At 38.3% G+C, this 72,089-nt stretch overlaps 4 protein-coding genes across 11 annotated transcripts; 1 reads left to right on the forward strand and 3 right to left on the reverse strand.

The window, feature by feature from the left end:
• Positions 1-14,500: 14,500 nt before the first annotated feature.
• On the reverse strand, positions 14,501-17,719 carry LOC138873863 (uncharacterized). Its single transcript, XM_070152347.1, has 2 exons — positions 17,017-17,719; positions 14,501-14,580 (listed from the first exon to the last, which is right to left on the reverse strand). The coding sequence occupies exons 1-2, from the start codon at positions 17,717-17,719 to the stop codon at positions 14,501-14,503; spliced, it is 783 nt and encodes a 260-aa protein (XP_070008448.1).
• A 10,047-nt stretch (positions 17,720-27,766) lies between these two features.
• LOC138874201 (uncharacterized) lies at positions 27,767-32,479 on the reverse strand. The gene is made up of 3 exons (XM_070152750.1): positions 32,272-32,479; positions 32,059-32,184; positions 27,767-28,087 (listed from the first exon to the last, which is right to left on the reverse strand). The coding sequence occupies exons 1-3, from the start codon at positions 32,386-32,388 to the stop codon at positions 28,019-28,021; spliced, it is 312 nt and encodes a 103-aa protein (XP_070008851.1). The 5' UTR covers positions 32,389-32,479; the 3' UTR covers positions 27,767-28,018.
• Positions 32,480-36,708: 4,229 nt separating this feature from the next.
• LOC104240738 (pentatricopeptide repeat-containing protein At3g09060) lies at positions 36,709-41,764 on the reverse strand. 8 transcript variants are annotated; one of them, XM_009795613.2, is made up of 5 exons: positions 39,490-41,764; positions 39,215-39,264; positions 38,820-38,904; positions 37,684-37,802; positions 36,709-37,333 (listed from the first exon to the last, which is right to left on the reverse strand). In XM_009795613.2, the coding sequence occupies exon 1, from the start codon at positions 41,574-41,576 to the stop codon at positions 39,501-39,503; it is 2,076 nt and encodes a 691-aa protein (XP_009793915.1). In that variant the 5' UTR covers positions 41,577-41,764; the 3' UTR covers positions 36,709-37,333; positions 37,684-37,802; positions 38,820-38,904; positions 39,215-39,264; positions 39,490-39,500. The 8 variants fall into 8 exon arrangements, with proteins under 8 accessions (XP_009793915.1, XP_009793919.1, XP_009793914.1 ...); XM_009795617.2 differs by having other exon boundaries at positions 39,196-39,264; XM_009795612.2 differs by having other exon boundaries at positions 39,449-41,764.
• On the forward strand, positions 36,980-38,102 carry LOC104240739 (uncharacterized). Its single transcript, XM_009795620.2, has 2 exons — positions 36,980-37,321; positions 37,429-38,102. Exons 1-2 carry the CDS (start codon positions 36,980-36,982, stop codon positions 37,870-37,872), a joined length of 786 nt encoding a protein of 261 aa, XP_009793922.1. The 3' UTR covers positions 37,873-38,102.
• Positions 41,765-72,089: the final 30,325 nt, after the last annotated feature.

Consider the following 72,089-nt stretch of genomic DNA (forward strand, 5'->3'; position numbering starts at 1 on the left):
TGGCGTACATATCGCAGGCCCTCAGCCTCAAATCATGATCAGTGTTTCCTCACAACATAGGCCCTAGGCCTTACTCAGTCAAAAATCCTCACAAGCCACTCGGCAGTAGTAAAACATGATTCTCAGCCCAATTATCATTTAAAAGATCATTTAAGTGTTAAAACATAGTAAACATGGTTTAGTATGAAAATAGTGGAATATAACATGACTGAGTTCAAATATAAAGTTTAAACAGTAAGGAAATATTAATAAAAATCCCTGAAGGGTTCAAATAGTTGGCACGAGGCCCAAATATGGCGTTCAACCCAAAACATGATGTTCACAAATAAATTTCAATCAAATACGTGGTAAAATAGTCATTCGGGACGGACTAAGTCACAATCCCCAACAACACACGACACCACGCTCGTCATCAAGCGTGTGCGTCACCTCAATATAGCACAACGACATGCAATTTGGGGTTTCATACCCTCAGGACATCATTTACAATCATTACTCACCTTGATCCGGTCCAACTCTAGCCTGCGATGCCTTTTCCCTCATGAATCGACCTCCGGATGCTCCAAATCTAGCCATAATTAGAACATACCATTAAAATATGTTAAAGGAATAAAGCCCACTCGAAAATATCCAATTTACATCAAAAATCCCAAAATTGCTCAAACCCGGCCCTCGGGCCCACGTCTCGAAATCCGATAAAAGTCACATCAATAGAATCTCCATCCTCTCACGAGTTTATACACACCAAGGATATCAAAATCAGACCTCAATTGCCCCTTCAAATTCCCAATTTACACTATCCAAATTCAAGCCCTAATTCCCCAATTTTAGGCTTTAATTTCTACATATTTCATGATTAAACAAGTAAGAATTAACATAGGATCGAGTATTGAGTTCAAAAATCTTACCTCCAGGTGTTTCCCTTCGATTCAATCTTCAATCCTTCTCAAAAGCTCCAAAAATGATGAAAGTTAGCCCCAAAATCGCGAACAATGACTATTTAAACATTCTGCCCAGACATCAAAAACAATCTTCGCGAACGTGGTATAACCATCGCGTTCGCGATGAACAAAAACACCAGCCATCAAAAATGCTCTATGTGTTCGCGGCACCAGCCTCGCTAACGCGATACACACTGGATACAAAGCTATGTGAACGCGTCCCAAGACTCGCGAACGCGATGAAGAAAGGCTCTCCAGCCCAGCTCCTAGCCCGACTCTATGCGAACGCGATATGCCATACGTGAACGCGAAGAAGTCATTACCTAACACTATACGAATGCGGGACAAACTTTGCGATCGCGAAGAGAAATTTGCTGCTGCCATGAGAATACACTACACATTCACGACACGTGCCTCGCAAACGCGATGAAATACTGAGGCACCAGATATCAGCAGAATACAGTAGTGAAACATGAAGGAAAAATAGCCCGGAATCAATCTGAAAACGTGCCCGAGCCCCTCGGGACCACAACCAAACATGCCAACATATCCCATAACCTCATTCGAACTTGTTCCAACCTTCGGAACACTCAAAACAACATCAAAACACAAAAATCGCATCGGATTCGAGCCTAAGAATTCCAAGAACTTCCAAATTCCGCTTTCGATCAAAAAGTCTACCAAACATCGTCCGAATAACCTAAAATTTTGCACACACGTCAAAAATGATACAACGGAGCTACTGAAACTTCCGGAATTCCATTCCGACCCCTATATCAAAATCTCACCTGTCAACCAAAAAATGCCAAAATCTTAATTTCGCCAATTCAAGCCTAAATATTCTACGGACATCCAAAATGCATTTCGATCACGCTCCTAAGTCCCAAATAACCTAACAGAACTAACCAAATCATAAAAACTCCTATCCAAGATCATATTCAAACAAGTCAAATCTCGGTCAAACCTTCCAAATTTCAAGCTTCAAACTGAGAACTGTCCTTCAAAATTCATTCTGATTACCCTGAAAACTAAAACCAACGGTTTACATGAGTGATAATACATCACACGGGACTATCCATGCCCGAGAACAGGCGAGAAAAGTGCAAAAGCTCAAAACGACCGGTCAGATCGTTACAGTGCCACTCCAAACCACCCTAAATTAACACCTCATAATCCTCACCCTCCTCATCTCTAGCCCCTCATCAATTTCCCCAAAAAGCCACTCAAATCTCACAAATTTTTTATCTTAGAATCCCAAAAATCCTAACTGTTTTCTTTTTTTTCTTGTTTATCTTTGATATTTGATTCGATTCGACTCAAACTTACGTGAATCGTTTGCTCATGACGAGAGCAATCGATTTATGTCAGTTTTAGTTCGTTTCGAAGCCGCTGAAGTTCAAGGCAGTAATCGGACGTTTCGTGCTCGGGCCTGTACAGTTTTGGGGAGTTCCTTCTCACTCTTTTCACTTGGAGCCAGTAGGTAGCTCGATCTTCTTTCCTTGTTAGTCACTATTTTATTATTCCATATCTTAGTTTATCATTTTTTTTCTTTTCTTTTTCTTTTTGTTGTATTTAGTAATTTCAAGTTCACATAGTATGGTAATAACTCTTAATTTGTTGTTTCTTATATTGGGAATCAATTTCATGATTAGATTAAGAATTAACTGCATATTTAGATTAGAGATTAATTCAGCCAACTAGCAGATTTGATTGGTGTATTTTATTAAGACGTTGGGCATGCTGTATTCACAGGCAAGCCCATTGGACATGGCTTTTAGCTTGAAGAGTTGGGTCTGCTGGCCAGGCAGCCCAGATGTCTGGGTACTGCCCATAAGAAGGGCAGTACATGTTTGATTAAGATGAGAACAATTTCATCTGTTGAAAGCTTAGAAGAAGCTTCTAGAAAAAGGGCTAAAATGCAATAAGATGAAAGAATTAGGTCATTTTGGGTTAAAAGAGGTGATTTTCAGAAGCTAAAAGGTAGGAAATAAAAAGAATTATCTAGAAACAGGGACAACTGTCAATTTTCAGTTGAAAAAAATACTTTTTTTCCTAAAATTTAGAGACTGACATTCCAGAATTATTCTCTAATTTTTGTGTGCACATAACATATTCTCACACTCTATATAAGAGGGCCATATATTACTCACTCACACACACGAAAACACGCTCTGAAATTCATACTCTTTTCTTCGTTTTTGAGACTAATTTTCGCACTGTCGAGAGAAATTTTAAGAGAATTCACTATCTTCTCCTCATTTTTTTTAATTCAAACAAAAATCTGGATTTCAACCTCTAGTCTTCAGATTTAGAAAAAGTTTAAAACTCCCAAAAAGGCAAGGAAAAAGGTCATAAAAAGGGATGAAGAAGGAAGTCTAGAGTTGATTTTCTGATTTCTATTCAATCACTATATTTTCTGGTTTTCTCTGAGTCGATTGAGCTGTTAGAGGTGTTGAAGTTATTGAATCCACTGTTGCTGGACTTGCTGGATTTCCTATTTCATTTTCAAACCATCCTTTGACCATTCTCTGTTATTCTTTGGTTACTTAGGTATGTTCACATATCTGTTGCCCCTGTTTGAAGTCTATATGAGAAAATTCGATCTATTTGTCATAATTATGGCCAAATGCATAGACTTAGCATGTGAAGTTATTAAGCATTTTATATTATTTCCATGTTAAGATTATGATACTGCTTTCTCTAATTATGTTCAATAGTTTGGATTCAACATGTCTAAAGTCTAAATCTATTTGAAGTTCTTTCCTTCTTTAATCTCTGAAATTACTGGAAAAATCAAGTATTTGGTTAAATCTTTAATGAGAAACAGGTAAAGTCATAGGAAATTTGGATAGCTGAAGGTCATTCGTTGAAGGTCATATGGAACTGAAAGCATGTAAATTTGTTATATGCTCTAGATCTTGGTAATTGTGAATGTAATAATGGATGATACTGTAGTTTGTTAGAAGAAATTACATGTGTGGCTATGTTCTTCTTTGGTTCTGTTTCTTCAATATGTTGAATATGTTGTAGTATAAACATGTGTATTTATTGATTTGTGCCTTTCAAAATCACGTTAAGAAAACTACACATCGATGGACCGTGTATGAAATGAGAGTCAGTTTGGACTCGACAAATGTATGGATTAATGGTTTAAGTCCCCACAAAAGATTTGTTGGCCTACTTAAAGGGCTAGCCATTTTCAAGAGTCACTTTCGGACTCCAGTGAACCCATTTCTATTCTTGTTTGCATGACCTGATTGGAGGTTTAATATGAAGGCCCAGCGTAGTGAGGCTTGCCATAATTTTTCTCGCAATAATCCATGTTTGATATAAGTAATCAAGAAAAGAACACCCACTTAGTTTATTATTAGTGGTTTGCTAATTGAAGGAAGAACAAAAGATATTAATTTGAACTTGTTAAATAATTGAAGTTGTCTAGTTAAGCACTATCATATGCTTTTCCATAAACTTTGGACCTTCATGATCGATCTCAAACTTAGGAATAATAATTATTCATGAACATCGTAGCTTGCTTTAGGCGCGACTAATAAATTATCGTGACTATGGGTACAATTCCCGTAGCATAGTCATGATGCATAATCCCAATTCGAGTGTGTATTTTACGTGACTCAACCATAACTTTAAATAATAATAAATTATAAATCGCGGGTGCGTTTCACGTGACACGATTCGCAATGTGTACAAAAATAAATGAGTGCGCGACATCGCAACTTGTTCAAATAAATTCCATAAATACTCAAAACAGTTAAATAAAAGCGGTTAGAAAGTAAAAAATGCACAATAGGCTCTAAACATGTAATAATTCACTTAATTAGGCCAATTAATACTAGTTGAGAGACCGTGCTAAACTCACGAAACTCGGGAATGCCTCACACCTTCTCCCGGGTTAACAGAATTCCTTACTCGGTCTTTTGTGTTCGCAGACATAAATAAGAGTCAAATTTCCTCGATTTGGGATTTAAAATAAACTGCTATCTTGGGACACCATAAATTATTCCAAGTGGAGACTCTAAATTAAATAAATAATTTCATTTTGAATAATGTCACTTTAATTGGAAAAAACTCCACATTCCCTCGAAAAAAAGAGGTGTGACAGTAGGTAATTATGAAATAACATTTAATATTTTATCCTAATCAATTATGCAAAAATATAATAAAAGTTCTGAAGTTATTATATTATGCATAATCAATTACAATATCAATATCTTTTTCCTTATGATATCCTTAACTTTAAATTTTATTCAACCAAAGATGTTGTGGCAATTTTATTAGAAAAAATACTTAGATCACTTAAACATTAGTCCTTAATATCCTTATGTGATTCAAACATAATAAATAATTTTAATTAATCAAGATTGTTGTGTCTAAATTTTTAGTTAATCACTAGACATTGAATTTAAATCACAAAAGGAATATGTATTCTTACAGTAGACAGAGAAGGAAATTTTTGGCTCACAAGGCTAAAACTTTAGTGCTGCGAAGCAGCATCCTGAAATTTCAGGCCTCTTAGCTAACGTTTGGTCATAGATTCTCAAAATTATTTTGCAAAATCTGATTTGAATGAAGTTTGGTTTGAAGATGAAAATGTGTTTGGACATAAATTTTCAAAACATATTTCACTTTTTTTTTTGTGAAAAAACATGAAACATGACTTATACCCGCAAGTTCTAAAAACTATCATAAATACCCAATGGTGAAAAACTATCATAAATACCCAATGGTGCTTTTATCAATAACATTTATTATATTATCGCAAATCATAGTCCTGAACATAAATAAATTTGGTACAAAATTATCATTTTTATAATGAACTACATAATACACTATCAGATGACCGAGAAGACGAAGTAGCATTGTTATAAAATAATAAAAGATGGACTCTTTTATAAAATACAAAAGTTTGGGGCAATTTTAAAAAATATAATAGTGATATTTTGAGCTGGTTTTGGGATTTAGGTTTTGGGTTTTGGAAATTTGCCAAAATATAGATAAAATCTATGGCCAAACATGTATTTGCCAAAAAAAAAAAAACCAAATATATTTTGGCAAAATCTATGGTAAACGGGTCGTTAATCTTTTTCTATTAAGTGATAAATATAAAAATAATACTATAAATAAATATTAAATTTCAACACTTAAAACTTAAAAGGTCTTTGTAACGAGGCCTTATTATATATACAGATAAGTAAGAAGACTTACTGCAAAGATGTACTGACAAGCAATAACGTGTTTGGCCAATTTTTCTTACGGTTTCTAACATTATTTTGCACGCAGGTCTATGTTCAATAGTAGCCTTAAGAATGACATGTCTAACCTTCAAGGATGAATGTTCCTAATTAAGTGGGAGAAAATATAGATCCCATACTTTTAAACGTCAATTACGATCTAATGACATGATTAAAGTGTCACAAATATGTTAACTGGATCCCATGATGTAGGTGATATGATGGAGGCGTGATAATGGGCGTTTGGTATGATTTGGAAGAGTGTTGGAATGACAAAATAGCAACAAAAACATCACAATTTGAAGTCCGAGCAAAAAAGCTGCCTCCCCACGGTTAGCTCGCATGGCTTGGCAATACCACGGAGCACTACCAGGCTGCCTAGGGAGACAGTACATAGATTAAGGCAAATAGCGAGCTCACCGTGAGGAAGCTCCTTGCCAGAACATTAGAGCGCAATAAATGTTTCACGTGATTAAAAGAAGTGGTTCTTTCTAAATGCATAAATGACTATCTCAAATTATGCATACTATGTTTTCCAACATAAACTTTCATCAAATTCTTTGATACTTAATAACTATGTCTAAGCTCTTATATGCTATGCAAAGTTGCAGACAATGGCAGAGCCACATTCAACAACAACGGAAAATTACATTGTATTGCTAGATAATTTTTTCTATTTTATGTATATTTACTATATGTTGACTCCCCTAAATTTTTTGATATATATATATTTATATTTATATTTATATTAGACACCCCTTGATGTAAATTCTGGCTCCGCCACTTGTTGCAGGGGTAGTTTCCCTGGCTTCTCTTTGCTTCTTACAGTACTCAACGCTTGAAATGATCCATGATAGCCTGGCGACACTCCTCATGCATAGTGAAAGCTATCTTCTTCTGCTTGAGAGACTTCTCTTGCTTCCAATCCCAAGTACTGGAAACATTCTTCAGCTCTAGAAGAAACAGTCTCATAAACACCTCATTTGCTTGTTCTTTATATCTTTGATTCGCTTGTGCAACTTCAGGTTTTTCAGCCTAATGCTTCTTCTGATATTCCCTGGCCATATATGCCATTCTAGTCACCATAAGACCTCCCTGTAGGTAAGATAGAGTTAGTACAAAAGTAAGATGACCAAGACCTGTCAAGAAGGAGGAAATAAGGTAGACAAAGGCAAGCAGATGTGCAAAGAACAGTGGAAGAGAACTTAATAAGAAAGAAACCCAAAGGCCTTATAATTTCATAACCAAATGATACACCATTCATAAGCGGCATGGAGGAATGCAACCTACACTACAAGAATTTGTAGGTCTCTCGAGACAAGTTCCTTTCATGTGATTTTAGGTCTGCCCATCATTTTAATGCCTTCCTTCACCATAGTTTCACACCTATGGATCGGTGCATCAGGACATGAACATGACCATCTCAAGAAAAATGAAATCAACAGAATGCCAATACAACAAGTTGAAGAAGTGAAATCAGTGTTCCTACTTATGAAATACCCAACAGGTAGAGTCTTTGTAGGGAATTAAATGACATCAGCTTTCAACTATCCAGCCACAAGAATGAACTGCTTATGATTGAAGGTGAGGAAAAAAAGATGGAAAAACTTTTTCAGTATGTTACTAAAGGCTGCAGTCTGAAAGCTTCTTCAACAACACTACCTCCTTACCATATTGCCTTAACTTCCCGGTGGTTCAAACTCAAGTCGCTCCACTATCTTGAGTTTGACCGGGCATGTTAGATATGGAGTCCCTCATCTGAACATTGCCCGGTCACTGATCCAGAAAGTCTTTTTCTTCATGCGATCAGACTCCCTCCTTTGACCATTGAATTTCCTGTCATTGTTCCAAGGGAACACAATATCTTCTCGTGAATTCAGGATAGAACAATTATCCCGTTATTTTTCATCATGGTGTGACAGAGTACAAATTACTCTGACTTGACTTTCCAGTGATTTAAAAACCACTTTGAGTTAGTGGGAGCATGTTGTAAGTCAATAATTAATGACATCATTTTTATTATGAGTGTTGAGTCCTAGCCAACTTGCATGGACCTCAACCTAGGTAGCCTACTACAGCCCACAATTGCACAGTGTCACATCTCCTTTTTGCGCACCTACCCTGAATGATAAATGCGTGTGGGAGTTTTTCCATTTTAAGTGATATTATTCGAAAATGGGATTATTTATTTATTTCAGAGTTGCCACTTGGGATAGGTTTGACTTTTGGTGTCCCAAGTCACCGGTTTATCTTGAATCCCAATTCGAGGAAACTATTCGACTTTCCTTTTGAAGTCTGCGAACCAGAAATTCTAAGTAAGGAATTCTGTTGACCTGAGGGAAGGTGTTAGGCACCCCCGAATCCCGTGGTTCTAGCACGGTCGCTTAAATTGTTGTAATGGCTAAATATCTGATTTTAATACATGTTATAACTTATGTGCTTTTACTAACTTTAAACCGCTATTATTATTATTTTTTAGAGAATTGCAACGTCGTGAAAACGTGTCCCGAACCACGTTGCAATCAATGCACCCGTGGTTGTCAACATATTTCGACTTCGTTGAGATTTGAATTTGGGTCACATAAATGCGCACCCTAATTTAGGAAAAAGTAATATTATTAAAACATGCCCAAAGAGACTAACACGTTATTATCTTTGAGGAAGGCTGTGAAATTCGCTAAACGGCTCATCCCGAATTCTAAGTATTTTTAATATATACATTTATGAGGGCCCCGCAGTATGTGCGTTTTATTGGGCGAGGCTCGACTCATTTTATTTTTAAAAGGGCAAGCCTAAAAGCAACTATGATTTTTTTTATTTTTTGTTTTGTCTCTAAAAAAGAAAATATCCTAATTAAAATGTTTCAGGTCTAATACGGGCCAAGCAATAGTTTTAAAATAAACGTGTCATTGGGCTCAAAAGTAAGACCGAAGAATATGAATTGAAACAATGGTCCATTAACGAAGACTGTTCGAGCGCGGGCCTTAAAATTTGCCCAAACGAGAAAGGTATTTAAAAGGCCCACTTCAAGACTTTTAATTAGCTACTGATCCTTGATTCTTACCAAACAGATTTCAAATTTTAAAAAAAAAAAAAGAAATGACGGCATGCTCAGTTATTTCACGCTATTGCTATATGCACTTGATAATTGAACGCATGGAATAATGATGTGTATTTATTTATTCCTACTGGAGATTAATTACTCAGCACAGGCTAACTAGTTTGATACTAGCTCGAACTAAATTTACTAGTCTAATACTTAACTTGGGCTTGACGTATGATAACATAATCAATTACTTCACGCTGTTCTAACTGTCTGCTATTTATTACTAACCATGCAATCGTTTAATGACGAACTACAAAGGAGGATCTAATACTTAACAATCCAATAATTCACATGATCTAGCTAACTCGAAATCCATTTTTTTTAGTCCAAATACAGTCTCATACAGTTCATTCGAATACACCCAGGAGCCTACTAAAATCATGCATTACACTATCAATGTGAACCAAACCAAACTAATTGTTAACTTAACCCAAAATCAATCTAGTAGTTCAATATAGTTCTTGACAACATAAGTAATCTAATTGGAGTATTAAAACTACAACAATTCTCAATAGATTCAGATTAACAAAGTTCCTTGTCATTGACTTTCTGGATCATTTATACACTTGAACCAAGATTCCACATTCAACTGGAGACAAGAGTATACCTGGATTCGAGATTACAATGAAGAAAAAGAGTCAGTCGAGGCAGGGAAGATTAACAGCAGCAATTTGAACTCAACAACCCCAAATTATGTCAAGCTTGAACCCAGAAACACATATAGAAACCAGGAGTGTTTTGAAATCGAACAACACTACTCAAATAAACCCAAACTCAACTGGACATCAACCAATGGACCCCAATTGAAAACAGCAGCAATCTCTCATACACTGACCCCAAAAAAACTGAAAGTGAACTCCTCTTATACGTCTAAGAATAAACCCTTTTGAGTTTGATTCTTGAATTTGATTTCAAAGACCAAACTTCAAACTCAAACTCTCACAGACTGATTAAAAATCACTAATATTCTTTGTGTTTTTGACTCCCGAAAAATTTCTCTCAATCTGAACTTTTTATCCTTTTTCAAATTTCAGTCCTCTTTATTAGTCCCAAATGACCTCTATTTATACCAAAGGCAGTCCCCTTTTTTAGCCCATTTCTTTTACTTTTAACCTATTATTACTAGCCCTTTTATCTCTTTTACTTTCCAGCCAATATATTCTTCTAACTATGTGGGTTATTTACCCTTTTATTATTACTTACTATTGCTAATTTCAAATTAGTGAAAGCTAACTAGGCCCACCCCCTATCAAGTGTCTTGTGTCATTTTTAATTCAAAGTGATGGGTACCTATTTGTTTAATCCATCCCTTTACCTCCCCATTATGTTTGTCCCCCACTATTACTTAAATAATTTATTAGTTTAAAGGTATTTGAGTACTCTAACAGACAGACCACTTAAAATGGCCATTTCAAACCTTTGAACTTAACAAATTACCCCTGAGACCCCACTGTTATTTACCCTAGGGTTCCCTATTGTACATCATCAGCTATAACCAATTCAAAACCTAATAACTAACTAAATTGACTCCTAAATGAAACAAATAAACTGACTTCAAACCAAAATCACATCAACAAACAAAGGAGCTTAACAGAACATTGAAGCTAAAGCTAAAGCTGAATCAAAATTCATTGATACTTAACAGAAGACCCAATAACAGCATTACCATGAATCAGAACACAACCCTATTGAACTATCCAGGTCAAACTTCCAATCACCAGTGACACATTATGGGAATGATTAATTAAATTCATAATTCCAAATTAAGCTAAATAGAGTGAAGGAAATCCTGCGATATACTGAACTTATACGAAAATTGATGAACATCAAAGAACAAAGAGCCACACATCACATATATGGGACAAACCTGAACCAATGCCAGAAAGTCTAACATACATTATTTAAACAAAACAACAAAAAAAACCTACTGAAATGGACTATGAAATCAAGACCAGGATTAAAACTACTATCAGGTTAAACTAACTCACACATAACGAACTAATCAATAAATTGACCAAATTGTTTACAGCATGTAACCAACAATTAGAGAACTTGGACCCAATAAACGGTCTGATGAGAAGGAGAGAAGTACTGAACAAATGACAAGAAATAAATCAAAACAAAGATACAATTTAAAACAGACAAACAAAACTATAGAAGGAAACAAAAGAAATTAAGAACTTACTGTTTTTTCTCAGATTTTACCAGTATGCCCTTTCGAACTTGAGTCCTAGTCAGTATTATACGTCTATTTCGTGAGAAATAGGCCTACAATACTGAATAAAACCCAATCGACCCTGAAGCTTTGACACGTCTTGAACCATTGAACCCTAGATCCGTCATTCGACGGTTTTTACTCATGTTCGAGCCAATTTGTTTAGGGATTAAGGACGAGGAGGTAAAGGGGATTATTAGGTGTTAGTCTGGGGTCAAGGGGACATGCTAGGGCTTGGAGGGGAGATCTTTGATCGAAGATTCGAGAAGATCCAACGAGATTCGAGGGAATCTGTTGATGGTTTAGGGATGAGGGAAGCCTAGTGGTGGTGTGGTGTTAATTAGGGGTGGATTAGGGTGGTTTCAGGGTCAGCTCGAAACTTCGATTGAATATTCGAGAAGATTTGGGGTGATTCGAGGCAAATGGTTCATGGATTCGTGTTGTGGATGGGGAGATGGCTCAGGGGTATCGTTTTGGTGGTCACCGGCGTTGCCGCCGCCAGGTTTCAGGCGAAGGGGAGGGGTGGCGGCTGGCTAGGGTTCTTTGGGTCGTCTGGTTTGTTGAGAGAGACGAAGAGAGGGGGGTAGCTTAGGAGGGTGTGGGGTGTGTTTGAAAATATATATATGTGATGGGTGAGTGAATCCAAGCCGTTAGATTTGATGAGATCAACGGTTTGGATCACTTCACTTATATAAAACAGGGTCGTTTTGGTCTCAGTGGGGGACTGGGTCGATCTAGGGAAAACGGGTCGGGTTATGGGGTGAGGTCTTGGACCGTTGGATGAGGATGGATGAACGGTCGAGATTCGCTGGTCTCGAAACGACGTCGTTTGATGCGTCTTTGAGAGCTGAAGGTTTGGACCGGGTATAGGTCTCGTTTGGGCCTGCTTTTGGCCCAAAATGAAATGGCCCAATCCAAGATTCTTTTCTATTTTTTGTTCCTTTCCTTTTTAATTCCTAGTTTAATTCCGAATTTACCAAAATCCTAAAATAAATTATAAAACAACAATTATATTACACAGACATTAATTGATTCTTAACAATGATTAACACACAATATCAAATATTAATTAAACAAAATCACACCATTAAACAATAAAAATGACAAAATTACCAAAAATAATATTTTTGTGATTTTCATTTTTCTTTTTTAAAAAAAAACAAATATGATTTAATTAATTCCTAATAGCAGAATAAAATCCTAAATTCATGCAACATATTTTTTGTATTTTTAATTAAAAATAAATAATCACAGACAAAACTACAAATAACTATCCGAAATGCCACGCAAATTCTAAAAATTATACACAAAGACAATTTGTTTTATTTTTTGATTTCTTTTGGGGTAATTGTCGTGAGATCAAAAATCACGTGCTCACAACTGCCCCTCTTTGTTCGAAAACACGCAGGATTTTCGTGCAAAGATAAAGTGAGCGAATACAAGCATTTTTTGCATGTTCGAGTACTCCGTGTGAAGCATTTTTTTTTGAAATATTTGACCGAACCTTTGCTTTAAAAATTTCCTACATATCCTAGGCTAAACAGGAATCAGGTCAATGTAGTTCGAGTAGTTTTGGTAGCTGGGACTACCATGGGACTGCAATTTTGCTGTTACTGCTGTTGTATGCTGTTACTACTGCTTTACCGACCTCCTTATTACACCAAAGGAAAATTAAAACTAAGCTAGCTATGCCTATCAACCATGAGGTACAATATCTCTATCCATAATTCTTTCTAAACTTGATCTTGAGTCTTAGATGATCTTGCTTGTAGACTTTGACCTGAATCTTGATGCTCGCAAGTGGTGGGCGCTTGTTAATTTTTGCAAGCATTGAGGGAAACGGGATTGGCGGAGCTCATGACTTCAATCAAATTTCGGGCTATCCGCACCTTTGTTTGCTCTGGTATTGGAGCTCATCTTCTTTTTTGTTCTTTTATTCTTTTCCTTATTCTGGATGGAGGCTCATTCCATCGGTCATCTCGATCCCTGTGCCTCGAGGTAAAACCTGCTCAGACAAAAAACAAACAAACGAACGAAATTTTTCTGCCCCAGTTTCACTAGGAAAATTTCGTGAGTTATTTGCCATAAAAATCTGCGGAATTGATGAGGGGATTGGAAACCCCAAGTCTAAAAGGTGCAACTCATTGATTGGAGCCCTAATGTCGGCCAAGGAAACATTCAACTCAGGGATTGGAGCCCTAATGTCGGCTAAAGAAAAATCGCTCAACTCAGGGATTGGAGCCCTAATGTCGGCTAAAGGAAAATCGCTCAATTCAGGGATTGGAGCCCTAATGTCGGCTAAGGAAACGCTCAACTCAGGGATTGGAGCCCTAATGTTGGCTAAAGGCGACTAGGGGATGGAGGCCCTATGTCTAAAAGGCACAGCTCAGGGATTGGAGCCCTAATATTGGCGAAATGTGACTAGGGAATGGAGGCCCTATGTCTAAAAGGTTCAACTCAGGGATTGGAGCCCTAATGTTGGTAAAAGGCGACTAGGGAATGGAGGCCCTATGTCTAAAATCTCAACTCAGGGATTGGAGCCCTAATGTTGGCAAAGGTGACTAGGGGATGGAGGCCCTATGTCTAAAAAGGTTCAACTCAGGGATTGGAGCCCTAATGTTGGCAAAAGGCGACTAGGGAATGGAGGCTCTATGTCCAAAATCTCAACTCAGGGATTGGAGCCCTAATATTGGCAAAGGTGACTAGGGAATGGAGGTCCTATGTCTAAAATTTCAACTTAGGGATTGGAGCCCTAATATTGGTAAAAGCGACTATGGAATGGAGGCCCTATGTCTAAAACCTCAACTTAGGGATTGGAGCCCTAATGTCGGCAAAAAGGCAAAAGATTGATTTTGGGGCTTCTAAACTACCCTTTTTTTTCTTTTTTTTTTCTTTTTTTTCTTCTTATCTATTTTCTTTTCATTCATTTTTTAGTAAAAAAAATGCAGGAAAGGACTTCGATGAGACTTCCCTTTTGGGTTGATTATTGTTGCTAAGACATTTCTAGTGCTTGCACATTTCTTTTTCCATTTTGGTTACACCTGCTTCTTGCATTGTTGCTTTGGATTGAACCTGTTTCAATTTTCAAACAAAGAACAATTGTTAGTTTGAAACGGTGGCCGGTTTTGTGGCCTTCATTGTTTTTGATCACTTGATCTCGGCCCAACTCTTTTGGCGAGAACCTCTGCCGCTTGCTGGCTTTTCTTAAAGATTGGTTTCTCTCCTAAAACCGAGGAACTCAACTTTTCAAAATTTATCATGACGGCTCAACCGTATAAGGCTTTGACCCTTTCATTTTAATCTGCTTCTAGGGGCTTTTGACTTTGGATTTCTTTTCATTTTCAATAACTCTGATTTCAGAGCATCGGCTATCATGGCCAGTTGGGATCGACTAGATGCACCCACTAAGGCTGGGTACTTTTCTTTGTACTTGGCTTTATTAAACAAAACCCTGTAAAACCAATCTTGCCACCCTTCTTCGTATTAGTTTTGGAATAGAGTTAGACCGAAAGGGATTCAAGGAAAAGTAAAGAAAGGACAAGAAAAAATGAATTTAAGGAGAAGCGTCCCTTTTGGGGGAAAGAAGGACTTATCTGGGGTGCATGCAGACTTCAATAGATATGACATGCTTCTTGGACTAGATACCCGATATGCACAACTATCCAACTCATTGTGAACCATATCTCAAAATCGAGAAACTTGGCCAGGACTCTTTCAGTGGTGGGGGTGTCTTTTTTTCGATCGACGGCGTCCTTTACGGGTTTTCGCCAATCGACCTCTCTCATTTCTCTTCTCACCGTCGCTTGATAGCACTCTTTACGAGTTTTCACTAAACAGGCTCTCTCATTTTCAATTTTTCTGCTCACCGTCGCCTTATGGTGCCCGTGTGGGTTTTCACCAATAAGACTCTCTTATTTTATTTCTCTCATTTTTATTGCATCGGATCCAAGTAGTTGTATCCTCTAATCCTTGAAAATTCTCACTGATTGATCGAAAGGACTTGAAAGGATTTGGGTAAAAATGATTTGGATCGAATTACAACTTTGGAACAATTCAAGCGGGATTATCGCAGGACCATTACAACATCTGCCCTAGTTTCATTGTTGAGGGAATTTGGATTTTTATTTTGGTGGGACTGAACCCCATAGAGAGACTGCCTACGTATCCTTTCGGAATCAAGTCGAACGTAGTTCAGGAAAAACATCTTCTTCTTTTTTTTTCTTTTTTTCAACACTTTCAAATTCCAAAGAGGGCAATCAAAGAAGAGTAACCGGCACAAACGGGTTTGCAAAGGGTATATAGTGTTTGGGTAACGAGAAATAAAGCCTCCGTCCTCCCAATCGAACAATGTTGTTGTTACAGAAAGACTAAACATAGTACCTTTTGATTGCATCCGCATTTACAGCTGCTTCAGGATCATTTCCTTCGATATCGCCCAGATACAATGCTCCCCTCGGCAATATCTTTCTGATGACATATGGGCCCTTCCAATTAGGAGCGAATTTTCCTTTTGCTTCCTGGTGATGGGGAAGAATACGCCTTAAAACGAGTTGCCCCACTTCAAAATTTCTAGGCCGCACTTTCTTATTTTAGGCACAAGCCATTCTTTGTTGGTACAACTGCCCGTGGCAGACCGCAGCCATTCGCTTTTCGTCAATCAAGGTTAATTGTTCCAGATGGGTTTTAACCCACTCACTGTCTTCAATTTCGGCTCCAACAATGATTCGGAGAGAGGGGATTTCAACCTCGGCGGGTATTACGGCTTCCGTGCCATAAACCAAAAGATACGGGGTGGCTCCAATTGATGTGCGCACAGTAGTGCAATATCCCAACAATGCAAACGACAACTTTTCATGCCACTGCCTGGAACTTTGAATCATCTTTCTCAAAATCTTTTTGATGTTTTTGTTTGCTGCTTCAACGGCACCATTGCATTTAGGCCGATAAGGAGTAGAGTTACGGTGCATTATTTTGAATTACTCACATATCTCCCCCATCAAATGACTATTCAAGTTTGCAGCATTGTCTGTGATAATAGTTGCAGGAATGCCAAAATGGCAGATAAGATTGGAGTGCACAAAATCTACCACAGCTTTCTTGGTGATAGACTTGAGAGTGATTGCCTCAACCTATTTTGTAAAGTAGTCAATGGCAACTAGTATGAATCTGTGCCCATTTGAGGCTTTTGGCTCGATTGGCCCAATGACGTCCATGCCCCAGGCAACAAATGGCCAAGGTGCAGACATATGATGCAGTTCTGTGGGAGGTGCATGAATCAAATCACCGTGCACTTCCGAACGAAACTAAAATAGTCCTTTTCCATGGTCATCTAGTAATAACCCGCTCGAAGGATTTTCTTTGCTAAAACGTACCCGTTCATGTGGGGCCCGCATACTCCCGCGTGTACCTCATGCATGATTCTTCCAGCCTCTTCTGCGTCAACACATCTTAACAAATTGAGGTCCGGAGTTCTCTTGTACAAGACATCCCCACTCAAAAAAAAAAAACCATTCGCGCGCCGTCTAATGGTTCTCTTTTGGTCTCCACTGGCTTGCTCGGGGTATTCTTGAGTTTTCAGAAACTTTTTGATGTCATGGTACCATGGTTGGGTATTTGGTGCTTCTTTAATTGTATTACAATAACCATGCCTTTCCCGAATTTGAATTTCCAAGGGATCTATGTGAGCATTGCCTGGATACGGCAGCATTGAGGCCAAAGTAGCAAGTGTGTCGGTTAATTCGTTGTGACAACGGGGAATGTACCTGAACTCTATTGACTTGAATCGCTTGCTGAGGTCTTCCACATGCTTCTTGCAAGGGATAAGCTTAACATCTCGGGTTTCCCATTCTCCTAGGGCTTGCCGGATAATCAGATCTGAGTCTCCCATGATCAACAACTCTTCGACATTTTGGTCGATTGCCATGTTTATACCCATAATGCAAGCTTCATACTCGGCGGTGTTGTTTGTACAGAAGAACTGAAGCTGAGCTGTGTATGGATAGTGCTGACCAGTGGGTGAGATCAAAAATGCCCCAATTCCAACACATTTTGCATTTACCGCCCCATCAAAGAACATTTTCCAAGCATGAGTGTCTTCAGATATTGCCTCAACTGAATTTACTTCTTCATCTAGGAAGTAAGTTATCAAAGGTTGGTACTCATCATCAATCGGGTTCTCAGCCAAATGATCCGCTAATGTCTGGGCTTTCATTGTCGTGCGAATGACATAGACTATGTCAAACTCTGTGAGCAAGATCTGCCACTTTGCTAATCTCCTAGTGGGCATTGGTTTCTGAAATATATACTTTAAAGGATCCAACCTGGTTATGAGGTAGGTGGTGTAAGCTTGTAAATAATGCCTCAGCTTCTGAGCGACCCATGTTAACGCACAGCAAGTTCTTTCCAATAAAGTGTACTTGGCTTCGTAACTAGTAAACTTCTTACTCATATAGTAAATGGCCTGCTCCTTCTTTCCAGTCACGTCATGTTGCCCGAGGACACAGCCAAAAGAATTTTCCAAGACGGTCAGGTACAAGAACAGAGGCCTCTCTGGCTCAGGCGGGACCAAGACTGGCGGATTTGACAGATATTCCTTGATTTTATCAAAAGCTTCTTGACATTCAACTGTCCATTTGATTGCTGCATCTTTCTTTAACAACTTAAATATGGGTTCACACGTGGAGGTCAACTGAGCAATGAAACGACTGATATAATTCAATCTTCCCAAAAAACTCATAACATCTTTCTTGGTTCTTGGAGGAGGCAAATCCCGAATAGACTTTATCTTTGTTTGATCTAACTCGATGCCCCTCCGACTAACTATGAATCCCAAGAGTTTACCGGATGGTACTCCAAATGCACATTTGGCTGGGTTCAGCTTCAAATCATATTTGCGCAGCCGCCCAAAGAATTTTCTCAAGTCCCAAACGTGGTCGTCCTGGGTTTTTGGATTTGATGATTACATCGTCCACATACACCTCTATCTCTTGGTGCATCATATCATGAAAAATAGCAGTCATGGCCCTCATGTAGGTTGCCCCAGCATTTTTCAGACCAAATGGTATGACTCTATAACAGTAAGTGCCCCAAGGCGTGGTAAAAGCTGTCTTTTCTGCATCTTCTTCATCCATTAACACCTAGTGGTATCCTGCGTAACAATCCACAAAAGACTGTATTTCATGTTTGGCGCAGTTATGAACAGGGATGATAGGGGAATAATCGGGGTAGGTTGGCAACTTATGGACCACTAAATCGACACTTAATCCTGGCATGTCATCGTATGACCAAGCAAACACATCTTTGAATTCAAACAAAAGTTGGATCAATGCGTCCCTGGTTCTTTCATCTGTATGAATGCTTATCTTGGTTTCTTTGACTTCTTCAGAGCTACCCAAATTAACTGGCTCGGTTTCATTTAAGTTTGGCTTAGGTTTATTCTCAAATTGTTCCATTCCTCGATTTATTTCCTTAAAAGCCTATTCTTCATCATATTCCAGTTCTTGGTTCATTATTTCGCAGTTAGACAACGTGTTTGGATATGGACATGAAGTCCACAAGCATGTCATGTTATTTAAAGCCGCATTATTAGAACTAAAAGAAGAAATAAGAAAAAGTAACAAAATCAGAAAGAATAAAGAGAGATGAACGATGAAATATTAATTTCATTTCATTGAATTATGAAGATAACAGGGTTCACATTAGTATTTAAAGACAGGAAACTAAAAGAAAAACATCCGAGTTACACCCTGAAATAACTCGTGATGCAGAAAAAGTGGCAGGACAGGTCTACCGGGACTCCCGCCTGATTGGGAATGGCGTAGCCTTCCAATTCTGCAGCTTGGCATTGGGTCCCATATATATCACCTCAGCGGTGCTTGAGCCCTCCCCTGGCTGGACCATGTGGGTTTCAAATAGTATCTTCCTTATTGCCCCACAGGTCTCTTCAATCTCTTCGGCAGTAAAAGCCTCATCTTCTTCTTTCTTCTGGTATTTTGGCTTGACAAATGTTCTGTACAGATGCGGAACTGGCTGAGGCAAGACCCAACCATCATTCTTTCTATCATCTGCCCATCTTATATCAGCTGGAGTGGGTCGGAAGCCTACCCCGAAGAAGTTTTCACTGGTGGGCAGGGTGATAAGTTCAACTATCCCTTGAAATGATTTCCCAAGTCCCTTCCCCAGTTTGAAGCCATGTCGGATCATTTTTTTGGCCACCATGATTGATGCATTAGAAAGGAAGGTTGGAGGCATGGTTTTCCTTCTTTGTACTGGTCTGCAACCATAATTTCAAAAGCCTTATAAACTATGTGCTCACTCCCCTCTCTTGCTTCAAGACATGGGACTGATGGGTCCCGATAAATTGATTGCTCATCTTCTCCGTGGACCACTATCTCTTGATCCTTATGCTCGAACTTCACCATATGATAAAGAGTAGAGGGTACAGCCCCCGCTGTATGAATCCATGGCCTCCCCAAAAGAAAGTTGTAGGATGTGTCCATGTCTAGAACCTGGAAGGTTATTTCAAAGTCTACTGGGCCAATGGTCAGAATTAGATTGATCTCTCCAATTATGTACCTTTTGATGCCATCAAAGGCACGTACACATACATTGTTGGGTCGGATTATTTTGGTCCCAATTTCCATGCGCTGTAGAGTCGAAAGTGGGAAAATGTCTACTCCAGAGCCTCCGTCCAACATCACCCTTTTCACGTAGTGCCCTTTGCATTTGACTGTTAGGTGTAAGGCTTTGTTATGTGCGGCCCCTTCTGAGGGTAAATCATTTTTTCTAAAAGTGATCTGGTTGATTGCGAAAAATCTTTCTGCCATTCTCTCCAACTGCTCTACAGAAATGTCAACAGGCACATATGCTTCGTTAAGGGTCTTGATCAATACCTTCTGATGTTCAGCGGAATTCATCAACAAAGCCAACAAGGAGACTTGTTCGGGAAATTTTCGAAGTTGGTCAATCACCTCATAATCTGTCATTTTCATGTTTTGGAAGAAAACCTCTGCTTCTTCAGCACTCACGGGCTTCTTAAGTGGGAAGCGCTTTCTAGTAGCGTTGTTCACCTCTTCCTAATTGGAATACTTTTCAACAGGGTTATTTTCTTGAACTTCTCCTGGGATTTTTTTGCCTTTATAGGTCACCACCGTTTTGTAGTTCCAGGGCACAGCAGTAGGATCTTTCATGGGCTTCTGTGGCGCGCGTCCAATAACCACGAGCTCATTCAGCCTCGATGGCTTAATTGGCCCCCGCATCACATAAACCCCATTGGGCACATACATCTGGGTTGTTTTATTCAACTCAAATCTCCTGGGAGGACTCAATGTCATCTGCTTTTCTTTACGGCCTTGAGGGATGTGGAGAACAACATCTTTGGGAGGCGTTGCCCCGGTCTCAACTTCAATTTTCTTCTCTGACTTTGGAGGGGTGGTTTCTTTCTTTATCTCCCTTTTATCTTGCTTCGAGGCAGCTTTTGGTTTCTTTTCTTTGTCAGCAATGGCAATGATGGCCTTCAATGCTGGGTCAAATTCCTTATCCTTACAAATCATTCCAATTACCGGCCCGTTGTTGTGGGCTGGCAGTGGGTTGTTGGTCACATTGGGAACATCTTCATCCTTTAGCACTATCTTTCTTTGTCCTATCAAGTTCTCCACGGCTCTCTTTAGAGTCCAGCAATCATCCGTGTCATGCCTTTCTGCCCCTGAGTGATAAGCGCATCGGGTACCGGCTCTGTAAGCGGGTGATGCTGGGTTTTGTCTAGTTTGAGGAACAGGCTGTAGCAGACCCATTTGAACAAGATTTGGTAACAGGATGGAGTAGGTTTCGCCAATTGGTGTGAAATTTGGCCTCTTGGGCGGTTCATGAGGGTGGAAATTATTTTGTGGAGGACGGGGGTTGTAGTGGGTTTGGTAAGGAGGTTGGTTTCTAGGAAATGGAACTTGATTTCTGTTGGCTTGTTGTTGTGGCCGGACATAAGGCTGAGCATTCATGACCGAGTATGGCTGAGGAGTATAGGCCAAATCTTGGTGAGGGTAATAGTGTTGCGGGGTCCTTTCTGAGAAAAGGGATCTGGGAGTACAGTTTCTCCTTGCACCCGACACTGCCATGAATGTTTCTTCCCTTTTCTTTCCCTTTGCTATTCCTCCAGACCCACCCTGAATGGCTTGGGAGGTAGCTCTGATAGCGGATTGGCTTAGAATTCGACCCATTTTTTAACCCATTTTCAACCATTTCGCCAATCTTGATAACTTTAGCGAACGATTTACCCATTGCGGACATCATATTCTGGAAGTAGTCAGCTTCCTGAGCTTGAAGGAAAACTGTGACCATTTCAACCTCATCTATCGGAGGCTTTACCCTGGATGCCTGCTCACACCATTTAACTGCGTACTCTCGGAAGCTTTCTGAGGATTTTTTTTTCAAGTTTGTCAATGAGTTCCTATCTGGAGCAATATCAATGTTGTATTGGAACTGCCTGACGAAATCTCTAGCAAGATCATCCCAGATGTACCAACGGGATATATCCTGGTCCATGTACCACTCAGATGCGATGCCCACCAGACTTTCTCCGAAATAGGCCATGAGTAGTTCTTCCTTTCCACCGGCTCCTCGCAGCTGCTTGCAATATCTCTTGAGATGGGTAATAGGATCACCATGCCCATCGTACTTCTCAAATTTTGGGGTTTTGAATCCCAATGGTAGGTGCACATGAGGGAACATGCATAAGTCGGCATAGGATACACTTTTCTGTCCACTCAAGCCTTGTATGCTTTTGAGACTCTGTTCCATACTCCTCATTTTCCTCACAATCTCTTCTTGCTCAGGAGTTTTGGTGGTCTTCTCTTGCCTCGCGGTGAACTCAATATGGGGTGGTTGCGGGTAAGAATAAGTAGGAAACTGAGGAGGTTCCACTTGGAAAGATGGTGCTTGAAATGTGAAGGAAGATGAATCAAAGTTAAGGCCTGGGTAAAGCAGGTTGTGTCGTAGCTGAACAAGGTGGCGCGGTGAATATGTTTGAAGCCACACTTGAAGCTAACACCTAGGGGCGAGACTCAGAAGGTGTTCCAGCAAAGTGGGCTAAAATGGTAGGATATCCCAGTGGGGTATTTGGATAACTTATGGGGATGTTGGAGGTCCCACTTGCCCTGGGAAAAAGCTCAGGGAATCCAGGGATCACACTTGGCGGTTCTTTTCCATTGGCCCAGGCGTCCCACATTTCCATCATGCGGAGACGCAGAATTCTATTTTCCTCAGTCGTTGCTGACTCAGAAGTCTGGATGGTCGAGATCGGACTATCCTCTAGAATAGGAACTGTTGGCAGAGGAATTTTCGAAGACATTTCAACACTTCCTTTTGACCTTGTGAAGTATGAATGTGAAGCCAGACTACCACAAAACCAACCACCTTACTATAGCAACTCTTGAAAAGTAGACAACAAACCAGTTAGTTTGAAACAAATAACACATAGGAAATCGCACGTTGGGGTGTGATGCACCTATACAGTTAAATGTGTTTCTACATGTTCCGCAACGGCTGCATGTTTCATCCCGGCTCTGCTTATTTTCCCAATTTCTTTTTTTTCCACTTTTTTCATTTTTCTTTTGGTTTTTTCTATGGGCTCTCTTTTTCGCATCCCTCTCTTATTTGAGTTATTTACAAAAAATCGTGACCGGATCCGATGAGGATTGCCTACGTATCACGACGCCGCGTGAATCAGATCATTACGTAGTTCAGGAGAAACAAGTGCGAAAAATAATGAAACAATTTTGGGAATTTTCAAATTTTCATTAATAAAACTCCTAAACTTTCTATTACAAAAGACTTCAAACTACTCATCTTCTTGGAATTTTGAAACTACCAACAGACTAAAAAATAATTTCCAAAATGCAGACTCAATAAGTGAAAAATCATGAATACATCAATGCTTTGACTCCTGGGGCCCGTGGGACATCATTCGGTCTCACGGGCCTATGTGCAAGATCCCCTTGAAGCCGCTTCAAATCACTAATTATCTGGCGGACAAATATCATTACAGCAGCAAAGAAAGTTGTCTGAGTCATATCCTCACATGCGTGGCATTTCATGACGGTGGAGTCGGAAATGACTCTAACCCTCTCTCGGACAATACCCTTTTCCTGAAGTAAACGCATGATTTGCTGATTCCGGGCTTCCAACACTTGAGAGTCATGATGATTTTGATTCCGCAATTGTTGTATATCTTCGTCCATTTGGGCCATCAAAGCATAACAATGTTCCCTATCGGCTTTAAAATTCCTGGCCTGTTTGTCCGCCTCACTTTCAAGGGTGATTAGCTTTCTCTTTAAATTGGCGATTGTCCCCTTATATTTTCTTTTCATTTGTCGCACAAACTCTGCCCGCCCTTCTGCATTCTCTGCCAATTGTGCTCGGACTTTTGCTAGACTAGCCTCAGATTTTTCTAGGTCATCTTGACACTCAAGTACTTTCTTTCTCAGACCGCTTATAAGCCTTTCATCTGCCCGGCTTCTTTCTGGGTTTCTAGCAGTTATTCTCATTTTATGGATTTGAGCTTTGAGAGCTTCGTTTTCCTGAGTTAGCTTTTTCTTTTCCCCTTCATCTGCGGCAGCTTGGATACTGTGGCCAAATTTGAGGTTCCTGATTTGTCCCTCTAATTTACTTATCTTAGCCCTATAGCTTTCTTCCTTTGCCAACCAGCCCCACTGCTCCTGCGAGTCGTTAGTGAATTGTTGGACATGAGCTCTCTTAGCAGGTCTCTCGGGCTCTCAAGGAATTTGAAATCTTTTGCCAAACCAAACCATATAATTGGGGTCCACCTCACCTCTAGCTAGATCCCGCATCATAGTCTTGGGTTCGAGAAATCTGCATTCATTCCAAACTGCGAACTCTTCCTTCTAGAAATACAGCCTTTGGGCCCAATTCGACAACATGTATACTCAAATCTTCGTCATGGGGGATAGTTCGAAATCTTCCTAGTTGGCACAAAACCCTGTGAGGAGCATATGGCTGAATGCTCCGGATGTCCATTAGGAGAAAGTAGCACACTTTAGCTGACATGTATATGACTTCGGTGGCAGGGAGCCATCCAAACGTCCACTTAATTTTATCCGAAGTTAAAGAACTCAAGCGGTCAAACCAAGCTTCGGTACCCTCTGGAAATTCAACCCCCGCCACTCGGCTTTCAAATTCTTCGATGCAATCCAAACCGGTCATGTCGTAGTTCATATACCCGACACAGTGGCAGAGATGTTCCAGTATCCACAGTTGTAGTAGTAAGTTGCAGCCTTGGAAGAATTTTCCCCCTTCTCGACAGATGGTCAAAGCTCGAAAATCTCAGATAAAATCAGGGGAACGCGTAACCCGCAATTTCCTCTAGCGTGGGTGTGAGCTCAAAATCATAAAAGCGAAACACATTGAGAGTAGGATCCCAAAAAGGTATCAGGGCTTCAATCACGTCCAATCTTGGCTTGATGTTAAAAAGTCCGACAAGACCACCCAAAACTTTTATCACAGTTCCTCGGCTACCTTTTCCTAGGTCATTCCACCACACGTGGAGCTGTAAGGGGATCTCTTCAAGAGCTGCGAAGGGTTCGTTTTCAATTGTGCTCATCCTGCACATTTATTAGGGTGATTTAATTTAAAAGGTTATGACTCATTTGGACTCAAGAAAAGGTTATCAAAATTCCATAAAAAATCCGGCTTTGCAAATACGGCCTTTCAGCACTTCGGGGAAGAAGATTTTAAGGTTGTGTTTGCTAAACAGCCAAAACCTAAAAAAAACTACTAAAGGTGGCTGTTCTTGCAAAACGGCCTTCCGGTGTCCTTTTGGGGACATTCAACCATTTTAGACAAGAATGACATCACCTTCTTATTTACAATCAAAACAAAAATTTTGTTCGTTTTTTTTTTTGGGCTACTTTTACAAAAATGAAGTTGGACCCTTCTTATGAAAGAAATGCTTCTAAAAAATGACATATTTTTGAATTTTGAATTTTCTTTCCAATTTTGAAAGAAGAATGAAAATATTTTTGAATTTTGAGAAGAAATTAAAAAAAGTATTTTTGAATTTTTTTTTAAATTGGGGTCTTAAAGAAAGACTTTTCTAAAGAAGGAAGTAAAGGAAAATATTTTTGGATGTTTTTGAAAATGGTGGGCCGGAACCGATGAGGTTTGCCTATGTATCTCACATCCGGTGAGAATCAGACCCGCGTAGTTCGCCCGTTTTGACGGAACAGGGGAAACATGGCAGTTGAAAACTTTGGCTCATTTGGAGATGTAAATAGCTACCTCTCGCTCCTATATTATTATTATTATTTTTTGATTTTTTGATTATTTTTTTTTATTTTCTTCCTCTGTTATAGAAGTCGGTCAACATGCAAGCCGAAATAAATAGATGCGTAAGTAGCACGTAAGATGCATCAGGATGGTCTTTTTTCATTTGGGTACACCTGTCCTAGACAGACCCAACCCCTGTGTTGAGTCTCCAAGGTCAAATGCACATGATGCAAACAAACGTTCCTACTAGGGATCCGGCATGAGGCTTGTTATACTAGGTTTAAAAACCTGGGTTTATTGTTCTAGACCTGGCTTACCCGAGCGGACAGCTCGAGCCGAAGGGATGCAGCGTACCGGGAATACAGAAGCTTCACCGGCTTTGCAACTTGTCCGAACCTCGTTCTAAAATTGGGATAAGACTCTAACAGAAAAGAAGTCACACGAAGTGCACACTTCCCAGATGATTTAGAAGACTCAGAGAGAGGAGGGTTTCGTAGCAATTTATATACAGTCCAAACAATATCAAAGCGGTAAAAGCGGCATTTAGCACATTAGGCTCAACATGTAAAAATCAGATAAAACAAGCCAACTATAACAGTTATCCTAAGCTTGAATTCTTGAACCCTGAACCGAAGTTCTGGGTTTGGGTCCCCAGCAGAGTCGCCAGAGCTGTCACACCTCCTTTTTGCGCACCTACCCCGAAGGATAAATGCGTGAAGGAGTTTTTCCATTTTAAGTGACATTATTCGAAAATGGGATTATTTATTTATTTCAGAGTCGCCACTTGGGATAGGTTTGGCTTTTGGTGTCCCAAGTCACCGGTTTATCTTGAATCCCAATTCGAGGAAAATATTCGACTTTTTTTTTGAAGTCTGCGAACCAGAAATTCTAAGTAAGGAATTTTGTTGATCCGAGGGAAGGTATTAGGCACCCCCGAATCCCGTGGTTCTAGCACGGTCGCTTAAATTGTTGTAATGGCTAAATATCTGATTTTAATACATGTTATAACTTATGTGCTTTTATTAACTTTAAACCGCTATTATTATTATTTTTTAGAGAATTGCAACGTCGTGAAAACGTGTCCCGAACCACGTTGCAATCAATGCACTCGTGGTTGTCAACATATTTCGACTTCGTTGAGATTTGGATTTAGGTCACATAAATGCGCACCCTAATTTAGGAAAAAGTAATATTATTAAAACATGCCTAAAGAGACTAACACGTTATTATCTTTGAGGAAGGTCGTGAAATTCGCTAAACGTCCCATCCAAAAATTCTAAGTATTTTTAATATATACATTTATGAGGACCCCACAGTTTGTGAGTTTTATTGGGCGAGGCTCGACTCATTTTATTTTTAAAAGGGCAAGCCTAAAAGCAACTATAATTTTTTTTATATTTTGTTTTGTCTCTAAAAAAGAAAATATCCTAATTAAAATGTTTCAGGTCTAATACGGGCCAAGCAATAGTTTTAAAATAAACGTGTCATTGGGCTCAAAAGTAAGCCCGAAGAATATGAATTGAAACAACGGTCCATTAACGAAAACTGTTCGAGCGCGGGCCTTAAAATTTGCCCAAACGAGAAAGGTATTTAATAGGCCCACTTCAAGACTTTTAATTAGCTACTGATCCTTGATTCTTACCAAACAGATTTCAACTTTTAAAAAAAAAAATGACGGCATGCTCAGTTATTTCACGCTATTGCAATATGCACTTGATAATTGAACGCATGGAATAATGATGTGTATTTATTTATTCCTACTGGAGATTGATTACTCAGCACAGGCTAACTAGTTTGATACTAGCTCGAACTAAACTTACTAGTCTAATACTTAACTTGGGCTTGACGTATGATAACATAATCAATTACTTCACGCTGTTCTAACTGCCTGCTAATTTATTACTAACCATGCAATCGTTTAATGACGAACTACAAAGGAGGATCTAATACTTAACAATCCAATAATTCACATGATCTAGCCAACTCGAAATCCATTTTTTTAGTCCAAATACAGTCTCATACAGTTCATTCGAATACACCCAGGAGCTTACTAAAATCATGCATTACACTATCAATGTGAACCAAACCAAACTAATTGTTAACTTAACCCAAAATCAGCCAAAAATAACCAAAATCAGTCTAGTAGTTCAATATAGTTCTTGACAACATAAGTAATCTAATTGGAGTATTAAAACTACAATAATTCTCAATAGATTCAGATTAACAAAGTTCCTTGTCATTGACTTTCTGGATCATTTATACACTTGAACCAAGATTCCACATTCAACTGGAGACAAAAGTGTACCTGAATTCGAGATTACAATGAAGAAAAAGAGTCAGTCGAGGCAGGGAAGATTAACAACAGCAATTTGAACTCAACAACCCCAAATTATGTCAAGCTTGAACCCAGAAACACATATAGAAATCAGGAGTGTTTTGAAATCGAACAACACTACTCAAATAAACCCAAACTCAACTGAACATCAACCAATGGACCCCAATTGAAAACAGCAGCAATCTCTCATACACTGACCCCAAAAAAACTGAAAGTGAACTCCTCTTATATGTCTAAGAATAAACCCTTTTGAGTTTGATTCCTGAATTTGATTTCAAAGACCAAACTTCAAACTCAAACTCTCACAGACTGATTAAAAATCACTAATATTCTTTGTGTTTTTGACCCCCGAAAAATTTCTCTCAATCTGAACTTTTTATCCTTTTTCAATTTTCAGTCCTCTTTATTAGTCCCAAACGACCTCTATTTATACCAAAGGCAGTCCCCTTTTTCAGCCCATTTTCTTTTACTTTTAACCTATTATTACTACCCCTTTATCTCTTTTACTTTCCAGCCAATATATTCTTCTAACTATGTGGGTTATTTACCCTTTTATTATTACTTACTATTGCTAATTTCAAATTAGTGAAAGCTAACTAGGCCCACCCCCCTATCAAGTGTCTTGTGTCATTTTTAAATCAAAGTGATGGGTACCTATTTGTTTAATCCATCCCTTTGCCTCCCCATTATGTTTGTCCCCCACTATTACTTAAATAATTTATTAGTTTAAAGGTATTTGAGTACTCTAACGGACAGACTACTTAAAATGACCATTTCAAACCTTTGAACTTCCCAAATTACCCCTGAGACCCCACTGTTATTTACCCTAGGGTTCCCTACTGTACATCATCAGCTATAACCAATTCAAAACCTAATAACTAACTAAATTGACTCCTAAATGAAACAAATAAATTGACTTCAAACCAAAATCACATCAACAAACAAAGGAGCTTAACAGAACATTGAAGTTGAAGCTAAAGCTGAATCAAAATTCATTGATACTTAACAGAAGACCCAATAACAGCATTACCATGAATCAGAACACAACCCTATTGAACTATCCAGGTCAAACTTCCAATCACCAGTGACACATTATGGGAATGATTAATTAATTTATAATTCCAAATTAAGTTAAATAGAGTGAAGGAAATCCTGTGATATACTGAACTTATACGAAAATTGATGAACATCAAAGAACAAAGAGCCACACATCACATATATAGGACAAACCTGAACCAATGCCAGAAAGTCTAACATACATTATTTAAACAAAACAACAAAAAAAAAACTACTGAAATGGACTATGAAATCAAGACCAGGATTAAAACTACTATCAGGTTAAACTAACTCACACATAACGAACTAATCAATAAATTGACCAAACAGTTTACAGCATATAACCAACAATTAGAGAACTTGGACCCAATAAACGGTCTGATGAGAAGGAAAGAAGTACTGAACAAATGACAAGAAATAAATCAAAACAAAGATACAATTTAAAACAGACAAACAAAACTATAGAAGGAAACAAAAGAAATTAAGAACTTACTGTTCTTTTCTCGGATTTTACCAGTATGCCCTTTCGAACTTGAGTCCTAGTCAGTATTATACGTCTATTTCGTGAGAAATAGGCCTACAATACTAAATAGAACCCAATCGACCCTGAAGCTTTGACACGTCTTGAACCGTTGAACCCTAGATCCGTCATTCGACGGTTTTTACTCATGTTCGAGCCAATTTGGTTAGGGATTAAAGACGAGGAGGTAAAGGAGATTATTGGGTGTTAGTCTGGGGTCAAGGGGACAGGCTAGGGCTTGGAGGGGAGATCTTTGATCGAAGATTCGAGAAGATCCAACGAGATTCGAGGGAATCTGTTGATGGTTTAGGGATGAGGGAAGCCTAGTGGTGGTGTGGTATTAATTAGGGGTGGATTGGGGTGGTTTCAGGGTCAGCTCGAAACTTCGATTGAAGATTCGAGAAGATGTGGGATGATACGAGGCAAATGGTTCATGGATTCGTGTTGTGGATGGGGAGATGGCTCAGGGGTGTCGTTTTGGTGGTCACCGGCGTTGCCGCCGCCGGGTTTCAGGCGAAGGGGAGGGGTGGTGGCTGGCTAGGGTTCTTGGGGTCGTCTGGTTCGTTGAGAGAGACGAAGAGAGGGGGGTAGCTTAGGGGGGGTGGGGTGTGTTTGAAAATATATATATATGATGGGTGAGTGAATCCAAGCCGTTAGATCTGATGAGATCAACGGTTTGGATCACTTCACTTATATAAAATAGGGTCGTTTTGGTCTCAGTGGGGGACTGGGTCGATCCAGGGAAAACGGATCGGGTTATGGGGTGAGGTCTTGGACCGTTGGATGAGGATGGATGAATGGTCGAGATTCGCTGGTCTCGAAACGACGTCGTTTGATGCGTCTTTGAGAGTTGAAGGTTTGGACCGGGTATAGGTCTCGTTTGAGCCTGATTTTGGCCCAAAATGAAATGGCCCAGTCCAAGCTTCTTTTCTATTTTTTGTTCCTTTCCTTTTTAATTCCTAGTTTAATTCCGAATTTACCAAAATCCTAAAATAAATTATAAAACAACAATTATATTACACAGACATTAATTGATTCTTAACAATGATTAACACACAATATCAAATATTAATTAAACAAAATCACACCATTAAACAATAAAAATGACAAAATTACCAAAAATAATATTTTTGTGATTTTTATTTTTCTTTTTTTTTAGAAACAACCAAATATGATTTAATTAATTCCTAATAGCAGAATAAAATCCTAAATTCATGCAACATATTTTTGTATTTTTAATTAAAAATAAACAATCACAGACAAAACTACAAATAACTATCCGAAATGCCACGCAAATTCTAAAAATTATACACAAAGACAATTTGTTTTATTTTTTGATTTCTTTTGGAGTAATTGTCGTGAGAGCAAAAATCACGTGCTCACACACAGGTGCTGGATAAAACTGCCACACAAAGATGGTCTCAAACTGAATGTTGTAGCTGGACTTTAAACCCGGTATCTTCATGATGTTACTTCTATCCCTCAATCACTCAACCACCCCATTGCCGACGAGCATAAATAATATTATGTGTCTAGATTCATTTAACTTAAATATTTGAAAATTGGAGAACATTTTCTACGATTCTGCAGAATATTATGCAATTATAGAAGAATACTTAACTTGCTAGAATTAGAGATTAACTACATAAGTATTATATTGTACTAACTAAGGAATAATTCCTATACGTTGTTAGTCAAGCAAGTCATTAAGAAGTTTTTTTCTCTTCCCTCTCCTTTCACAGTTGAGTATTAACATGATGGGTCTTGTCACTCCATATGACCAAATAAGAGAATAACTAGATATTGTATTGTACTAACTTAAGAGTTAAGACTAAGGAACACTTAAACAGGTCATTAAGCTTCTCTCTCCTTTCACAATAGCGTATAAACATAAAATGATGATGAGTCTTGTCACTCCATATGACCAAAATAATCCACCAGAAAGAATGTTAGAATGTTAGAGTTTAGGACCCAAGATAGAGAGATAGCTTTGTGTGCCAACAGCCAACCTTGATGGGTAAAGAAAAAAGTTAACATTGAACCCAACGACTGCCAGCCCTAAAGCAAAATTAGCTAACAGATGGTTGAAATCTGTTGACAATGTGTCTTGCAAATCAATATCACCAGTAAAGCACAATGATGAAAAAGGTACTTAAATCATTCTCATTCAAACATACTCCAAAACTTCCAATCAATCATACACATCACCACACAGAAAATGCAAATTTAACATCTATGGAGTATCTGGTTGTCAAAAAGTTCTTCTACCTCCATTTTCCAGAAATAAGATCGATGAAATAACACTTGGTAGAGTCGGAGTTCCCGTAATAAATGCAATAACGAGAATGGAAGAAACTTAGCTCACCAGAAGTACGGTGGTTGCTCCAACAGAAGAAGCAAGTCTTGCCCTGCCCACAGATTCCTCAATGGGAGGAGAGTGCCTCACTCCATACATCAAAAGCTGATAGCGGGGATAATGCTTGTTGCACTTCTGAATTTCACAAAAAAGAAAGAAAAAATGACGTTAGGAAATTTCAAAAAATTTAGTTCCAAGATTAAATTTTTATTTTAACAGCACCTCTGTTGTCCACTTAGTGAACCTCTTAAACCTATGGTGATCTTTCCCTACCCTTTTCACATAATTACTCCCTCCTGTTGCAGCTGCATCGATTAACCCGGAGAAAAATACCCACATTTTGCTGGGAAAGGTGAAAGGGTCGAATGTTTGTACAAGAAGGTTACGGGAAGGGTTTGTAAGGAGAAGGTTGGTATATAAAACACTTTCATCCTTTCTTTTTTCTTTTTTCTGTTTCTTTTAAGCGTTAATTTGCGCAGCCGTTTTTTGGGTTATTGTTAGGGGTGGGCATATATCGGTTAAAACCGATAACCCGAACCGTTAATTTTTTATTGAGTTATTAGGTTAACGGTTCGGTAACGGGTTAAATTTTTTTTTTTTATTGGGTTATCGGTTCGGACTCGGTTTGCATTTTTGTTATTGGGTAAAAACCGATAACCCAATAAGAATGATATAATTTACCAATTTACCCTTAAGTATATACTGGTTATTTATTTTCCTAATTCCCTCTTCACTCTTCAGTCTTCGGTCGTTTGTCTCTCAGTTCTCATTCTTGTTTCCGTCGCAGCCCCCAAGAGTCAAGGCACAAGACTCACCACCAGTTCTCCGCCAGACATCAGTAGATACTGCACAGAAGTGGGAGCGTGCTTTTGTTAAGAAACAACAAAAGTTGGCAGTTTACACGTTCTAGCAGTTTGATTTCTTTGTTTTATATATTGCAAAATTTTTTAGTTGTTTTATGTTATCGGGTAAACCGATAACCGAACCGATAACGATATATAACCGATTAATTGATAACCAATAACCAATATCTTATCGGTTTGGTTATCGGGTTATGATATTTGTAAACCGATAATCAATAGGCAAAACCGATAATGTTCAAAACCGAACCGAACCGACCGATGTCCGCCCCTAGTTATTGTATGTTACCTAAATCCAAGCCCCATTAATATTTTGATTTGATAAATTTTAAAGTTAAAACAGACAAACTTGCATTTGTTCTTTTTTTTTTAACATAAATATATACTCCATTTATCTTAAATCACGTTTTGGTGTTTGTAATTATTAATTCAGTTATGAGTAGTTAAATACACTATCACTCACCAAGTCGACAGGATATCAGGCCGTTCATATCTGTCGGTTATCAATTTGGACAAGAATCATAGTGAAACAAAGATCTTTTTATATATCAATTAAACCCCAAATACGGAGTAATTATTATATTTTTAACTTGAAGCTTGATCAATCAAGGGAGCTTATCGGTTATCAGATACTCGAATTGATACCCCGTTAGTCATATAATTACAAATCGTTCTCGAATCATTAATACGAGAGTCCGATACCAACAAACAATTAACACTTTTTTTTATTCGAGTTATCTTCTGAATAACCCTACTTGAATTCAACCTTTGTTTCAACAAAATCAACAGCAAATTTATAGGACGTAGGGAATACTTTGACGTTGTGATATAACAGAAATGTGATATGTCGCTGGTCATTGTAAAAATTGGTAAATTATGCTAAAACAGCCACAGTAAAAATAGTTAAATTATCATGAATCCCATAATTATAAAATAACCATCGCACATATAGTCATTTATCATAAATTAGCCAAATTGTCACGAATCCTCATAATAATGAATGTGTATATCATGACACTTTTACACGTTGTAAATGTTTCGCGAGGGCCCATTTCCTCAACTTAATTTGAATTGAAACATAGTTGACATATAATAGCAAAAGGGACAAAACAAATCTATATCTATATATAAAAGAGGAGAATTGAAAAGTGAGGTGGTATGTCTCTTTGGCCAAGAATCACATTTATTTTTTTTCTCAAATTTTTGGCTTTTTTCCTATTTTTCTCTATTTTGTGCTACACTAAAATATTCAAAAGTCACTTCTTAATTGTATTCTGTTAATTACACCTCCGTTAGACCGTTACTCATCTTCTCCCCAATTCTTTTTCAGTTTAGAAAGTCCAAAAGTCTCTATTACTAATTATCTAAATAATTTCACCTTCAATGACGACTACTATTATATATTTAACATGCCATCAATTCATGGGAAGAATATACAGATAGATCATAATCTTTTATCCCCAATCTTCATTTGTGCGTGGTGAGAATTCTCTTTATCATTCTCTACCAAATTTTTTTTGTCAGTTTGTCCCTATAGAATTGAGTTGATTTTTCTTATTTCAATTTACATAACTCGGTTACGATTTGTAGAAATGCTAATCTGTTTGCATACTGAATTGCTAAAGCTTTTGCCCTTTTTATGCCCCTTCTGTAATGGAAGGTGTTTTGTTATACAAACTTTTGATTTAGTTAGGATCATTATTTTTGTCTTTCCTTCTTCTTTTTTTTTTTTTTTGGATTTTCCCTGAAGGAAATATAATAAATTGGAGCTTTTTGCTCAAAGCATGCACTCTTTTACCTTTCAGTGGCGTTACAAATTAGAGAACAAATTTGTCATTATTCATGCCATATTATTTAAAGAAGAATGAGATCATGCAGTCTTCCATTATTAAGGTTTGGGACGTTACCTTACAAACTGAAGGATTGCATAACAAGTAAATTTGGTGGTGTACGTTTCTAATATAAGTGATCCAAGATGTGATTAATAGTTTTTTTTTTGTGATATTCTTTAAGCAATTTATTGACGGTAATGTTAATGTATCTTTTTTATAATATATTTGAATGTTAAATTTAAATTTAGTACGTCTCTTCTGGAAATTGAAAGAAGAATACTATTAAATTTAACCCTTTATGACATGTTCTTTGTATCAATGTTTGTACGTACAAGCTCACCATACTTTACTTAGAGAATTGCAGGTCCTTTTAATTTCTCCTTCTTTGTTTTTCTTTACTTTACTTCTTTAGTACTGTACAAGGTCTTTTTCTTTCTTTTATCTTGCTATGAAACTTGAAAATCATGATGACTGAATATTTTGTCCCTGAGATATTTATTTAAAGTTCTTGGTTTTATTTCTTCGTTTTCCTTGCTTAATTATTTTTTTCTTTGTGGGAAAAAATGTGGGCCTTTTACGTGATTTTGTGGTAGAATTTTTCTCAGTATGAAGAATAATGCTTCGGTACTTGGCAGAAGAGCTGAAGTATAAATCTATTTAGGTAGGCTATATTTTAAGAAAATTAATACCGACTCATTCATTTGGTGGGCTGGTGCTAATTATCGTGGCTGCTAAAATACATAGTACTAGAAGTTGTTGATTCTGGTTCGTAATATGGTGGTTTATGGATTATGCCCAGTGAAAGATAAACTCCAATCATTCTGATGATTAAGGTGGAGACAGTTATGATTTTTATTGTTAACATTTTGAATTTTTAGTTGCCTTTGTGAAATGGAAATGAGAATGACGACGACCGCAATAATGTGCTATGATTCTAACAGAATTATGCAGGGTGAATGTCAAGTTTGCGATAACCGTTACGGTAACAATAATACAAGATTGTTCTTCTTTGTTCTTCCTAATTAATTACGTAATTCTTTTCATTTTCATTTGAATTTTATGATACAGTATTCACGGAGAAAGAGTAATGGATATGAACTAGAAGCACCAGACAATACCCATGGACAAGGATCTCCCCTGTTTAAGCCTATAGAAACTCCAATATAATATGAGTATCTTATCTGGAATTTGTTAAATTCATTAGAGCTTTTGCATACACTACCTTCGCATGCAGTGGCAAAGCCATGAAATTCAATAAGGGTGTTCAATTATGCAAGGGTGTTCGAAGTCTATTTTTTAATCAATAATAAGTAGTATTTTACCTTATACGTAGTATAATTTTTCGGCGAAAAGTGTTCAGTTGATCCCCTTTGGGCCAACATAGCTTTCCATGTTCGCATGGAGACTGAAACTTAAAATTTGAGTCCAAGTTCATGTGAATACTCTTATGTTGAATTTATAAGAGGAACTTTTAAATAAAATGAGCAGATAATTTTTGAGAATTATGTAATTTTACTTATATAATTTAACGATTTTGAGGTATTATTTTTAGAGTTAAATATTTAGATTGGTTAGGAAAGCTGACCAGAAAGTTAGAGCAGAAGAAACGGAAGTGGGGAAAGAAGAAGAAAAACAAAAAAGGTAAAATAAAGGGAAAAGGAAAGAAAAAATAAAGATAAAAAAATTCCAAAAGATGTAGTTTAAAGCAAACATTTTCTTCAAATTACGTTCTTACTTTACCTTATTTTAAGAAAAACAAAAAATATTAGTGTACCTATATATATTGATTACACAAAAGTAGAAAGTTAGAGTTATATTTACAACTAAAGTTTTACAATATGGATTAGGAATTCCAATCCAAAAATATATAAACTTTAATTTTAACATATTTAATAATTGGGTATTATGAAAAATTATTTGTAAATTCAATGACATTTTTTTACATAAATTTATTAGTACCTAAATAATAATAGGATCATAAATTAATATTTATATCCAATGATCAATTCCAACAGAAAGCTAGTAAGACGAGACACACAAAGTGTAAAGTGTAAACTCCCCTCCGTGGCCCACAACGACTAATAATAGATAATACCCATTCGCTTTTTTGTTTCTAAATATCTGCAAATAAAATGGATAAGGTGCATTCAATCAGAGGTTCACAAACACTTCACCCCTTCTCATAGTTACACCACTACTCCAGTTTGCTCCCAACAAACTGGAGCAAATATTCGAAGAATGATTCATCTAAAAGCAATTCACTCCCCTTTGACACCAAAGCAACATGCTCTTTTTAACAAAAATGGCCACTTCCAAAGGAAAAAACACCCCATTCTCTGCCTCTGCAAACCGAATGATTCAGATTCAGACGCTCCTCCTCCTCCACCTCCGCCTCAAGGAGACAGCCGTCAGCAGGAACTGCTTGCGAGGATTGCCCAGCTTCAAACTCAGAAAGTTCGTCTTACCGACTACTTAGACGAAAGATCTGCTTATCTGTCCCAGTTTGCTGAAGATGCCAATGCCGAGATTGACCAGATTGGTGAAAATGCCCTCAAAGAGCTTGATGAAGCTGGTGCAAGGGTCTGCACTCAACTGCATAACCAAATCATACAGAAAGTGGAGTTCAGTTTTCATCTCTCAATTACACAGTTCTTGATCTGTTCTTTTTTTCTTTCTTTGTGGAACAGATAATGGAAAATATAGAGAGCCGGATGCAAGCTTTTGAAGAATCAATAGAGTTAAACAAACAGGAGATCGAGGAGAACGAGAAGAAATTGGCGGACTTTGAGGGCCAAATGGAGGAAGAGAGAAATGAAGGGCTTTTCTTCAAGAACTTAGGGCAAAAACAATCAGTGGATAAAGCAAAAGCTAAGGAGGAAACGGACAAGATTAAGCAACTCAGTAAAGAAAATGCTGAGTCAAAGACTAGAAGGAATATCTACCTTGCACTTATCGGTCTTGTAGTAGTTGGGATTACGAATGCCTTAATCTCTTCACCTTCTGACTGGACAAAGAGTGCAGTTCTTGGAGCGATCTTGGTGGGTTTGCTTTCTCAAGTCATCTACGAGCAGAGTGTGTTATCAGAAACAGAAACAAAGCAAAAGCAGACATCTGAAGAAGAGAAAAAGTGAAATCCTCTCTTCCACTGATTGTACAGAAGAGCAAAATTTTAGATATTAATGTTGCATGAGTTATAACCTCGAAATAAAATGTTATTATTGGAGGCTGATATATCATGCCAACTTTTCTCTTGCATCAGCATATCCAAGTTTCATGGCAACTGTAACCACCAAAGTTGGATTTGTGTAGGATGCTTTATATTGATCAACAAAATAGGACATGTCAACTTTTACTTTCTAAAGGTGATGATAGAAGTCTGACAACTTTGAAATCTGAATATGAATATCGACAGCTTATCTCCAGCACAAAAGGAGAAGCTGTGATCAAAGTTTTCCTGATTTACTAATCCCTTAACGGATTGTGAATTCTATTCCCTCTATAATAATATAGCTATTTGGAATGGTGGATCCAGTGATGCCAAGTATTATACTTTTGTTTTACAATCTGATAGCAACTTTGTCTTTAAAATGTCAGTGAAGTAAAATCTGAGTCCAAATCTTTTCTTCCTAACTTAACCATTTAAGTCTTTCACATGCTCTCTAAGTTGAAAAGCTCTTAGCTTCTTTACAAAGATACAAACCAGTAGCAACTAAATGTTTTAGGTTAGTACTGATCCTCACTGGACAAGCAGGCAATCCATACATATTGGGTGAGATGGAGAGTGCAAGCACAATTTCCCCTCATGAAGTCCTCAAGGTCTAAAATTAAAACTGCGAAGTCCAACTGATCAAAGATTCCTGCTTGCATGAAACATCTAGGGTAGCACAATCAAGGGAAACAACTTCAAAATGGAGAGTATATATGTTTTTATGAACTATGAGAATCATAAAGAAACATCCCCTCCCCAATCACACCAGGCAAAGGGCTCAATTCTGCCGTACACAATCAATTCTTCTGATGATATTTTTTGTTTTACCCAAATCCGTAGTTAGTAAAAGAAATCCAAGCACAGCAATACCTTAACCTTAAGAATATTTCATCCCAATAAATAGCCCGATTTTGTTGCACGAGCATTTCTGTTGCCTTTACTGTCCCCTCAATTTCTGCACCAGAAAGTTAAATGGAATATAGTTTAGTTGACATTACTAAACAAAAGCATAATAAAGCTTATCAGAATTGAGTTGGAGGCATAATTCTATCAAAATCCAGTATCTCAGAGAAATTTTCAACCACGTCTCAATTGCAAGGAATGCATTCAACCTGTATCAACCACAGAATCTTAAATCGCTTCTAAAAAAGACGCATGCTTGATTAGCAGAGCATTGCGCTTCTGATTGAATATCCCATTTCGCAAAATCATCTGATCAACTGAAGTTAGTAGAGAGCTTACTTACAGCTTAAAAAAAAGATTACCATATACAGGTCAGACAAACGTGCCTTGATAGTGAATAATAATCGCAACCCTGCAACCATGAAGATAAGCTTCTCTTAGTACATTGTGAGACTTCATATGCGGAAATGCAAATCTAGGTTACTGAAGGGCAACAGAAATGAAATTAGGACCTGATAACTTAAAGTGCGTGATTGAAATCATTAAACTTCAAGACCAGATAAGTATATTTAATTGATCGCAGGTGAAATACCTACTCAGAGCATCAATAAAGTAGAAATTGGCATCTGACACCCACCAGGTGCAACTTCAGCCATAAATAACAGCTCTGACAAGTATATTCCATGTAATCGCAGTTGGACGGATTTTCCTACTAAGAGCATCATTCAAGAATAAAATGGCATCTGACATTCTATGGCAAGAACAAAGCCCCTTAAGAGTAATATTATAAGAAATAATATCTGGCCGAAGCCCGCCTCTTAAAATGAGAGCCCAAACTGCTGAAGCATTTTTGCAGTCTCTAGCTTTATAAAATCCCTCCATAAGGGTGTTATATGTGACAAGATTCGGGAGACATTCCCATTGGCTCATTTTCAAAAAGAGCTGCGACGCGTTCTTAAGGTTACCAGCAGAGCAAAGGCCGTGAATTATAATGTTAACCATGGTCACATCGGGCTTGAATCCCTTGCTAACAACTTTACTCAATAACTTAAGGGCCAGGTCTAACTTTTTGCTCTGGCAAAGACCATCCATCAACAAGCTATATGTTATCATGTCTGGCATCCACCCTTTTTGCAGCATGTCCTCCACAAGCTTATAGGCGTCACCAAATCTTTCAGCTTTGCATAACCCATCTATCAGCACGTTATAGGAGACTACCGTTGGCGAACAATTCATACTGCTCATTTCACCAAAAAATCTGAGTGCATCCTCAATTTTAGATGCTTTGATAAATCCATTGATTAGCGCATTGCAAACATGAGAACTTAGTTTACATCCCTGTTTAGCCATCAAATCAAACATAGCAGTTGCTTCATCCAATCTTCCTTCTTTGCACAACCCCTTAATGATTGATGAGTATGCATATGAATCCATGTTTTTTTCTCCTTCACTTTCAGCCTGCAAGACCTTCAAAGCCTTGTTCAGATACCCATTCTTACACAACCCATGAATTAGAATTCCATAAGATGATGAATTGGCAACAATACCATTCTCATTCATAAGCTTCCAAATAGAAATCGCCTCATCCACCATTCGATTCTCAAACAAACCTCTCATCAATATATTATAACTAGTGACGGTACGACAATCTTCCTTCCCCATCAGCTCCCACAACTCAAAACAATTTTTAATCTCCCCAGCCTTACAATAACCATTAAGCAATGCACCATATACCACTACATCAGGCGATAGCCCATTCTCAATCATTTCCTTAAAAATCCTCTCAGCCCCATCGACATTGCCCAATTCACACAAACCATGAATCAACGTACTACACGTGAACAAATCCATTCTTTGCTCATTTTTCTTCATCCTATCCCAAAGTTCCAATCCCTCATTAAACTTACCACACCTACATACACCATTAATCATCACATTATAGCTAACCACGTTCGGGTAAACATTCGACCCACTCACCAACCTCCCCCAAATCTTCATTCCACTATCATAATCACCATTTTTCAAAAACCCGTCAATTAAAATGTTATAACATATAACATCCGGATGCAACCCTCTTTCAAACATTTCATCAAACATCTTCAAGGCATTATCCAAACATCCACTCTTCACCAGCCCATTGATCAAAGTTCCATAACTATAAACATCGGGCTTCAAATTACTGTCCCACATCCAATCCAACAACTCTTTCGCCTTATCAAATTGCCTCCTTTTACAAGCAATTTTAATCAAAACGTTGTATGTTTCCAAATTCGGCGAAACTCTCATCGTTCCAAAGTTCTTATAAAACAAATCAGCTCTACTAAACTGATTAGAAACAACAAAAGCATTAAGCATTGTATTATAAGACCTAATCCAAGGTTCACAGCCAAAAATTTTCTTCATGTTCTGAAAAATTTCCATAGCTTTATCAACCATTAAATTCTTAGCATACCCTTTAATAACAGCTAATGCTACATCCTCAGAGCATAAACATTTCTGGGTTTGAATCATATCGACGATACGGTTCATGTGAGGGATGCATCTTGGATCGGAAGAAAGGGAAAGTTTGCGGAGAATATGGTGATAGATAATGGCGTCGTGAGTGTAATTTGGATGTTGTGAAGCTATGTCGAATAAGGAGAGAGATGTGTTGAGGTTTTTTGAAGATTTGAGGAGTTTTAAGAGGGATTTTGGGGTAAGCTTTTTGGGTAACATAGCTGCCATGAGTTGAGGGAGTATGATGGGTTTGATTTTTGCGTCTCATTGTTGCATTCTTAGCATTGATATTCAGTAGTCTGAAGCAAAGACAGAAGAAATCTTTACCGCCTGCGCTGATTTCTGGTTTTCATAACACTTTCATTTTGCTCTTTCAGCTGCGAGAATTTTACTTTGCAGAAAGTGTAGCGGCGGCAACCTATATATAATGCGTATAACAATACGAACTCTGGTCTTTCATAAGTCATAACTTTCATTTTACTTATTTTATACACTAATGAATTGCTTAAAGATGATCTTAATTTTATTTTTTATTTTTTATTTTTTTTACGTTATCTCACTTTTAGGGCTTGTTTGAAGGGTTGTTACGTGTTGTATTATATCGTATTATTACTTCAAATATGATGTTTGTTTTAATTATTACTTAAAGTTTATTGCATCATATCGTTAAATCTATCGTTACGTAATGATGAAATGTGTCACTTTATGTAACAACTGATTTGGTGTGGTCGCATCGTTACCTTTTTTTTCTCATATCTTGCCCTTCATTATTAATAAATAATTTTATTTTACCATTTACCCTACCTTTTTATATAATAATTCTACCCCGCATCATAATTTTTCTTTATAATATTGCAAGATTATTCTTCATATAGCTGGTGTGTGATATTATAAAACGACGGCAAACAATACAATCTATCCAAATATTATATTCATCAAACGGTATAATACAATACAATACTATACTATATATTATGAAACAAAACAATGTGTAACAACCATCCAAATAGACAATCAACAATTTATAATTTAGAGGCTTCATACTTACTTTGACAACTATATCTGTTCTCCTTGCCGAGGGATTGCAGATTGCTGATCAAAGAAGACTCATACCACTTGAAATCAACACATACTCGATTGAGGTAATAAGAATACTTAACTCGGGTAATCATGTATTTGACCCAATTATTTTTAAATACAGGTCAATCATCCTAAGACTAAGAAACGTGGTGATGAAGCACAGTTATAGGAAGACGAACAAAGTAGCTTACCTAATGGCAATGGAGGGTGCAAGCAAAGATTTTTTTTGGTAACACAAGATATGTGACAGTTCCTGTTACATCTCACGTTTTCGTACGTAAAAATTTCGTCGTAAGTTAATCGACGTAGACTCGGGGATGAGATTATCTTGAGGTTATAAGTATTTATGCTATTTATAACAAGAGATATGAAAGTGTCGTAAGGGTTAAAAGGTAAACGAATCAAAGAAAGTGAATTTTGTCGAAGTTTGTCAATATGGGATAGAATACGGTCCGAGCTATAGTAACCGATATTTATGAACTAGTGTCATACAAGGTACTACATGACCATGATAGTAAGGTGTATAAAGTATGTTAAAAATGAGTAGTATTTTAAGTAAGCTGAGATAATTCTTAATTATATAAAAAATTGATTAATTATTGGATAATAAAATATTAACTAATTAACTAATGAGTTATGGATAAAGATTAAAACCATCCCACCCCCACCCCACGTGGCAGCAAACCACTACCAAACCATATGACTCTTAATCATTATGGATTAGGTGGCAATTAATTCAACATAGGGCCTTATAACTCAAAGATAGATACGTCTCTTTCTTTAACAACAATTTAATGAATAACAAGGACTCTAATTCAAACATTAGCTTCATTTGGCTTCAATCCAATCCTTTATAACTTTCTTCCTAATTCAAAGCTTGCAAAACAAATGTTAACCTCAATCCAATGAGATTTCAACGCAATTTCTTGAAACAAAATTTCCAACGAGAATTCTTAACACCTTAGCAACGTGAGATTTTGTAATTCTAAAGGAGTACGGTGCAATTTTTTCCAAGAATATCATACGGCTTTTTCCCTACTCCGGGTATGTTAAGGTTATCTCTTCTTTCTTTTTGGGATGATCTATACAACACAAGCGAAATGAGCAAATGCACAACTTTTATAAATTACTCTATTCGTAAAAATACTAGACATGTGTATATTCTTACTCTCCCATAAGTCTTATATTCTATCGTCTGTTCATGGGTCTCAGAAAATATGTAAGTTGATCAAGTTTACTTCATGATATTACAAATTCTTTGAGAAATACAAACATTTCATATTTTCCGTCTTTTAAGAATATGAATTGTGCAAGTACATGGCCAAACCTTGCAGAGCACTAGATATTCAGCAGTATGCGGGATTTTGTATACATTATGTCAATTTACTATCATTATTTGGGTTGTATATCATATGTATTTGAATTGGAGATCGTAGAAATTCTAAAACTCTATTTCTTGGCTTAAAGAAATATTCATTTTGCAATATTATAAAAGTTAAAGTTAGCAGTTTCAAAATATTTTTCCCTAATTTTTTCAAATGATATCTACATTTTTTTGCTAAAACTTCTCCATATATTATTTTCTATTCATTATTATTGGGAGAATAGTAGGTAAAATATCCAAATGTACATTTTTTTATTACCTAGATTCTTGTCCTCCATATGTAGGAATAATGGTTAAGGTTAGTGTGGAGATTGGTGCATTGAAATTCTTAATTAGCTTTACCATATTGCACTTGTAGTAGGCAAGTAATTAATACTTAGCTTATTAGTAACTTACTTTAATTTCAATTGTCAAGTAGTTCGATAATGGTCTTATGACATTTCGAAAAATTTTATTGACATACTTCTCATGCATTGCATTCGTTTATACATGTACATTGACCCATAACCATACGACATTATATACGCGTATATATGTATATATATATATATATATGGATATGGGAAAAGGTTATGGCGTTATATACGCACCACCACCTGATCAGCTGGTATACGTTGATAATGTTGACCACAGTGGCCGAGATGATATGATGGGATGCCCTCAGAGGCTCGATGATGTTATGTACACCTATACCTATGCATGACACGACATTTACACGCACGTTCATGACATTATAAATATTTAGGGATTTACAAAGTTATTTAGACTTACGGGCGGAATTCCTTATTCCATGTTTCATCTATATCTCTTATGTACTGATTTTCATGCTTCACATACTCAGTACATTATTCGTACTGATGCCTTATTTCTTGGGGCCTGCGTTTCATGCCCGCAGGTGCAGGTAGACAGTCTGACGGTCCCCCTTCTTAGGATCCTTAATCAGCGAGAGTTGGTGTGCTCCATTTGATCCGGAGCTGTTTTGGATTTTAGTACGATATGTTTGTATACATATATGAGTACGACCAGGTCCAATCCAGCCCTTGTACAGTTATATTTTCTATTAGAGGTCTGTAGACAGTATGTATAGTTGGATAGTATGTGGCCTTGTCGGCTTCCAATTTTGGATATGCAGTTGTCTATAGCAGACTTGTCGGCTCGCCCTATGTATTTTGCACAGATATGTATATATGTCTTTTGGACAGATTTCCTCACGTATGCTATTCTCATAGTTCAGCAGATGTTATTCATGACTATATCTTAGACGCATGCTTAAGGGTGTTCGACAGCTAAGACTCGGACACTCATCATGGCCCATGGGTTTGGGTCGTGATAAAAGTAGTATCAGAGCAATTTTATCCTAGGGTTGTCTACATAACATGTCTCGTAGAGTCTTATTTGTGGGTGTGTTGTGCACCACACTTATAAACAGAAGGATACGAGATATTTAGGATGGTTACTTTCCTTCTAATCCAGATTGTGTGATAGAACTGAGTCATAAGTATCTGCTCCTATAATTAATTATAATTTTTGTGATGCTTATTACTACTAAACAACGGGCGCAAGCCGCTAACATGGGTCAGAAGGCTACGAAGGTGTTAGAAGGAGGTATAAGTTACACTATGGAGTCAGATCCCACGGAGATCATGGGTTCTATCGAGGATGATCCATCCGAGGATCCATTTGAGTCATCCATTCGAGTAGTTTCGATTTAGCCGGCAGCAGATAAGGTGAGAGGAGTTCCGACCTCATCAAGGCCCTTAGTTTCATTAGCAGAGCCCATTGATCAGGGTATAAGGGGAGTGGTGCGTGGATTGGAGCAACCGGGTTCCCTTCAGCCTTTAAACTATGTCAGGGTATTTGCGGACACCAGCTCTTCTGAGGTTCCAGATAGTCCACAGTCTTGAGAGTCCGTCAATCAAGGTTCGTCTGTGTATGTTATGGGATATACAGAGGAAGAGGATAGTAATCGGGCCAAGAGGAGGAAGGTAACTGATAAGGATATGAAGATTCTGCTTCGAAGTGTGTCTGATCGAGGCTCTCATATAGGGCGAGGCAAGGACCATCTACTATAGACTTCCTCCAGATGTCAGCTTTTAGTTGGTGAGCTCCACTTCTTCTTGGAGTATTACCAAGTCAGGGTTCTGGATATGTTAGGTTATTTTATGAGGACGTAGGGAGCCCTGTCCCGACTTGTATATATTATTGTTATGTTTACTTAGAGGTTTTGCAGATAGTATCCTGTATATAGTTTTGGGTATGACATGTCTACGGCCTTGTCGGACCTTATGCATTTATATAAACTTTTTCTTGCTTTGAATGAGTTCCACGAATTAAGTCCTAATATTGTTACGTATATATAGATGTGGCCCGTTATGACCTGTGATAAGTTTGATAACAAATAAGGATGAGGTACGTGGCGCTTGGTTGGGTAGAATTTGATATTATAATAGGTATGGATTGATTGGCTTCTTGTTATGCTAACGTTGATTATAGATCAAAGGTGGTTCGATTCTAATTTCTAGGAGATCCTGTTTTTGGAGTAGAAAGGTAATACAACATCGCTGAAAGGTAGATTTATCTCCTATCTTAAGGCAAGGAAGATGATCAGAAAAGGTTATGATTATCACTTAGTTCGGGTAAAGACTGCGAAAGTAGAGTCACCAACCATTCAGTCCATCCTTGTAGTTAATAAGTTTCCCGATGTTTTTTCCGATGAGCTTATGGGTCTTCCGCTAGAGTGAGAAATTGAGTTTACTATTGACCTACTACTAGATACTCATCCAACATCTATTCCTCTCTATAGAATGGCCCCCGCAGAGCTGAAAGAGTTAAAGGAACAACTAAAGGACTTGCTTGAAAAAGGCTTTATCATACCTAGCACATCACTGTGGGGAGCGCCGGTGTTATTTGTGAGGAAGAAAGATGGTTCCTTACGGATGTGTATTGATTATAGACAGTTGAATAAGGTGACGATCAAGAATAAGTACTCACTCCCAAGGATTAATGATTTAATTGATCAGTTGGAAGGTGACAAGTGTTTCTTAAAGATAAACTAGAGGTCCGGGTACCATCAGGTAAGGGTTAAGGAGAAAGATATTCCCGAGGCAGCATTCAGGACCAGATACGGGCAGTTTGAGTTTCGTGTTATGTCATTCGGTTTGACTAATGCCCTAGCAGTATTCATGGATTCGATGAACCATGTGTTCAATCCCTTTCTAGATTTGTTTGTGATTGTATTTATCAATGATATATTGTTTTATTCTCATTCAGAGACTGGACATACGGATCATTTGCGTACTGTGCTCAAGGTTCTACAGAAAGGGAAGTTGTATGCAAAATTCTCTAAATGTGAATTTTGGTTGAACTCTATAGCTTTCCTTGGGCATATCATTTTGGGTGAAGGTATCCGGGTTGATACACAAAAGATTGAGGCAGTAAAGACTTGGCCTAGACCCATGACACCGACGGAGGTTCATAACTTTCTCAGTTTGGTAGATTATTACACAAGACTTGTAAAGGGATTTTCTTCTCTTTTAGCACATTTAACAAGAGTGGTATGTGATGTCTCGCTTAATGGTCCAGAATAACATAAGGAAATCTATGGTGCAAGCAAGTTAAAGGAAGGTTGCGAATAAGTATAAATAAAGAGGTGTAAGTCACAAGCTAAAGTATAGTAGAGCAACAAGGTTTTAGGAAGACAGGAGTAAGGATAAGAAAAGGTGAGCGAGAAGGTGACGAGAATGGATAAGTCCTTGGGATTAAGCCCATGAAAATAAGAGAGCTTATGGTTTCTCTAAGTCATAGAAAGCTCAGTATAGCCTGAATGAACTCAAAAGAGTCTAAGACCAGTAGTATTTAGAAGAGATGAAATGCTGCCCTGGTAGTGGAATAAAGGCGTAATTGTGATAAATAAAAGATGATGTTTGGGCTTTCAAAAGGAGGAATTTCATGAATTGTAAAATATTAGAATACCCATATAAGTTGACTCAGAAGGGAGCTAAGTTTCAGTGGACTGATTCTTGCGAACGGAGTTTCCAGGCATTAAAGGATAGACTAATTTCAGCACTGGTTCTAATGCTCCCAGAAGGGACTGATGGTTATGTTATCTATTGTGATGCTAGCGTTGGATTGGGTTGTGTACTGATGCAGCATGGTAAGGTTGTAGCTTATGCTTCTAGACAACTAAGAAAACACGAGAAGAATTACCCGACCCACAATTTAGAGTTAGCCGCAATGATTCATACACTAAAGATATGGAGGCACTACTTGTATGGCATTCATGTTGATATCTATATGGATCATAAAAGCCTATTGTATATCTTCAAGTAAAAGGAATTGAATTTACGTCAAAGGAGATGGTTTGAGCTACTTAAAGATTATGACGTTGATATTTTATACCATCCAGGAAAGGCGAATGTGGTAGTCGACGCCCTCAGCCTAAGATCTATAGGTAGCCTATCATATTTACAGCTAGAGAAGAGGGGAATAGCCCATGAGATTCATCAATTAGCTAGTCTCGGAGTTCAGTTACGGGACTTAGGTGATATTGGAATTACTATTCAGGATATGTCAATATCCTCTTTAGTAACTGAAGTGAAGAAACACCAGTATGAGGATCTTGTGTTAGTTCATTGTAGGGAACCACCCCTCAGAAGGAGAATATACTGTTTGAGATTACAGAAGATGGGATCCTTGTCACGACCCAAGTTCGCCCTCCGTGAACTGTCGTGACGGCACCTGGTCTCTTCGACTAGGTAAGCCTAACAATTGCGGAAAAAGAAAAAAATGTGGAGAAACTAATAAAAACTGAAGATAAACAAATATAGAAGCGTTTAAGATGCCGCTCGGCATATACTAATACAAGATCTCAATAACTGAACAACTTCCCAAAACCCAGAATCTCATAAAATCACAAACTAAGGATACTACATAGTGCTCTAACTCCAAAATGTCTAAAACAAAGTAAATACAGAAGGGCTGTAACTATAAGAGAGAATGGAGAGGGACTCCTCGGTCTGCGGACGCAACAAATATACCTCGAAGTCTCTGAAGGATCGCCTCGCCTCAAGGATGGCAAGACTGAGCCGAAGAACCTGGATCTTCACATGAAAAACGTGCGCAGAAAGGGCATGAGTACACCATAACGGTACTCAATAAGTGCCAAGCCTAACCTCGGTCGGGTAGTGACAAGGAAGGTCAGGGCCCTACTAATTATAGCTGAAAAACGAGGTAAAATAGTATAGAATACGACAATATAATTGAATGCTAACATTATGAAGTAACACAGGATAATAAGAATAACAATAAATACAACGGAGAGAAAAAATTACAGAAAAGAACGTAACTCCACATAAAGATAGCAACCAGGGATCTCCCAGGATACCGTCCTGAAGTCCCCAAATGTAAATATCCAGTGGATCTCCCGGGTGTCATCCCGTAGTCCAACTCATAGTGCGCGGGGATCTACCAAAATTCCGATCCGTAGTCCCAAATATAAATACCCAGTACTAGGGAAATCTACCGGGTGCAGTCCCGTAGTTCCAATATAAATGTGCAAGGGGAGATCTACTGGAATATCAATCCGTAGTCCCAAATAAACAGGCAAGGGGGATCTACCGGAATATCGCCCGTAGTCCCAAAGTAAACACACAGCAGCAACATGAAGAGTATTCAATTCAATCCAATTTCATACCAAGGTAAAACATGTATTTATAACCTAGCATGCTGCACAGAATTCAAATAAAATAGTTGAGCAAGTAAAGCAATTAAGTCAATTAGGCATGCTTCCCTAAGCTAACAGTATGCTTAAATTACAAGTAGTATAAACAGGGAAGAAAACACAGTAATAGTTACTTAATGAAAATAGGATTTTCAATAATTAGCACATGTACGTACTCGTCACCTCACGTACAAGGCATTTCATATATCAACAATACCAAATCCTATGGGAAGTTCCCCCATACAAGGTTAGGCAAGCCACTTAAGTCGAACCAACTCAATCAACTCGAAATCACGTTCTTGCCACTAGTACTCGACTCCAAATGGCCCAAATCTATTCAAATCAATTGCATAATGTAAATATAACTTCAAGTAACTAATTCCACTAATTAATTCAAAGCTAACACGCGAAATTAAGAAAATTGCCCAAAAAGTCCCCCAAGCCCACGTCTCGGAATCGGGTATAAGTTATGGATTATGAACCCCCATTCACTCACGAGTCAAACCATACCAAAGTTATCCAAATTCGATGCCAAAATCTTAATCAAAACCCCAAAATTAGGCCTAAGAACTTTTCCAAAATTTTCCCCAATTTCTCACCCCAAATCCGAAATTGGATGATGAATTCACATTTAGATTAATGGGTTAGAAGCAAAAAGGAGTTAGGAATCATTACCAATCGATATCTCTGAAAATCCCTCAAAATCTCGCTCAAATCCGAGCTCCCAAACTCTAGTTTTGATAAAAATGGCTAAACCCTCGACTTTGAAATTTTATAATCTGCCCAGGTAATTCCTTCTTCATGAACGCATAAGGCCCATCGCGTTCGCAAAGCACAACTTCTCTTGGCCTAGAATTCCTTCATCACAAATGCGATGACCCTGTCGCGAACACGGTAGAAGCTTCTCCCTCCTATGCGAACGTAGGACCCTCTTCGCGAACGCGTAGGTATATGGCATCTGAGCTTCGTGAACGCGGGACCATCATCACGAACATGAAGCGTTAAGCTTCCACCATCCCCCGCGAGACCTCACTCGCGAACGCAAAGAAGGAAACCAGAACTGGAGACCTGCTGCATTTTCTGCAATTCTCTAAGTTCAAAAATAACCCGTTGAGCATCCAAAACACACCCGAGGCCCCTGGGACCTCCACCAAACATGCCAACCAATCATAAAACATCATTCAAACTTGTTCCAACCATCGTAACGCTCAAAATACCAAATTAACATCGGATTCAAGCCTAAGAAATCCAAAAACTTCCAAATTCCACTTTCGATCAAAAAGTCTATCAAACCTCGTCCGAATGACCTGAAATTTTGCAATCACATCACTTTCAACACTATGGAGCTACTCCAACTTCCGTAATTCCATTCTGACCCCGATATCAAAATCTCACTATCGAACCGGAGACTTCAAAAATTCAACTTTCGGCATTTCAAGCCTAAATAAGCTACGGACCTCCAAAACACAATCCGAATACGTCCCCTAAGCCCGAAATCACCCAACGGAGCTAACGGGACCGATTGAGTTCCATTCCGAGGTCGTCTTCACACTGCTCCTACTACGGTCCAAATTCTAAAGCTTAATCTCTCTTTTAGGGACTAAGTGTCCCAAAACACTCCGAAACTCAAAACAAATCATCCCGACAAATTAAAATAGCAGAAACAAACACGGAAAAGGTAGTTAATAGGGGATTAGGGCGTTAATTCTTAAAATGGTCGGTCGGGTCATTACAGTCCTCAAGTATCGAGGACGATTATGTGTCCCTAATGTTGAAGGGCTAAGTCGGCAGGTTATGGGAGAAACTCAGTATTCTCGTTATTCTATCCATCGAGGAGCAACAAAGATGTATCATGATATCCGGGAAGTATATTGGTGGTACGGAATGAAAAAGGATACAGCGGAGTTTGTTGCTCAGTGCCCTAACTGTCAACAGGTTAAGATTGAGCATCAAAAACTCGGTGGATTATTGCAAGCTATAGAAATTCCGACTTGGAAGTGGGAAGTAATCAATATGGATTTCATCGTAGGTTTACCTAGTACCTAGTGTAAGTTCGATTCTATATGGGTGATTGTTGATAGACTTACAAAATCAGCACATTTTCTGTGATTTAGGACTACATATTCCGCAGAGGATTATGCAAGGCTCTACATCAAGGGTTGATAGCAGTACCGTTACAAAGGCGATTCTGCCAAAATTTATATGGATCATGAGAAGTTAAACATTCGAGGACGAATGTTTTTAAGGGGGAAGGATGTTACGTCTCGCATTTTCGTATGTAAAAGTTTCATCGTAAGTTAATCGATATAGACTCGGGGATGAGATTATCTTGAGGTTATAAGTATTTATGCTATTTATAACAAGAGATAAGAAAGTGTCGTAAAGGTTAATAGGTAAACGAATCAAAGAAAGTGAGTTTTGTCAAAGTTTGTCAATATGAGATAGAATATAGTCCGAGCTATAATACTTGATATTTATGGACTAGTGTCATACAAGGTACTACATGACCATGATAGTAAGGTGTATAAGGTATGTTAAAAGCGAGTAGTATTTTAAGTAAGCTGAAATAATTCTTAATTATGTTGGAAATTGGTTAAATATTGGGTAGCGAGATATTACCTAATTAACTAATGAGTTATGGATAAAAATTAAAACCACCCCACCCCCACGGGGCAGCAAGCCACTACCAAACCATATAACTCTTAGTCAATATGGGTTAGGTGGCAATTAATATAAAATAGGGCCTTATAATTCAAAGATAGATACGTCTCTTCCTTTACCAACAATTTAAAGAATAACAAAGACTCTAATTGAAACCTTAGCTTCATTTAGCCTCAATCCAATCCTATATAACTTTCTTCCTAATTCAAACCTTGCAAAAAAGATGTTAACCTCAATCCAACGAGATTTCAATGCAATTTCTTGAAATAAAAAATTCTTAACACCTTAGCAATGTGAGATTTACCGATTCTAAAGGAGTACGGGGCAACCTTTTCCAAGAATATCATACGACTTTTTTTTCTACTATAGGTATATCAAGGCTATCCCTTCTTTCTTTTTGACATGATCTAGACGACACAAACGAAATGAGAAAATGCACACCTTTCATAAATTACTCTTCATAGAAATGTTAAAGATGTGTATACTTTTATTCTCCCATAAATCTTATTATTCTATCTTCTGTTTATGGGTCTCAGAAAATACGTAAGTTGATAAAGTTTACTTCATGATATTACACACGTTCTCTGAGAAATACAAACATTTCATATTTTCCATTTTTTAAGAATATGAATTGTGTAAGCGCACGGCCAAACCTTGCAGAGCATTAGATATTCAGTAGTATGCAGGATTTTGTATACATTATGTCAATTTATTATCATTATTTGGGTTGTATATCATATGTATACTTGAATTGGAGATTGTAGAAATTCTAACACACTATTACTTGTCTTAAAGAAATATTCATTTTGCAATATTATAAAAGTTAAAGTTGGCAGTTTCAAGACTTTTTCAAATGATATCTATGTTGTTTTGCTAAAACTTCTCCATATATTATTTTCTATTTATTATTATTGGGAGAATAGTAGGTGAAATATCCAAATGTACATTTTTTTTATTACCTAGATTTTTGTCCTCCTTATGTAGGAATAATTGTTAAGGTTAGTCTGGAGTTTGGTGCATTGAAATTCTTAATTAGCTTTACCATATTACACTTGTAGTAAGCAAGTAATTAAATACTTAGCTTATTAGTAACTTACTTTAATTTCAATTATCAAGTAGTTCGGTAATGGTCTTATGACATTCCGAAAGATTTTATTGACGTACTTCTCATGCATTGCATTCATTTATATATGTATATTGACCCATGACTAGACGGTGTTATATACGCGTATATATGTATATATATGTATATGGGATAATGTTACGACGTTATATATGCACCACCACCTAATCAGCTGGTATACGTTGATAATGTTTCCCATAGTGGCCGAGATGATATGATGGGATGCCCTCGGAGACTTGATGATATTATGTACACCTATACCTATGCATGAAACGACATTTACACGCACGTGCATGACATTATAACTGTTTCGAGTTTTTTAGACTTACAGGCGGAATTCCTTATTCCATGTTTTATCTATGTCTCTTATGTACTGATTTTCATGCTTTACATACCTGGGCAGAACTTAAGTTTCAAAACGAGGGTTTATTCTCTTATTTCATAATTTGGACTTAGAGAGCTCGGTGTGAGGAAATTTTCGGGAGATTTTCAAGGGAAACATTGGGGTAAGAATTCCTAACTTGATTTAGGTTAAATCCCACTAATCCATCTTTGATTTCATCAATTAATTAGGGATTTGGGTTGAAAAATTGGTGGGGGAAATGGAGGAAACTTACAATAGTTATAATTTCATTATTTAGATTAGTTTCCAATAGTTATATTTATAGTATGTAGATATTTTTTGGCTAGATTTGGGTCGTTCGGAGTCGAAAAGTCGAGGAAAAGACCTTTTTATTGATTGATTGAGCGAGTATTTGAGATAAGTGACTTGTCTAATCTTGTGTGGGGGAAACCCCCCCTTAGGATTTGGTATTGTTATGACACTTTGTTATATGTGAGGGCCATGTACGCGAGGTGACGAGTGCATACACGGGCTAAATGTTGAAATTCCGATTTTATCTAAGTAGTTTCCTTTATATGCCTTAACTGAGTTACTTTAGCATGTATAGTCAACATGTTTAGCCTAATTTCACATGTCTACTTGTCTTATCTCTTATTTGCAACTTGTACTACATACTTAGTTGAATTATCTGCTTTCTTGATTCCATATTCCTTATTTAACTGTGGGATTCTTTACTTGAAATTGCTATCCTTGAAATATTATTGTTTTCGTTGTTATGTTTGGTGTCTGTGATTATTGTTGAGATGATTGTTTGGTTGTTGTACGAGGTTTCTGCGGTGTGGTTGTTATTTTTGCACGAGGTTTCTGTCATGCGGTTGTTATTATTTGCACGAGATTTCAGCTGTGCCGCTGTGATTATTGATACGCATGCAGTGGTATAAGGTCTGGGTATTGAACGCATTCGGTGAGATAAGGTGGGGCTTGAAATGCGTTGCTAGTAGGGGAATTACTAGAAGTTATGCAGAGTGATAAGGTGGACTAAAACGTGGGATGTTATTTCAGGAAAATAATTTTTCAAAAGTAAATATAAAGGATCCCACGGTATATAAGGAAAGATTGTGAGATACTTTTAGGACTACGAGGTAGTACCTCGGGAATACCTCTGTCAATTTCCTCTATTTACCGTATTGGTTGTTGTTGTCTTTCCTTAACTTGTAAAATTTTTGTTTTCCTTTCATGTTGTATTTGTCTTTCTTTGATTCCGTGTTATTACCTTCCATAAATTCTCATTGTTTCACTTCTCTATCATTTCATTATATTATTATATCTTCTGTCTTGTTTCTTATTATTTTTAGTATGGCCCTGACCTGACCTTGTTATTACTCAATCGAGGTTAGGCTTGACACTTACTGGATACCGTTATGGTGTACTCATACTATACTTCTGCACATCTTTTTGTGCAGATCCAGGTACTTCCTACCAGACCACATATCAGTGAGCTAGTCCGTACGTAGAGACTTCAAGGTATATTTTCCAGCATTCTCAGACCTCATAGTCCCCCTCTATCTTTATTATGTTGTTTCTTTTTCCTCATTAGACTCGGATGTATAAGGATATTTAGTATTCCTCTTTATAGTTTGTAATTTATATCTACCGGGTTTCAGGAGTTGTTTATAATTTGAGTTGCATATTTTAATTATTACAGTTGTTGACGTTTTGAGCTTTAGCTTAAAATTTTAGTCATTTCGCATACTTGTTAGGTTTACCAGTCATAGATACTAGGTGCTGTCACGATATCCTACGGAGAAAAATTGGGATCGTGACAAGTTGGTATCAGAGTCCTAGGTTCATAGGTATTATGAGTCACAAGCAGGTTAAGTAGAGTCTCGCGGATCGGTATGGAAATGTTTGTCCTTATCTTAGGGAGGCTATGGAACTGTTAGGAAAAACTTCACTTCTTTGATTCCTTATCGTGCTAAATCTTTGACTTCGGATTCTAAATTTCTATCTTTCTATTCTCTCACATATGGTGAGGACACGTACAGTTGGATCAGATGACAAAACACTTACGCCCCCTGCTAGAGCCTCGAGAGGCTAGGGCTGGAGCCGGGGTAAAGGCCGAGGACGTCCATATGGTGTAGCCAGAGCACCTACATGAGGTTCTACAAAGGAGCCACCATTAGTTCCAATTGGAGGGCAGGCACCTGAGATACCTGTTATTGCTCCAGCTCTCTATGAGACTCTCGCCCAATTTCTGAGCATGAGGCATTTTAGCTTAGGCAGGGTTGATCCCACTTGCTCCTGCCATATCTCAGTCCAAGGGAGGATTACCGACTCCCACCGCCAGTACCCTAGAGTAGCGAGTCCCCATTGACTAGGTCCCAGAGGTCTTAACAGTGCAGCCAGTAGCCCTAGCTCAACCCGAGGTTAGGGTAGCAGTTTCTGAATGGGAGCAGCTCAGGCTCGAAAGGTACAAGAAGTACCACCTTCCTACTTTCAGTAGCTTGGCGTTAGAGGATGCCTAGGGTTTTCTTTAGGAGTGCCACCATATCCTTCGTACTATGGTATTGCAGAGTCTAGTGGGGTTGCTTTCACTACGTTCCAACTTAAGAGAGCGGCTTATTAGTGGTGGCAAGCATATGAGTTAGGTAGTTCAGTTGAGGTAGCTTCACTCACTTGGACTCAGTTCTCAGATATGTTCTTGAGAGAGTATGTTCCCTAGAGTCTCAGAGATGCATGACGCGCAGAGTTTGAGTAGTTGCATCAGAGTTCTATGACCGTGTCGGAGTATGTAGTCCGGTTCAGTAATTTGACTAGGCATGCACCAGCCTTGGTTGCTACTGTTAGAGAGCAAGTCCGTCAATTTATCGAGGGGCTCAACCCCAATATCAAATTTAGCATAGCCCGAGAGTTGGAGATGGACATCACATACCAGCAGGTGGTGGGGATCCTAGGAGACTGGAGGGTATGTTGACTTGGAAGAGAGAGGAGAGGGAGGCCAAGAGGTCTTGAGGGTCTGACACATATAGTGGTACACATGCCCTAGTTGTAGCTCGTCATGGTAGGGGCTATATGAGTCGCCCTGTTCATTCAGTACTTTTAGCTTCCAGCGGTATTCTGGCCACTCCTAGGCCTCAGGCTCCCTATTATGCACCGCCATTGTCTAGTGCACCTACTGCATGGGGTTCTTTCAGCGGTCAACCCAGCCAATCAGACCCGAGTCAGTCACAGCAGCCACGTCCTTCGAGATCTTGTTTTGAGTGTGGTGACACTCGTCATGTGGTGAGGGATTTTCCAGACTCAGGAAGGGTGCACCTCCACAGACTACTCAAGCTCCGCGTGCTCCACCAGCTCCTCAGGCTATAATTACAGCACCATCTACCACTCTACCTGCACACCTAGCTAGAGGTGGAGGTCGGGCAGGCAAAAGTTGCCCTAGATGGGGAGGCCTGGCCAAATACTATGCTCTTCCTACTAGGACGGAGACACTTGCATCTGACTCTATCATCACAGGTATTGTTCTGGTCTGTCATAGAGATGCATCAGTCATATTTGATCTAGGATTCACTTATTCCTATGTGTCATCTTATTTTGCTCTGTATTTTGGTATATCCCGTGATTCTTTGAGTTCTCCTATATATGTGTCTACACCTGTGTGAGATTCTATTATTGTTGACTGTGTGTATCGGTCATGTTTGGTTGTTCTTATTGGTTTTGAGACTAGAGCCGATTTATTGTTACTTAGTATGGTGGATTTTGATGTTATTTTGGGCATGGATTGGCTGTCGCCCTATCATCTTATCCTTGATTGTAACGCTAAGATGGTGATGTTATCTATGCTAGGTCTACCGCTGTTTGAGTGGAGGGGTACATTAGATTATGTTCCGAGTAGGGTTATTTCATTTTTAAAGGCTCAACAGATGGTTGAGAAGGGTGTGATGCATATCAAGAATATGTGAGAGATGTCAGTGGTGATACTCCTACCGCCGAGTCAGTTCTGGTGTGAGGGATTAGAAAGGATGTATTCCCGATGGATCTTCCGGGCATGCTGCCTGATAGAGATATCGACTTTGGTATTGATTAGTTACCGGGCATTCAGCCCATCTCTATTTCTCCATATCCTATGGCCCCATCAAAGTTGAAGGAGTTAAAGGAGCAGTTGCAGGAGTTGCTTGATAAGGGCTTCATTCGGCCCAGTGTGTCATCTTAGGGTGCTCCAGTCTTATTTGTAAAGAAGAAGGATGGTTCTATGAGAATGTGTATTGATTATCGCCAGTTGAACAAGGTTACAGTGAAGAACATGTATTCATTGCCACATACTATAACCTATTTGATCAGCTTCAGGGTGACAGAGTGTTCTTTAAGATCGACTTGCGTTCAGGCTATCATCAGTTGAAGATTCGAGAGCCAGATATCTCGAAGACTGCATTCAGGACTTGGTGTGGTCATTACGAGTTCCTTGTGATGTCTTTTGGGCTGACCAATGCCCCAACAATATTCATGAACTTGATGAATAGTGTATTTCAGCTATATCTTGACTCGTTCTTTATTGTGTTTATTGACGGCATTCTGGTGTACTCCCAGAGCCGGGAGGATCATGAGCATCACCTGAGGACTATGCTTCAGACCTTGAGAGAAAAGAAGTTATATGCAAAATTTCTGAAGTGTGAATTCTAGCTAGATTCTGTGGCATTTTTGGGTCATGTAGTATCGAGTGAGGGGATCAAGGTAGATCTAAAGAAGATTGAAGCAGTATAGATTTGGCCCAGACCGTCCTCAGCTATGGAGATCCGGAGTTTTCTTGGCTTGGCGGGTATTACCGTTGATTTGTAGAGGGTTTCTCGTCTATTGCAGCACCTATGACCAGGCTGACCTAGAAGGGTGCTCTGTTAAGGTGGACCGGGAAGTGTGAGGAGAGCTTTCAGAAGCTCAAGATAGCTTTGACTACAGCCCCAGTATTGGTATTGCCTACTGGTTCGTGGTCCTATACGATGTATTGCCATGCGCTGCGCATTGGTCTCGATGCGGTGTTGATACAAGATGGTAGGTGATTGCCTACGTGTCTAGACAGCTGAAGGTGCATGAGAAGAACTATCCTGTCCATGAACTCGAGTTAGCAACTATTGTTCATGCCTTGAAGATTTAGCGACACAATTTATCTAGTGTCCCTTATGAGGTCTACACTGATCACCGGAATCTATAACATTTGTTTAAACAGAAGGATCTTAACTTGCAGTAGTGGAGGTGGTTGGAGTTGTTTAAGGACTATGATATCGCCATTATCTATCATCTTGGGATGGCCAATATAGTGGCTGATGTCTTGACTCACAAGGCGAAGAGTTTGGGAAGCTTAGCATATCTACCGGTAGCAAAGAGGCCATTAGCCTTAGATGTTTAGGCCTTGGCCAACTAGTTTGTTAGATTGGATGTTTTCGAGCCGAGCCAAGTTTTGGCTTGTATGGTTTATCGGTCTTCTCTTTATGATCGTATCAAAGAGCGTTAGTATGACAACCCCTATCTACTTGTCCTGAAGGACACAGTTTAGCACGACGATGACAAGGAGGTCACTATTGGAGAGGATGGTGTATTACTGATGCAGGGCAGGCTATGTGTGCCCAATATAGATGGTTTGCGTGAGTTGATTCTCCGGGAGGCCCACAGTTCGCGGTACTCCATTATCCAGGTGTCGTGAAGATGTATCAAGAATTGAGGTAGCACTATTGGTGGAGGCGAATGAAAAAAAAGAACATAGTGGAATATATAGCTCGATGCCTAAATTGTGAGCAGGAGAAGTATGAGCATCAGCGGCCAGGTGGATTGCTTTAAAAGTTAGATATTCCAGAGTGAAAATGGGATCAAATTACTATGGATTTTGTTGTTGGTCTCCCCACGGACTCAGAGGAAATTTGATGCAGTTTGGGTGATTGTGGATAGGTTAACCAAGTCAGCTCATTTTATTTCACTGGTGACTACTTATTCTTTTGAGCAGTTGGCTCGAGTTTATATCCGCAAAATTTTCAGGCTTCATGGCATGCCGGTATCTATCATATATGACCGGGGTACGTAGTTTACAATGCGGTTGTGGAGAGCCATACAGCATGAGTTAGGCATCCGAGTTAAGTTGAGCACAACATTCACCCTCGGACGGACAGGCAGTCCAAGTGCACTATTCAGATATTGGAGGATATGCTCCGTGCATGTGTGATGGAGTTTAGGTGTTCTTGGGATCAGTTCCTGCCACTTGCGGAGTTTGCCTATAAAAACAGTTATCAATCGAGCATTCAAATGATCCCGTATGAGGCTTTGTTAGATTTGGTTTAGGATGCTTTGGAAAAGGTTAAATTGATTCAGGATCGACTTCCTATAGCCCAATAAATACAGAAGAGTTATACGGATCAAAAGGCTTGTGACATTGTATTCATGGTTGGGAAGCGGGTCTTGCTCTGGGTTTCGCCCATGAAGGGTGTTATGAGGTTCAGAAAGAAAGGCAAGTTGAGCCCTATGTATATCGGGCCTTTTGAAATTCTTGAGATGGTTGGAGAGATGACTTAAGGACTTACACTACCACCTAGTCTCTCTGTAGTTCATCTTATATTCCATGTTTCCATACTCCAAATGTATCACGACGATCCGTCTCATGTGTTAGAATTCAGCTCAGTCCCGTTGGACAAGGATCTATCTTATGTTGAGAAGCTGGTTGCCATTTTGGATAGGCATGTTCGAATGTTAAGGTCGAAGAACATCGCCTCAGTGAAGGTTCAGTGGAGGGGTCATCTATTCAAGGAGGTGACTTGGGAGACCGAGCATGATATGCGTAGCCGTTATCCTCATCTTTTTACCACTTCAGGTATGTCTCTATGCTCGTTCGACAACGAACACATTTGTTTTAAGAGAGGGAGGATGTAACGACCCGGCCGGTTGTTTTGAAAGTATTAGCCCTGATCCCCTATTTATTGCTCCCTCTATCTTATTTTGTGGTTACTTGACTTTCCGAGGTGCTTGGTGTCAGGTTCGGGAGTGTTTCGGAGTGGAATGGGACATATCATCCCTAAATTGAAAGTTAAAGTTATAGGAGTTGACAGTAGTTGGACTTGTATGAAGATGACTTCGGAGCGGAGTTTCATCGATTCCAATAGCTCTGTATGGTGATTTTGGTCTAAGGGGCGTGTCTGGATGTTGATTTGGAGGTCTGTAGGTCATTTCGATGTTAATTAGCGAAAGTTGGAAAACTTTTGGAAAGTTTGACTGGGGCTGGACATTTTGATATCGATGTCGAATTTTGATTCCAGAATTTGGAACAGGTCTGTAATGTCATTTAGGACTTGTGTGCAAAATTTGAGGTCAATCGGACGTGATTTGATAGGTTTAGACATTGGTTGTAGAAGTTAAAAGTCTATAAGTTCATTAGGATTGAATTGAGGTGCGATTCGTGTTTTTGATGTTGTTTGATGTGATTTGAGACCATGACTAAGTTCGTATCGTATTTTAGGACTTGTTGGTATATTTGGTTGAGATCCCAGGGGCCTCAGGGGTGATTCAGACCATGTTTGGCACATTTCGGAACATTTAAGATTGCTGAATTTGGTGCTTCTAGTTCCTTATACGCAATCGTGAAAGGTAGTTTGGGGGAAATGCTCTCTACGCAATCACGAGAGGAGGTCTGTGATCGCGGAAGGTTTGTTTTCAGTGAATTGCTAACACATGAAGAAAGTCACATTTGCGTAGAAGGATTTGGGAGCTGCAGGTTCACACGCGTTTGTTCATCGCGGTCGTGTGGTGTGTTCCGCGATCGTGTAGCTTGATGAGGCAGTGTTTCACGTTCGTGTGTGGTCTTCTGCAATCTTGGAGTGTTAATTTTGCATCTTGAGATTTTGTGCTTCGCGATTGCGAAGCTTACCCCCAATTGCGAAGAAGAATTTATATATGGGCAGAACTTAAATTTCAAAACGAGGGTTTATTCTCTTATTTCATAATTTGGACTTAAAGAATTCGGTGTGAGGCAAATTTTCAAGAGAAACATTAGGGTAAGAATTCCTAACTTGATTTTGGTTAAATCCCACTAATCTATTTTTGATTTCATCATTTAATTAGGGATTTGGGTTGAAAAATTGGGGGGAAATGGAGGAAGCTTCTTAGGCCGAATTTTGGGGATTTGAGCATGATTTTGGTATCAGATTTGTGTAATTCTTGTATGGTTGGACTCGATATCGAGTGGATGTTCGGATTTTATAATTCTGGTCGGGTTCCGAGATGTGGTCCCGGGTATAATTTTTGGTATGATTTTTCCAATTCTTTCTATAGTCATAATTTCATTATTTAGATAAGTTTCATATAGTTATATTTATAGTATGTAATTGTTTTTAGCTAGATTTGAGTCGTTCAGAGTCGGAGAGTCGAGGGAAAGGCCTTCTTATTGATTGATTGAGCGAGGTTTGAGGTAAGTGACTTGTCTAACCTTGTGTGAGGGAAATCCCTCTTAGGATTTGGTATTGTTGTGACAATTTGTTATATGTGAGGGTCGTGTACGCGAGGTGACGAGTGCGTATACAGGCTAAATGCTGAAATTTCAATTTTATCTAAGTAGTTTCCTATTTATGCATTAACTGAATTACTTTAGCATGTATAGTCAACATGTTTAGTCTAATTTCACTTGTCTACTTGTCTTATCTCTTATTTGCAACTTGTACTACATCTTAGTTGAATTACCTGCTTTCTTGATTCCATATTCCTTATTTAACTGTGGGATTCTTTACTTGAAACAGTTATCCTTGAAATATCATTGTTTCCGTTGTTATGTTTTGGTTTTCGTGATTATTGTTGAGATGATTGTTTGGTTGTCGCACGAGGTTTTTGCCGTGCGGTTGTTATTGTTATACGAGGTTTCTGCCATGTGGTTGTTATTATTTGCATGAGGTTTCTACCTTGCCGTTGTGATTATTGATACGCATGTGGTGGTATAAGGTCTGGGTATTGAAACGTATGCGGTGAGATAAGGTGGGTTTGAAACGCATGGCTAGTAGGGGAACTACTAGAAGTCATGCGGTGTGATAAGGTGGGCTAAAATGCGGGATGTTATTTCAGAAAAATAATTTTCAAAAGTACATATAAAGGCTCTTGCGGTATATAAGGAAAGATTGTGAGATATTTACCTTTGGGGATACGAGGTGGTACCTCGGGAGTGCCTTATTGATTTCCTCTATTTGTTGTATTGGTTGTTGTTGTCTTTCCTTAACTTGTAAGTTTTTTGTTTTCCCTTAATGTTGTATTTGTCTTTCTTTGATTTCGTGTTATTACCTTATGTAAATTCTCATTGTTTCACTTCTCTGTCATTTTATTATATTATTATATCTTCTGCCTTGTTTCTTATTATTTTCAGTAGGGCCCTGACCTGACCTCGTCACTACTCTACCGAGGTTAGGCTTGGCACTTACTGGGTACCATTGTGGTGTACTCATACTACACTTCTACGCATCTTTTTGTGCAGATCCAGGTACTTCCTACCAGACTAGATATTAGTGAGCTAGTCCATACATGGAGACTTCAAGGTACATCTGCTAGCGTCTGCAGACCTCGGAGCCCTCCTCTATCTTTATTATATTGTTTCCTTATCCTCATTAGACTCGGATGTATAGGGATATTTAGCATTCCTCTTTAAATCTTGTGACTTATATCTACCGGGTTTTGGGAGTTGTTTATACTTTGAGTTGCAGATTTTAATCATTATAGTTGTTGATGTTTTGAGATTTAGATTAATATTACAGTTATTCTGAATACTTGTTAGGCTTACCTAGTCTTAGAGACTAGGTGTCGTCACGACATCCTACGAAGGAAAATTGGGACCGTGACAGACAATAATGATCTGAATTAGATACGATCATCTGTATAGGAAAAAGAAAATTAAAGATAATTCAAAGTTCGAAAAAGATTCAAATATTCCCTTAAACTATGCGAAATTGAGCGGATATGTCCGTCGTTAGTACTTTGGCACAAGTATGCGGTGTCATCCAATACTTGTTCCAGATATCCCTGTCACGACCCAAATCGATGGACCGCGACGGACACCCGGTACCTCACTCAATCGAGTACCAACATAACGTATCTTTTCATGTCATAATATCATAAATAACTGAGCCGGAGAGGCTGTCGTGAAATAGGTAGAATACAACAGGTAATGCCAACTTATACATGAGACATATGGGCCTCTAAGACCAAAATAACCACTTGAACACTGAACATAGGCCGACAAGGCCATACAATCTTTTAGGTACATGACATCTGTCTACAAGCCTCTAAGAATACATAATTTTTGATAAACGTCGGGACAGAGTCCCGCCATACCAAACAATACACATCTAACTCATACTAACCAAACAAGCAACTCCGAAGCAAATGGAACGCACCAACATCTTCCATTGAGCTGATCGCATACTTGGAGGGCTCTCGACTTGTCTATCAGGACCTGCGGGCATGAAATGCAGCACCCCCAAGCAAAAGGGATGTCAGTACGAATAATGTACTGAGTATGTAAGGTACATAAATAAGTACATAATAGACATGGAGGAAATATAGAGTAAATGACTCCACCTGTAAGTCTGGATAACTTTGTAAATCATGAAATAATCATAGTATCATGCATATGTATATGATTGTCATGTCGTGCATAGGTACATGCTTCATAACATCATCAGCCTCTGAGGGCGTCCCATCATATCATCTCGGCCATTGTGGGCAATTCATCAACGTATACCAGCCGATCAGGTGGTAGTGCGTATATAACGCCATAACCTTTCTCATATCCCATATAGATATATATACATACATATATACACGTATATAACTCCATCTGGTCATGGGTCAATTTACATGAATGCAATTCATGAAAAGTATGTTAATAAAATCTTTCGAAATGTCATAAGACCATTTTGCCTTTGAGTAATATCGTAAAGTAAACTCTTTTCAACTTTCGTATTCTTCTAAGACCCATGAATAGATGATAGAATATTATGACACATGAAAATTCAAGAACATAGATATCTCTAATACTTCTATGAATAGAGTCATTTATGGAATTTGTGCATTTGCTCGTTTTGTTTGTGTCATATAGATTATGCCAAAAAGAAAGAAGGGATAGCCTTAACATACCTGGGTAGGGAAAAATTCATATAATATTTTTGGAAAAGGTTGCACCGTACTCCTTTAGAATCGAAATTTTTTACATTGCTACGGTTCTAACAATTCTCGTTGGAATTGTTTGGTTGCAAGAAGTTTGGTTGAAATCTTGTAAGAATTGCTTGAAAGAATAACGTTGTTAAGGTAATGTTTTAGAATCTCATTGTAGAGTTTTGGTAAGGAATTTTGTATGAATCTGATGTAGCGTTTTTGAGAATGAAAATGATGTTTTTGCTATTCAAAATCCAAGAACTTTGCTGAAGCTTTTCTTGTGATTGTAGAGGTTTAAAATAATTTTAGATAGTCTTTTTAAGTCCTTGGGTGTGAGTCCCGCTTATGTGGTGACTAAGCCACCATTCTTTCTTCATTTGCCACCTTATAACACAAATTTAAGAGTCATCAAATGGACTTTGACGTGCTGCCGCATTGGGAGATTTAACTCCTTATCCAAAATATCTTAATTTACTCAATTAGCTTAGTTACATAATTAATCTCTCACTAAAAATCTATAATTACCCAATTTTTCACGTAATTAAGAATTATCTCAAATTACTTAAAATACTATTCACTTTAAATACACCTTATACACCTTACTATCATGGTCATGTGCTACCTTGTATGGCACTAGTCCATAAATATCGGGTATTTTATCTCGAGCCGTATTTTATCCAACATGTCAAACTTGGACGAAAATTCATTTTTCTTGACTTGTTTCCCCTCTCACCTTCACGAATTTACTCATCACTTGCTTGAAATAGCATAATCCTTATAATCTCCAAATAATCTTTTACTTGGACTGATGTCAATTACCTTACGACAAATTCAACGTACAATACTATAGGATGCAACATCATCGTAACTTAATACTGCGAAGCGTAACATTACCGTAATGTAATACTGCATGGTGCAACATTGTCGTAACTTAATACGGCGAAGTGTAACATCATCGTAATGTAATACTGCAGGACGTAACATCATCGTAATATTGCGGGGTGTTACATGCCCTTATTTTATATGGCTCCAGATTGAGGGCATATTTGATCCATTAAAGTTCTTAAGATTTTATGTTATTGAGTTATCTTGTTTAGTTCATGGCAATGTAATAGAAATTTGTAATGAAAAAATTCCCCTCAAATCGATTGCTTTTCCCATGTAAATCTTAAATACGAAAAAGGAGAAGTAAGATATGAGAAAATCTAAACCATTTTGTTGAAAGAGAAACCTATACAGTGGCCGGAAATTTGAGATGTTTCTTCTTCCAACAGATAGTTTAGGTTTTTGTACACTTTTATTTCTCTTTATTCCTTAACCATGCTTCTTTTTGTCCTAAGCAAAGTGGATCATGTTTTATTCATACAGAGTGGGTAAGTAATTTATTTTTTGCTACTAGTTGATTCAGCATATTTGATTGATGCAATTGGTTTATTTATCGCCTATGGTGGCTAGACTTGTCTGTTATATTAGTTTTTATTGTCATGATGCTGATAATGGCTATTTAGTGGGGGTTTAAGGCATATGGGGCACTAGAAATATTTAATGATATAGGTATTCTAACAAATGGTTTAGGTGTTTTAACGTTTTGCTTCTCTTTGTTCGTATTTAACATTTACATAAGAAAAACAATTGATTTGAGGGGAATTTTATCATTACAAACTTGCATAATATTGCCATTAACCAAACAAGATAACTCAATAATATTAAAGTCTAAAAACTTTAATGGGCATAATATGCTCTCAAAGTATGCGTGTGGACCAAATATTTCCTTCATATGGGGACGTTTAAAATAAAAATATATTTGGAGCAAATATTGGACGAAATAGGCATGTTTGTGCCAAAATATTGACAACGGACAAATTCACTCAATTTCGCATAGTTCAAGGGCATATTTGGACCTTTTTGTTCGATGTTTTAGTTCAATTTCTCATCATCACAATATTTTATTAGGAATTCATCTAGTTATGACATGAGAATGAAACTATCTATTTCTTGTGTCTCTATTTGATTTTTTTACCCCTTCCAGTAGCTCTCATATTTAAGCCCTTAGTGACTTTGTAACGATTCGATTGGTCATTTTGAGCTTTATCATTTCATTCAATTTTTCGAGGTCTTAAGTGGCTTCATATTGTGTATTACGACTTGTGTGTATGGTCGGATTCGATTTTCGGATATTTCTGGATTTAATTGGATGAGTGGTTCTCATTCTAGAAGCCTAAGTTGGAAATATTGACCAAGGTTTGACTTTTGTGAAAACGATCCTAGAACAATGTTTTGATGGCTCTGATAGGTTCGTATTGTGATTTTGTACTTAGGCGTATGCCCAAAATTGAATTTGAAGGTTCCTAGGTTAATTTGTCTTATTTTGCCGAAAGTTGGCAATTTGAAGGTTTAGAAATTCCTTAAGTTTGACCATGGTTTGATTTTATGGCTATTGGGTTCGGAATTTGATTTTGGGACTTGTAATAGGTCCTTTATGCTATTTGAAATATGTCTGCAAAGTTTGGCGTCATTCTGAGTTGATTTGATAGGAATCAGAGGTGTGGTTGTGTTTTTAGAAGTTTTTGAGTTTCATTGTTAATTTCATGTGCTTTGATATCTGCTTCGTGGTTCTGGATGTTATTTTGATGTTTTGATCGTGCGAGCGAGTTCGTGTGATATTTTTAGACTTGTGTGGATGTTTAGTTTGGAGCCCCGAGGGCTCAAATAAATTTCGGACGCATTTCAGAGTGATTGAAAGAGTTTTAGTATTTATGGTTTTTTAAACAGGTGTTGCAAGTCTCGTAAATGCAAGATTTTGTTTGCAATTGCACTGTCCTATTTGCGAGGCGGGAGATCACATTTGCGAGAAATGCTGGGGTGTAATTGTCACGACCCTAAACCCAGACCCGGTCGTGATGGCGCCTCTCGTGAAGACAAGGCCAGCCGACACAAACTTCTAATTAGTTTAACAGATAATAATTCATAATTATTCATTAATAATGATAAATCCCATAATAGAGTGAAATATATCAACTGCGGAAAACCAAACACAGCCCGACATCGGGGTGTCACCAGTCACTAGCACCTAACACAGTCTAAGAGTATGAAAGAGTTTACACAATCTATTATATAACTAGGACAAGAGAAATAAAATAGGAGGGAGAAACATTGGGTTGCGAACGCTGAGCAGCTACCTAGTGGACTCCGAATAGAATGCTGAGCAATCAACCCTTACTGGCAGGACCTGAAGCTCCTGAATCTGCACACAGGGTGCAGAGAGTAAAGTGAGTACTCCAACTCAGTGAGTAATAACAATAAATGAAGACTGAGCGATGAGAAATCACGTAAAAACACAACAACATACTATAAAGAAGCAGAGTAAAACCAAATAAACACAATAAAATAGTGAAATCTTATAAAACACCTTGGTTCAGAATAAGCTTCTTTAAAATACCTTTTTAACAGTTAAACAAGTAAATGAAAAGCATCTAGAAAAGATAAACACATAAAATCCGCCCCTCGGGCACAATGTCAACAGAATCAACCCCTCGGGCAATAACAATAGAACAACACCAACCCCTCAGACTATATCTCATATCACAATGGGTACCCGCGCTCACTGGGGGTGTATAGACTCCGGGAGGGGCCCCTTACGGCCCAAGCGCAATATCAAGCCATCTCATGGCATAATCAATAGGCTCCCGGCCTCATATCAAGCCACCTTATGGCGTACAACTCAGGCCCTCGGCCTCATAATCATAATCAGTACAACACTGCTGCGGTGTGCAGCCCGATCCCATAATAATCCTCACAACACAGGCCTTCGACCTTACTTAGTCAGAAATATCTAAAAGACACTCGGGCACAGTAAAACATGATGCTCAACCCAAAATATCTTTTAAAGTATTAAAACAGAGTAAACATGGCGGAGTTATGAAAACAGTAGAATATAGCATGACTGAGTACAGATATAAAATCAAAACAGTGAGGAAATAGCAGTAAAAATCCCCTAAGGGTCCAAATAGTTGGCACAAGGCCCAAATATGGCATTCAGCCCAAAACATGAATAGCAAACAGTTTTCAATCAAATAAACAGTCATTCGGGATGGACTAAGTCACAATCCCCAATGGTGCACGACCCAACGCTCGTGATCTAGCATGTGCGTCACCTCAATATAGCACAACGATGTGAAATCCGGGTTTCATACCCTCAAGACGACATTTACAATCATTACTCACCTCGATTCGATCCAAACTCTAGCCCACAATACTTTTGCCCTCTCGAATCGACCTCCGGATGCTCCAAATCTAACCAAAATCAGTACATAACCATTAAAATATGCTAAGGGAATAAAGCCCACTCAAAAATATCCAATTTACATCAAAAATCCCGAAATTGCTCAAACCCGGCTCCCGGGCCCATGTCTCGGAATCCGATAAAAATCACATTAATAAGATCCTCATCCTCTCACGAGTCTACCCATATCAAATTTATCAAAATCCAACCTCAATTGCCCATTCAAATCCCCAAAAGAATTCTTAAACTTTTCTTCCATTTTTCCCAATTTTCACTCTAATTTCTCAAATTAAATGATGAATTTCAAGACTAAATCATGGAATTATACCAAATATGAATGAAGAATACTTACCCAAATTGCTCCACGGAAAATCTTTTCAAATTTCACCTTCTCCCGAGCTCTCCAATGGTTTTTGTGATATTGGACTTAAACCCTCGATTTTTAAATATAAACTGTCTAACCAGATTTTTCTTCATCGCAAGCGGCAGCTCCCTCGCGTTCACGAAGCACATAGCCTCACTGACCAGAATTCCTTCTACACGAATGTGAGAAACCTCTCGCGAATGCGATGCACAACTGACTCAACTCTTCACGAACGCGACCTCTGTCGACGCCCCCTTTTTCCTAATGTGGGTCGGAATCGGGTATACGACATTGGGAGGACAACTCTATTCCCTTTCGAGAATTGGATTTAGAAGTTGAAGAGTCGTCACCTAATGATTATAGTGCATTAGGACACTTTTAGAAGAGTTTGAGTTGGAAAACCAGAGTTCGGGTAAGGGCTAGAAATTATCCCGAGGGGAAGGTGTTAGGCACCCCTCAGGATCCACAAGTGTGGTTCCCGGCCATGCTACAATTGTGACTTTACAAGTAAACAATCAAGGCTCAAATAAGTACTCGCATATAACATTGCAATTAGGTTTGAAAACTTTTGAAGGTAAGTAGAGAGGGCAGAAATTTATGAAAAAGATTTCAATATTTTTACAAGAAGAGATGAAAGCAAATAAAGGGAGGGGGTGTCCTAGGTTTATGATTAATATGGATCACTTCAATGCAATACCCAGCAATCATTCCTCAAAAGAGGGGTCGCACGTGATATTAGCGCACTGGTCATCATATCCATATCTAACCTTCCCACCCCATTAAGGTATTAAAGCGCAGAATGGTATCGTTACTTATTGCATACTAGTACCCATCCCAATCCTATCAGTCCCGGAGGTATTTAGGACTAATAATCTTAAGGGAAAAGGATTTGGGTCCTTTTGAGAGTTTCAAAGGACAAAATACTAAGGCGTCAATCAAAACACATAATACAAGTAAAAGTGGAGGCAGATAAGCAAGTAAGGCTCAAGTAAACCTCCCTAAATCAGATAAGCATAGAGTTTAGCATGTCTTGCATATACTGGTTTAGTCTTAAAAAAATTAAAGCGATAAGCGGACTGATTCAACACATACTTTTAGATAGGACGTCCACATTAGGCTCACTCGAATGCAGTTGTCAAAGACTGAGCCACTTTGATTAGTCAACTTTACCTTAAGTGTGGGACAGAACTACTGATTGTAAAGGAGTTGCAGAACAAGATAAGTTTCAGAAAAGATTGCATTAAGAAAAAGAGTTGCCGAGTTTTGACAAAAGAACTGAATTGCAGACCGATTCAAAAGGTTATCAGATAAGTATAAATAAGTGAATTCAGATTGATTTGAAAAAAAATGTTTGTCAAATTATCAGGAAAACAGTAAGTTTTCAGAAAATATGCACTGATTTGGTTGCAAGAAAAGTTTTAAGGGTTCAGAAAACGTGCAGAAAGTTGCTTGTTTTAGGAAAAAGGGTCAGTACTGTTTTAGACGAGTGAAACAATTTTGATTTGAGATTCCTATAGGCATGATCTCTACGAGTTATTGATTTTAATACCTTTCAAATGTTAACAGCCTTATAAACATGATATCTATATGCTGATTTATCACTAAACCTAACGGTTTGCCTAATGTCATTATAAATGCAGAAATGCAAATCCCTATACGCATGGTATCTATATGCATAGTTGCAGAAATCAAAAAGTTAGACCCTATAGGCATGGTTCCTACTTGTGAGATTGCATAGATTAACAGTAAAAATCCTATAGGCATGGTTTTTACTCTTTTGTGCATAAACGTAAATCCCCTCCCCTTTTCACTAGATCCCCGAGTTTATACAAATTAGTACAGACCGAAAAAATAAGACAGAAATAAAAATACATCAGAAATTACAGCTACATCCGAGTAGCCTAATTCAGACTTAGTATCTAACAATATGAGATTGAACCACTTTCGAGATCCAGATTTCCAAAGCCATCTCTTATCTAGGGTGTTTCAGAGATCCAAGGAGTTTCAAGAACTCCAGGCAGTGCTTACACCGAAGATATTAATTAGAAAGAGTTATAGTGCAGTGTGGAAGAGCTAGCCCTCAGGTGTCCCAAGTTCAGAGAGAGCTCATGGATCCCAAAGCAAGGCTCACAAGAGGGGGGGCAAAGCTTAATGTTCTAACAATGAGTGCAAGTGCAATAGAGGGGTAGGGGTGCCAAGATAGGTTGGTGGTCATACCTAGTCATAAGGTAGACTGGCACACCCCTGACCAAGCCTGTTCAGCCAACAAATATGAGCACAGACCTGTTGAAGGTCAGGCTATGGTCCAGACAATGATTAGGACATTGTTAGACCATAGTCTTAAACTCAGAATACATGTAAAGGGGAATGGGAATGGGAATTGGAAAGAGTTTAGGACTCCGGGAGTCCAGCCCATACACACGAGCAACAATTTCAAGTGTAGTCATGCTTTCTGGACCATACCTCAACATACAAAGGGAATTAGGGGTGGGATTTCATGTAAGCACAGAGAAAAGAAGTAAGTAAACTTGCAGAAATTATAGCATCGAAACAGTAAGACAAACAGAGGAAAGGCTGAAGGATAAACATATGGTGGAGAGGCAAAAACTAAACAAAGAGAGACAT

This window comes from Nicotiana sylvestris, chromosome 7 (assembly GCF_000393655.2).
Source record: "Nicotiana sylvestris chromosome 7, ASM39365v2, whole genome shotgun sequence".
Taxonomy (NCBI): domain Eukaryota; kingdom Viridiplantae; phylum Streptophyta; class Magnoliopsida; order Solanales; family Solanaceae; genus Nicotiana; species Nicotiana sylvestris.

What these genes read in the sequence shown, in the direction of transcription:
- LOC138873863 (XM_070152347.1), bottom strand. Translation starts at nt 17,719, where the DNA reads ATGAAAGCCCAGACATTAGCGGATCATTTGGCTGAGAACCCGATTGAT. An exon ending in CATTAGACGGCGCGCGAATG is followed by an intron (nt 14,581 to 17,016) that starts GTTTTTTTTTTT and finishes AAATTGAAACAG; the next exon opens with GTTCAATCCAAAGCAACAAT.
- LOC138874201 (XM_070152750.1), bottom strand. Translation starts at nt 32,388, where the DNA reads ATGTGGGTATTTTTCTCCGGGTTAATCGATGCAGCTGCAACAGGAGGG. An exon ending in TCACTAAGTGGACAACAGAG is followed by an intron (nt 32,185 to 32,271) that starts GTGCTGTTAAAA and finishes TGTGAAATTCAG; the next exon opens with AAGTGCAACAAGCATTATCC. An exon ending in GAGCAACCACCGTACTTCTG is followed by an intron (nt 28,088 to 32,058) that starts GTGAGCTAAGTT and finishes TCTCGAATTCAG; the next exon opens with GTACACTTTTGTCTCCAGTT.
- LOC104240739 (XM_009795620.2), top strand. Translation starts at nt 36,980, where the DNA reads ATGATTCATCTAAAAGCAATTCACTCCCCTTTGACACCAAAGCAACAT. An exon ending in TTGATGAAGCTGGTGCAAGG is followed by an intron (nt 37,322 to 37,428) that starts GTCTGCACTCAA and finishes TTTGTGGAACAG; the next exon opens with ATAATGGAAAATATAGAGAG.
- LOC104240738 (XM_009795613.2), bottom strand. Translation starts at nt 41,576, where the DNA reads ATGGCAGCTATGTTACCCAAAAAGCTTACCCCAAAATCCCTCTTAAAA.